This window comes from Triplophysa rosa, linkage group LG13 (assembly GCF_024868665.1).
Source record: "Triplophysa rosa linkage group LG13, Trosa_1v2, whole genome shotgun sequence".
NCBI lineage: Eukaryota > Metazoa > Chordata > Actinopteri > Cypriniformes > Nemacheilidae > Triplophysa > Triplophysa rosa.
The window spans coordinates 12,325,405-12,389,569 of NC_079902.1; the positions used below are offsets into that span (position 1 = coordinate 12,325,405).

At 38.7% G+C, this 64,165-nt stretch overlaps 1 protein-coding gene and 2 long non-coding RNA genes across 3 annotated transcripts; all 3 read right to left on the minus strand.

The window, feature by feature from the left end:
- Window positions 1-5,730: 5,730 nt before the first annotated feature.
- LOC130563415 (uncharacterized) lies at window positions 5,731-11,068 on the minus strand. The gene is made up of 3 exons (XR_008964122.1): window positions 10,931-11,068; window positions 6,856-6,913; window positions 5,731-6,180 (listed from the first exon to the last, which is right to left on the minus strand). It is a non-coding gene; the product is annotated as an uncharacterized LOC130563415 (long non-coding RNA).
- A 3,497-nt stretch (window positions 11,069-14,565) lies between these two features.
- On the minus strand, window positions 14,566-58,626 carry LOC130563413 (uncharacterized). Its single transcript, XR_008964120.1, has 12 exons — window positions 58,466-58,626; window positions 55,654-55,784; window positions 53,865-53,978; window positions 52,196-52,270; window positions 33,289-33,411; window positions 25,578-25,640; window positions 24,364-24,901; window positions 21,671-21,715; window positions 21,426-21,517; window positions 21,218-21,332; window positions 16,551-16,675; window positions 14,566-16,286 (listed from the first exon to the last, which is right to left on the minus strand). It is a non-coding gene; the product is annotated as an uncharacterized LOC130563413 (long non-coding RNA).
- Window positions 48,184-50,001, minus strand: sox3 (SRY-box transcription factor 3). Its single transcript, XM_057348887.1, has one exon. The coding sequence runs from the start codon at window positions 49,779-49,781 to the stop codon at window positions 48,882-48,884; it is 900 nt and encodes a 299-aa protein (XP_057204870.1). The 5' UTR covers window positions 49,782-50,001; the 3' UTR covers window positions 48,184-48,881.
- Window positions 58,627-64,165: the final 5,539 nt, after the last annotated feature.

Below are 64,165 nucleotides of genomic sequence, written 5' to 3' on the forward strand. Positions count from 1 at the left end.
TCTCTCCAGCCAGGTTAATTCTGACACCTAAATCCCATGTGAACAAGCCCAGCGTTGGTTTTTGGGAGCCGGGCTGCTCTCACACCTGCACGCTGTCACCTGGCTTGCGTTCAGCCGAGTAGAGGAATTCCAGGGGCTTGGCCTCTTGTCATTACATGCAGCTTAAGGATGCTGTTTTGCAGAAGCAAGATTAAGGGTTAGGGTTTCTCTTAATGAACCCAAGGTATTAGATTGTCAAAGGAATGATATCGCATTTCTTTAAAGGATGTATAATTTCTGTGTTTGGGAAATGCTGAATTACAATGGATTCAAAGGATTTGTTTAAACACGCAATTTGCTGTCTCGAAAAGCCAAGCGTATATATCCTGACAAACTGTGTCCCGAGAGATTCTCATCATCAGCGGTTTCAGACGGATTCAGAGCCAATGCACAAAATCAGCTGATCGTTGTCGGCTATTTGAAAAATCATAACAGGCATATTGACTGATTTATCCGCTTGATGGCCAGTCAGAGAGGGTGACAAAGAGGAATGTTGTCTGCAGGCAGAGTTCCGCTAAGTTTGAGGGGTGCTGAAGAGAGATGGTTGTGATGGAATGGGCAGGGACGGGTTGTGACTCCTCCATTGAGTGTGTAGGGCCACGCTGAATTGGGCTGATTTGCCTGTGAATGGAGCCTTTCCATTATTCTTGTTAGGGAGCTGTCACATCCAATAGAGAAAGTGAAAACCTCCTTTTATCAACCTTTTCCAAGTGAAACAGAACAGGCAATCAATAACTGAATTCAAAATGGGGGAAAGTCAAGCAGAACGATATGGTGATGTTAAAAAAGGGGGGCATTAGTCAAATTGGTAATGAAAAAGAAAACTAATAAGTGATGACATTTGGGCTGAATTCTGATGATTGGAATAGCAGGAACTGTATTATTATAGAATAAAACTTTAGCACATGAAATACTAGAATTATGCTGTTTTTTTACACATTTTAGTCCAGTATTTTTATTTTGTAGGCATGCACCAAAAATCTAAAATTCTGCTGCGGCTAAATAACAATAATGTAACAATTCTGTAAAGTGAGCAACATGCACAAACATCTCTAGTTGATATAGGAATAATAATATAATCATGTAGTCTTAATTAAATACTTTAAAAAATTAAACACAATTAAGCACAAAATATCTTTTTAAAAGTCACATACTAGGACATAAATATTTTATGAAAATAATTAAACCGAAACATTTAAAATGTGTTTAAAATAATTAGAAACATGTTACTCATTCATCAGTTTTCCCTGAAAACAGCATAAAGGTTGTATTATTTTTAAAGATTCAGTTAAAAAGGGAAATAAAATCATTACATTACCTTTCAAATCTAGAGGGACTGACTATATCTGAAACATTCATCAACTAATTTTCACATGCTGCGGCTTCCAGTGTTTTTCCGCTGGATGGATCAAATGAATCGCATCATTAAACTCCATCAATCAGTCTGGTAATTGATGTCTTAATTGATGGCGGGTTATACAGTTAATTGAGCACCTTCATTGTGGACTGTCATTGTTCACTCTGCTCTGTACAATACCCAGCAAATGGGCAGCGGGTTAGAGCACAGACACTAAACCAATACATGTTCCTTATTTATTCCAGAGGACAAGAATACAAGATCTGATTTTGGAATCCAGCAAAAAGTACATTCATTTCATTATTACATGAAGGAAATCATTTTCCTCTCCTTTTTTAGTAATATTATTTATTCATCTCACAAAGTTTAAGTAAATATTATATAAAATGTTTTATTTTTTATTTACTTCATATAAGATTTTTGCAACGCATTGTTAGACTGAAATCCATCTAAATGCAGTTTGAATAAAGTTAACATCATTTTACAAAATAAAATTAGGAACTCATTTAATTATGAAAATTACAAATTGCACACAACACATGCACAAAGCTTATTCAAGGAAAATGCGTCTTTTATTAGCTTTTTATTATAAAAAGCAAACAAACAGGAAAGGATCTCTAAAAATAATTTAGTTTTTTGCACATTTCATACAGCCTATATTTTGATGGTTTAATTGAACCTAAGGGGTCATTAAAAGCAAACGTCGCTTTTGGCCACTTTGATATGATATACAAACAATATGATGCTTAAAGCTATTTCTTATGTTAAATTCATTTTTTGTTGGATAATACTTTTAGTTTATCAAAACACATCTGAAACTCCCTAACTTTAAATAAGGAAATGGGACTCTTAATGTAAATGTTCATTATTGTTCATTATGTTCATTAGAACTGGTTAAAAAATTACCAGTTCTCTTCATTGGTTTGTGATATACATAATCTACTTCCATTCAAGGATATCTGAAAAAAATTCTTCAGGATTTCCACTCTTAGCATTCTCGGTTTTACTTCTTGTTTCCGCGGTGACTGAGCTCTGAATGGCTGTGACTGATGGAACTGTCACCCATCCGTCTTCTCTGTCCTGGCTGCAGATTAAAGCAGAAGGATGTATAAATCACAGCGTTAATGAATAGCTCTACTCAGTGGAGGAGAGAGGCTTACCTATTTCTCTCTGCCCAATAGGTAGCTCTCACTAATCTCCTCCAGCCATGTTTTCTCCTGAAACTCTCTCCCTGAAGGCTGTCAAACACTGTCTTTACTTGACACGTTAGTTGTTAAACATCCTCCTAACTAAACTAGTCTTTAAACACTGTGAGCGGCAGCAGGTATCATCAGTGGGAGGAAAGGCTGGGTCGACCGCTCCGAGTATGTAATCCCGGACTGAGATGATGGCGCTGGGGGCAGTTTGCTTAATTGGGTTACAGAATACTTTAATTATTTCACTTTCCCACATTCTTGCTCAGCGCACAGAGACAATGACAGCCCGGGACCCTGGAGTGCAGCTGCGGGGTAATTATCATTACGAGCTTCATGCATCTGTATACAAACAAGCCCACAGATGCTAACACTCCAAGACTGACGATACAGATAAGAGACAGCACAGACAACACATGTATTCATCTGTATGTGGATAATTGACATGCTTTGCTGTGATATGCTATATGTTAATCTAAAACGTATTTAAACAACTTATTATGCATTCAGCTTTTATTAAAGGGATAGTTTACCCAAAATTGAAAATTCTGTCATAATTTACTGATCCTCATTTTATTTCAAACCTGTATTACTTTCTTTTTCAGAACACACAAAAGAAGATATTTTAAAGAATGTTGGTAACTGAACAACGGCGGTACCCTGGTTTGCATTGGTTTGTGTCCATACAATAGAAGTAAATGGGTATCGCTGTTGTTTGGTTACAAACATTCTTCAAAATATGTTCTTTTGTGTTTTGCAGACGAAGGAAAGACACAAGTTTGAAATGATAAATGATGACAACATTTTTGTTCACTTTAAATATGAAACTACACAGAGAATCAAGTTAATTACAACTGCACTAATTTGCTGTTAGTGGACAAATTTTTGTGATTCTATTTAAATTTTACATAAATGTCATAACACTATCTTTTTTGTTTGTTTGTAATTTTAAAACTTTCAAGATATGCATTTTTTTACCTTATTCACCTCATTTACTCCATTCATTTGAATGTAAAATAAACATTTTTTATGTTTTTTGCATTGTATTTTTTTCACATAAAAACATGATTTTCATAAAAAACATAATTTCTCTTATTAAAACACAGTGAAAACCCTCAAAATTCCCCTCACTTTTGTTTTTTAGTGATCTGATGGAATCAAAACAGTAATTTCAATGGCTGCACTGCATATGCTGAAACTATAAACTAATGTTGTAACAAACTTAACATCTTAAGTTCAATTTTTTTTGCTCTAGATTCTAGAGTTCTTCATTTGTGTTGGATTTGTTGTGTTTGGACAAATAAAACAATTTGCTGAGAAATTTTGTAATTTCCCATTCATTTCCTATGGGTGCCCACCAAGTTTTGTACCAATCAGATTAAGAGAAAAAAGTTATAAGAAAAAACAAAATCATTTTGCCCACATTTGTCCCCAACATTACTTTAGGGTTAAATTAAACTAGTGAAAGTTAAAAGTGACAAAGTTAGCCAGAAAACTAAGGGTGTGTTCACATACAGTAATGTTTGGTTCGATTAAAACGAACTCTGGTGCGATTGCTCTGTTAGTCCGGTTTATTTATGTAAATGCGAACGCTGCCACCCTAACCCTGGTGCGCACCAAACAAGTGGACAGAGACCGCTGAAAAGGTCTCGGTCCATTTCAAACGAACTCTGGCGCGGTTCAATTGAAATATGAATGCAACACGGACCAAAGGCATTGAACTGAACCAGAAACAGGAAGTGATAACAATATACGACCCGAAAATCAAGTGATTTGGTAATATAAAAGGAGTGTTTATTAGATCTGTGCTTGCTTATGTAACGGAGGAATTCCTGGTGCCATTTGACTGCTTTAAACACTTCATGAGGTCTTTGCTAGTCACCGCCTTGCTAAAAATATCCTCATATGTGCAGGCATACACTGAGCATGTATAACCCAGCACACAGCATTTTGGATGTCCGTAAGTTCTGTTTTAAAATATGAATCATAAAAGCTATCCAATAACGTTGCGACTTTACACGTAAGCTGTTAGGTTCATTATCTTTAGGTATGCTGTTGCCAGTCTGAACACTAAGCGAACAAGGACTAAATTATTTTTTTTATATTTTGAAGAGCATTGGTAACCAAACAACATTGACATCATTGACTTGGACACAAAACCACTAAGACATTCCACAAAATATGCTCTGTTGTGTTGCACAAATAAGAAGAGGGTGAATGAATGATGCCAGAATTTTTTTTTTGGATGAACTGTCCCTATAAGTCAATACACTTTCCCTGACATTTCACAACTAAATTGAAATCTTGTCGTGTTGTTCCGTTAACTGTATATGCAGGGTCTCCTTTGCATTACAGATTCACACGTAATTCTGACAAGACATTATCTGTTTAGTATCACTCATTGGTTACTGTGACAATTTGTTGACCAATACACTTACGATACGATCCGTTTTATAACCCAAGTCGCTTCTGTGAGCAAATATAGATAAGATTTGCGCAATGAAATACATTAAATTAGTGATCCCTAGACGGCACTATAGTGTGACCCTAAGGACACGTACTATAACAACCCAAAGGTAATTGGCTCATCTGAACTGTAAAAGGAGCATTTTCAGACCAAAATTCCCTCTTTACCCAAATTTAGACCATAAAAGGTGGTGTGGGAAAGGGCAATATGGCAGAGTAAAAGAGTGTGTGTGACGAGAAAACAGGAGGTGTGAAAAATAGTGTGTGATCAGTAATGTGTGTGAGAGAGGATGTAGTGTGGGAGAGGGGGCTGCCCTGGCTGTCACAACTCGGGACCACAGTGGCCCAGCGGGAGCCCTGGCTCTGCTCCCATGATGCTCTGTTGCCGTGGTTGAGCCTTGGAATGTGCCGGCACACAATGGAAGAGCAGGCCTGAGAAGGCCCTCCATCCTGATAACCACATTAAAGGCCCACCAACATCTGTTGAGGCACAGGAGAATGGCCCTATCTCTGGGCTTTAACCCCCGACGGCACTAATCATTAACCCCCGGCCCTGAGAAGAAGCCCAATAACAGCACCTTATTTGTCAGGCGCCCTGCCGAGGGACTAACATTGTACAGCAAACAGCGTGAGAAGTGGAGAAACTGGATGATTATTCTTAGAGGTCTAAAGTGACAATACTTTATGCTCATCCATTAATGGCTGCATCTGGTTTCTGATGTATTCAGAGCATCGGCAAGGCACTGATTCGGGGCGGGAGGATTTCCAGTGGTAATGATCCAATCAAAAAACATACTTTGTGATACTTTTTAAATTTTAAATAAAAGGGTGAAATCATAGTCACATATACATGACTATAGTTCACGCCATATGTTAGTCACCAAAGGAATCAGCTGTGTGATGTTTAAACTGGACGATCGTGCTTTAAATTTAATGAGCACGTAATTGTCAATGTGCAGGTGCTCAGCATCCTCACCCACAGAAAGACAAGATATCAGCCAGAAAACAGGTGTCCCGTCACAAGAAAACTTCTCACACTCCAGGATCCTCATCTGCCTTCAAGGCCCTTTACGGTCGCTTCGCTTCCACAGGTTTCAAAGCCCTGCCAATTTCACCAGCATGAACCTGCAAACAAAGCAGAGGAGCGAGAGGTGGGGGCGACGCAAACAAGAGTGATGCAGAGGAGAGGTGAGTGTCTTTCTCTCCGCCGTTTCATACGCGGTTCTCTCTGAGATTGCGAGCGGCGGGGGGTACCCCTAATGCACGGACTCCTCAAGTGCCACCGCACAAGTAAACCCATTCACCAGTAGCTCATTACACGGGCAATTAAGTGTTGTGGGGGAGGGGCGCGTAGGCCCGAAACGGGGGCCGCCAGCCGCCGTGAGGAGCGCCTCTCCACCCCTTTTCCCCCGGCCCACTCTACCCAGCGTCTTCACCTGGGCAGGCCAGGGGACACCTGCCTCTCCTAATGAAGATCCATGGCCTCATTTCCATTTCTGGAGTCGTATCAGAGTCGGCGGCACACAAAACCGCGCCTGTGTGCTCAGGTCCGGAGAGGCAGATAGAATGACATGGCTAAGTGCACTTGCAGAGCAGGGGCAGCTGTGGGGCCTGAAAATGGGTTTTCGGAGGTTTGAAGTGGGGTGCTGCGTTGCCTACGACACTGCTCTCTTGCTTATTGGAGGGTGCTTCAGGTTCCGACGGGCCACAATGGCTGCCGTGCGCTACCTTTGCTCTTTGGTTATAATGAGCGTCTGCAGAAGAGTCTGAGAAGGGAAAGTGCTCACAAACAATTCTCACCTCTGTCCAATTCAGGTCTTCTTATTCAAAATCTTGAAATCGTGTCCTGCAGCATCATCTGTAAATACATGAGAAACGTTCACAAGTTCATAGGGAGGCCAGAGATAGTTGTCAGACTTTGTAAACCATTTAAGATTTCCAAGAATAGATTTATTTTTGCAAGTTATTTTTGCGAGTCTTGGATACCAAAAACATTGAACAATTCCACAGGTATTGCCCTGGAAAAAACATACAGTTCATTGAACACATTAATATAGAACAGCACAATGACATCACACATTTATTATTTTATGGGGGGGGATTTGGCTTAAACACATAACAAACTCCTCTTCTAAATCTCCAAGATAGTCTTTCTCTTTACTGAACATAACTGGACATAAAATAATCCTTTAAATAAATTGCTTTTCAAAAGACGCAAAGCATGCGGGGAACTGGAAATCCTCTGTTCAGTTTCAGCAATTCTATTTTAACACAAATCAATGTGTTAAACTGTTTAAATAAAGTAAATTACACAAGGAGTAAAATTCCTTTTTTTCAGTGTAAAAGGTTTGTTTTGACACACTGCACTGTCAAACAATTACTGAAACTGATAAGTTTATACAAATAAAAAATATTGCATAAATGTAATTAATAATAATAATAATATATAATAGATTTGCAGTTTTTAACTTGATGTTTGAAACCACATACAAAAATACTTTTAATTTAGACTTTCTGAGACTTTGATATATCGATATAATGCATATTACATTACAAAAAAGATCTATATATTTTGTGATGTCTGTTTAAACCTGTTGATTTAAAAGGCTAAAATACACTACAAGAATTTTGCTCAGATTTTACCCAGATTTTCAGTCTGGATAAATCTGGATAAAGTCTGTGCCAGATTTGATCACTTAGTGTGTTCTAGTTTAAAGAAAATCTGTTCAGATTTTAAAAGTATTGTAGTGTATTCCAGCCATAGCTGCTTGCATCAGTATATATATTTTTATGTCCTGTTTGTATTTAATTTTGTCCTTTAACTGCTTGAAGAAGCTCTCTCTTATGGTTTAGTTTCTTTAATTCTCTTCTTAGTTTTAATTTTGTACCCAAAATCCAGTTTTATGTTTCACTGAAAGACCTTTTCAATTTCTATTTCTAATATACAGACAGATGTTTAAATTAACCTTGAATGTTGTCAATGTTTTACCAAAATAAAAAATGTAGTTATTGAATTCACTTTTTACACGTTCAAAACATCGTAATACAATTGTAATTGTGAACCATTGTATATCGTATAGAAAGGTGAGCTGAGTTACAGACCCTACAGCCGTGGAAAAAATAAAAAATATATTTTCAGCCTTTCTGAATTTATTATATATAGATATATGTGTGCAGGTAAAATGATCATTTTTGTTTCATTTGTATCTAAATAAAAATAGTTTCTATTTGCATTTATTTGCAGAAAATGGAGAAACAGGTCAAAATAACAGAAAAGATACTCTGTATTTTTTCAGACATCAAATACATCTAGAAATGCTGATTAAATGAAAATTTGGAATTTTTTCCACGAGCGTTTATGTAAAATGCCCACATATTTTTTTAGATCAGTCATTTAGTAATCTCAAATTACATCAGTAAAATGGAACATATCCAGACGTTGATGTACAACAAACACATTCAACAATGGCTAATCACTATTTGCTTATTTATGTCACCCTTTATTTTCGGGGCAGTAAAAGGTTTAGCTTGCAGTTTGTCGCACACTCCTCGATGATAGCTCCATTCAGCAGTACAGCGTGTCTATCAATTAAACTGTGGGATCCTCCCTTGTTAACATGTTCAGGCCCACTGCCTTCTCTCAGCACCTGAGGGCAAGCGGAGCAGCCAGAGCTCGCAGGTAATGGAAGAAGAGGAAGGGCAGTCGAGTGAAAATAAACAAGCTCGCTCTCTATCCAACTGTTGTTCCTCACCTGCCCTACTCTGTTTCAGACTCTTGACATCGGCCACATGGGAGGTCAGTGGGTGTGGTTCCCTCGGCTGTCTAGTTACAGCAATGCTGTCTGAGGAGATAGCGTCATATTGATGATAATACTAGTTGGCTTGCATTCTTGTGGGGGTTTTGACACATGTACGTTGTAAAACCCTGTATTGTACATGAAATATTTATATTGCACAACAGAAATTCCAGCCCTCAAAACACTGTTTTTAAAATACATGACGCGTTACATATATATGATGCATGGGATCAGTCACATAGTTTGTAAGTATATGCGTATATAGGTGTGCTTTGTGCCCAAGGCTTGATTACACAATGAGTTTGTGTGTGTGTGTGTGTGTGTGTGTGTGTGTGTGTGTGTGTGTGTGTGTGTGTGTGTGTGTGTGTGTGCGTGTGCGTGTGTGTGTGTGTGTGTGTGTGCGTGTGCGTGTGCGTGTGTGCGTGTGTGTGTTTCCAGGCAGCAGATCTGACTTCCCCAGCTCTCTTTCTCCACTCACCTGTGACCGAGCACTTCCCCTGCTCGGCTCTTATCAGCCCATAGAGGAAATACCTGCCACAGGTAAACAGGACCTTGTGACCCCCCAGACTTTACACTCATACTCAAGCAGACAAGATGTTGTTCTTTCTGCCCTGCCATGAGGCCCCCAGCCTGCCCAAACCATCCCCCTTTAAAATTTAATCTTATCTAAATATCAACAGGTGTAAGGCAAGAGACCGCTTATCATGATAGATGCAGTATGCACAAAGTTGATCAACAGTGCCTCAACACTAATGCATTTCTAACTGGTTGCAGTGGTTCTGGTAACACTCTGAAATGACACGTTGTTGTTTTTGCTTGCATCTCAAACTCATTATTTGTATTTTGTCAAATGTTTAAGAACTTATGTAATTTTTATGTGTATTATAAATAGGACACAGTCAGCACTAATGTTTAGAGGAGTAGTTGACCAAGATGTGTTTTTCACTTCACAAGTCATTAATATTAGAATAATCCTGAATGCGAGAAATACACCCAGAAATATGTCTGTACATCCAGACAGCTCCATCCAGACTCAGACACTATGAGCATCTTGTGATGGTAGTGAGAACAACATTCAACTGAATGAGCCAAAGATGTGAAGTCTTAAAGGGACAGTTTACAAAAAAATGAAAATTCTGTCATCATTCCTATATAGTAGGAGAAATTACTTTGTAAAGTTCTTTGTTCTGTTGTACACAAAAGAAGATTTTTTGAAGAATGGAAAGCAAACAGTTCTGAAGCACTTTAGACTACGATTGTAATATTTCCTAGTAGTCAATGGTGACCAAGAACTGTTTGGTTACAAACATTCTTCCAAATATCTCTCTCTGTTTTCATCTGAACAAAAAAATCTACAGATTTGGGGGATGAGTAAATGGTGACAGAATTTTCATTTTTGGGTGAACTGTTTCTGAAAGAATAACAATTAAACAACAGTTTCGAAGACTGTGTGTGGGTGATGTTTCCAGAAGGGAAAGTGCCCCTCTGGGACCAGTGACCCGGTGGCGGGAGCACATTCTCATAGGTTCAGACCTCATTCAAAATCCACCACACACACATACTCGTGCACACTCACACGTTGGGTTTTCATTTACATTTATTCATTTGGCAGACGCTTTTATCCAAAGCGACTTACAAGTAGGAGAGCATATAAACATTTTGTCAGCACGCTAAACAGTACCGTTAGTTTACAAGGCCATGCTTTCTTTTTTGACACAAGACAGACAGTTATTGGTTAGTCAAATACTGTAAATGCGGAACAGGTATGTTTCGAGCTGCTTTTTGAAAGTTGTGAAGGATGCTGCAGTTCAGGTGGAGGCTGGCAGTTCATTCCACCACAGGGGAACCGAATAGTCATGTTTTATGAAACTGTCCAGATGTAATGATTTTTATACTCTACAGACATCCTCTAACACTCACCCTACCCTCAAACCAAACCATCAAAGAAAACTTTCAGCATTTTTACATTTTAAACTTCATTTAGTTTGGTTTATAAGCTGTTTTCCTCAAGGGACCAAAAATGTGCCCAAAAGAACACTAAAGACACATCAGGGTCGCTGTTACTCTCTCTCTCTTACCTCCTGGCCGGTATTGCTCTGTCCTGCAGATGCAACCATGTTACCTGAGCCACATGGACAAATACTTCCTTTATTGATGGATGCGGTTTCCCACACAGACACTGATAGGCAATGAGTGTCTCCTCTCCCACTTCCTGTTAAAACACAGTGATTGATAAAGGAAACAATCAGATCTCACGATACTGACATGTTTAAATAATCTCACATTTCAAACGTCTTGAATCAGAACATTGGACACGTAAGTAACAAATCTTAAAATTGTATAAATGTGCTTGTTTCATTTTTTTGCTAAAATTTTTTGTCTTTTATCAAATCAATAACCATAAAGTAGAGGCGAAAACTATTTAATGCATTTATGGTTTTCTAACGTTAGTGTAATATGCTCACAGGTAATGTGATGAATTACACCTGTGTGGTCTGGAGGGGAAGTGGCGATATCAGTTGGTTCAAAGTGACGGCAAAAAAAATATTATATGTAGCTATACCTTTTAAGTGTCACCAATAAGTGTTACCAATTATACAAGTACTTTTTGGCGCCATAGAAAATAGGTTAACATTGATTTGCTATAAGCAATGTTTCATGTCCTTTGTCAGTCTGCTCTGTTCAAACAGCAGATTAAATTTCCACGGCTTAAACAAGAAGTAAATTAGTTAAAAAACATCATCCCCCTTCGTATCCTACAACAGTTTGACAGACTTACAACTCAACCCAATCCAACCCGCTGTAGGATAATTGAGCATCAACACCGATATGTTGATCTACTAATTAGAGCCAATACTTCCCTGCAGTTTCTGAATGAGACAGGAGCACTTGTCTTTGTATTAACGCTGGTCATCCGTCCCCCAGCCCGCTCCTCAATAGCCCCTGGCCCTGCAGATAGGCCAGGATAGAGATAAGCAGAACAATGGGTCAGGCAGCAGACCAGGTCCATTGCAGTCTTGTATCTCTGTCCACATCTCACCGCCTGCCCGGGTGTCTGTGCAAAGGATGTTGTTAAAGCGAGAGCAAACACTCAAACATCCTGTGCCAGCTCTATCACTTCCCTCTAATCGCTCTCTGTGTGTGTATGTGCGTGTGTGTGCGTGCGTGTGTGTGTGTGTGCTTTTTACTGTCCTTCACACTTTGTGGATAAGATGCTTGTGGATTCTTTACTGATATTTTCACCATGATGGCCTTAAAGTGATAGTTGACCCAAAAATGAAAATTCTGTCATCATTTACTCACGCTCTTGTTATCTCAAACCTGTATGACTTTCTTTTGCAAAACACAACAGATATTTTGAAGAATGTTGTTAACCCACAATGACGGCACCCATTGACTTGCATCGGTTTTGTGTCCATACAACAGAAGTGAATGGGTGCTGCTGCTGTTCGGTGACCAACTTTCTTCAAAATATCTTCTTTTGTGTTCTGCGGAAGAAAGAAAGTCATACAGGTTTGAAATAACAAGAGCGTGAGTATGTTTTGTTTTGGCGAACTATCACTTTAATAAGAGTTTCTATTTGTTGTCAATTAAATCCTACATGTCCCCACAATGATGGTAAAAGTCTTAAGCAGCTATATAGATTATTAAACTAAGCTTGAAAATGAAAATGTCAAAAGGTTTTGTGAGTGTTAGGGAATACAACATACACCATAAAAATCGTTACATCTTTGAAAAGTCCCCATAAAATATGGAAACCCAACATGAGTGTGTTTGTGTGAGGGGATACAATATACAGTTTGTACAGTGAAGTGAAGTAATGCCATGAAAGTCATTATGTCCTCACAATGTATAAAAACACACGTGTGTGTGCAGGAAGAGAGAGAGAGAGAGAGAGAGAGAGAGAGAGAGAGAGAGAGGAGTCACAGCAAGTTTTTCTGACCAAAGGGGGGTGGGATTCATATATCAAATCAACCAATCAGATTTCACAAAACAAAATTGTTGTAAAATAATTAAAACAAGATTTGAGTTTCTGTGATGCAGTGCTCATGGATGACTAATGACACATATTTAGTCATAATTCACTTGTGAGTCACTTTTCTTTGGCAACTGTTTATATGTGGTAGATACATTGTATTACAGTACATTAAAGCACACAACATTAACATAAACAGTGGTCCATCGGAGCTTAGAATTACATCTTAGGACCCCCCAAAAATCAACGGTGATCTCCAACAATATTTTAACAACCCCAGCATTGTTATCCAAAGGTGAAGCAAACGTGAATTAACAAGTGTTCTACAATCCCTACAGGCCAGAAAAAGGTTACGGTGATGAGTGGAGAGAGAGATATTGGCCACGTCCCACTGTTTTTTCTCTGTTCCCTCCGGACAATGGACAATACGCACATGCACTGTTTCAGGCCTGGAGAACTCTGGCAGAGGCAGTTTCATATCTGGAGCACTTGACAACAATGGCATGTTATAAAAAGGTGCAGCTGTAATAAGTTCTTTGTTGGGACCTTCCATTTCCATCACGTCATATCATTACTCATCCTGCTAACTAATTTACTGGTTGGCATAGCAACCGCAGCGGGCCAAAGCCAAGAGGCAGGACTGGAATCTCAATGGCTGTCGAGGAATAAAAAGTAAAGGAGAGAGAGAGGTTTACAAATGCCCAGCACAACTTTTAAGATTATATAAATGTTAGGTTATATCTAAATGCAATGTTTGTCATGACATATGACTGGTTAAAAACATACTCCTGTTACCTATTGAAACAAATAATAAATGAAGCAATAGTAATACACATTCAGGTACTCCAAATATATTTTGGATTGTTCAGTTTTAAAGTTAATACCACCTTAAATCCCCACCTAAGAGGTATAACGCTGATTCTACTATAATTTGCTTCGAGCAGTAACACGTGGCCACGCCAGGCATGCTGGGATACACAAAACCACGCTGCGCCTGTGGAGGTATGCAGGCACTGGCCGGTGGGCGTGTGGTGAAATCCAGCGCATCGGGTTCGCCTAAGCGCACAGGTCAGCGCTGGCCGGTCAGCAGCTGCTGCCTGGCCGCGGTCCCACGCTTTCCAGGCTGGGGGGAGGATTGACGGGTCAGTAATAAAATCAGGCGCCCTGGCTGAGCTCAGAGCTGCCCATTGTTTGAAGGCTAGGCCCACTGCTGCTGTTTACTCTCTCCCATATGCATTATTCAACGGCCCAGGGGCTCCCAGAGAAAGGGGCCCCATTCAGGGAGCCTCTTGCCCGTGTTTTGTTTTGCTAATTTTCAATTAAAATAAACCATGGCACTAAGGGGGAGTCAGAGGACGAAAGAGAGAGATGGTCCCGGTACTATTTACCCTGTGACGTCTAAAGGGATTAGGCTGATCACATAAAAGAAAATAAAACACTGCTTATTGAGTATTAAGTTAGTGACATATCTGTTTTTTACATAAGGGCCTAGACCGGGACAATTTAATTTCTACAGCTATTTTGCCAATGTGCAAACATTTAAGCACATACTATGTGGAATGCTTCCCAAACCAAAAGGAGAATGTGGCAAGGAACACAGTGTCAGTTGATGCTACTAGTACATTATACAGTAAGTACATTATATCAAATTGAAACAATATTGATACAATACAATGAAGGATATCAATTACAAATTGAAATATAATCACATTCCCCATTGAGCAAGCTAAAGGCAAATATGGCAAGGGACCAAAACTCCAAAAGGTGTAATAGTGGTGGAAAAATAATATTGAAATAAATCAAGCTCAACCTGGTCGAGGCTCTTCTGCCGAGATCACCTGCAATATGATATATTCATAGTGTTTCTTTGTTATGTCATTTTTAATTTTACACTAAATAATATTGACAATAATGTAATGGCATATTCAATTATTTTACTTCATTTTTTTATCATGAAGTTTTATTGTCATAAAAAATAAAGTATACAGCACCAGTCAAAAGTTTGAAAACATTTAAGCTTTCTTTTTTTTAGAATTATTTATTTAGTATTTGCAAAATCGTTCTTAGCATTTTATAGCTTCACGAGGTCTCACTATAAGAAGATTTTTTAAAAAAGAGTTTCCAACCTATTCAGAGATCTTATTGACTGCTTTTTCTTCATTATTCGGACATCTATTTAAAAAAACATATATAAATATAAATATATACAAATTAACATGTATAATCTTTTGACAACCCTAAATTAAATTTAAATTCAATACATTTGAGTTACAAGACTGAATAATAGATTTCAATGGGTTGATACGGTGAACACGTTGAATTCTGACTGAACCAGCAGTGACCGAGGCGTAATGACCTGCTGATCATTAAATATCGGCATCCCTGACACGTCGAGCCTAATCAATAAGTGCACTGATAGGTTTTTATTGTTGAACTCTTTCACACAGGTGGGGGCAACACTAACTCAGTGGGGCTGTGGACAGATGCAGTGACAGTGGGGAGTGTGGATGGTTAAAGATTCACCACACATCTGTTACTCAGCCACAGAGCGGACTCTCAGGCTCCTGCCCCCGCTGTCTGTTGGCTTGCCCGCCTGCCTGGGTATGTCTGTCTGTTGGTCTGTCTGTCTTCCTGCCTGCTCCCCTTAATATCTGTCTGCCTGCTGCCCACCTGTCTTTCTGAGTTTGATTGACATGCTGTTAACCTGCATGTGTTTTCTCTGCATGCTAACCGCACTGTCAGTCAGACTGACCAACTGCTTCCTGTTGTGACATGTGACCGCTTTCCCTTTTTAATCTGCTCCCGAGTGTACCCGCAAAAATCTGTCACAAAAGAAGATATTTTGAAGAATGTTGTTAAACAAATTTGACGCATTGGTTTCGTGCCCATACAATAGAAGTGAATGAGTGAACTTTCTTCAGAATATGTTCTTTTGTGTTCTGCAGAAGAAAGGACGTACTTCAGGGTTGAAATGAAAAAAGGGTAAGTAAATAATGACAAAATTTTCTTTTTTGGGTGAACGATCACTTTAGTTATAGCACACACAAAAAAACTCTGGTCTAGTCATTTAATCTAGTTGAAAGAAGAATTCTGTATAATTTATTGACAATCAAAGTAATTCTACGCACAGTTATAATCTTCTAAAAATGCCTTGTGCACCAGCAGTTTTCCCTTCCTGTCTTTATAGATAAGTTGCACATGGCAGAACAACTCTGGATTTCAGGAAGAGGAACAGACTAGTCCAGCAGACACGAGTAGATTGAGGAGAGAGGAGAAGGGAGTGTGCTGAATGAGGCCCGGCCCCCGCTGGGTGCAGGTGAGTACTTGAGGCAGCCTCGCACCTGCCCTCTTTGTTCGTAACTGATGGGTTTACAGAGAGAGGGATCAGTCTGCCTCATAAAGCCAGCGGACCGCGGGTGCAGTAAAGTCTAACTGCTGTCAGAGCTTTGTGTGAGGCCCTGAAAGACAGGACGGATCATCAGAGAGACAGGCCGACAAAAAACAATTACTGTGCTGTAGAGAATTTCCAGAGTAATTACAGGCAAATAAATAAAGTCAAGCGATGAGAAGAGACATTTTAGTAAAAGTACATGTTTGGAAAAATAGAATGATCTAAGGGCTTAATGATGAGTTTAAAGTGAGCTTTGTAGAGTACAGTACGGGTGTCTAACACTAAAGGAATAGTTCACCCCAAAATAAACAAAATGTCATCATTTACTCACCCTTTTGTCATTCCCTTCTATTGTATGGACACCAAACCAATGCAAGTCAATTTGTGGAAGTCTGTTGTACAGTGTACCACTGTTGTTTGGTTACCAACGTTCTTCAAAATGTGTTCTTTTGTGCTCTGCAGAAGAAAGAAAGCCATACAGGTTTGTCATGGCAAGAGGGTGAGTAAATGATGACAGGATTGTAATTTCTGGGTGAACTGTACATTTAAGGCTCTTAAAATACTTAAAGGGATGGTTCACCCAAAAATGAAAAGTCACAGATCACTAACTCACCATCAAGTTGTTCCCCGGTCAGAATTTTCACTTATGGGTGAACGATCCCTATCACAAAAAACCTTTACTTGAGGGATAGTTCACCCAAAAATGAAAATTCTGTCATCATTTACTCAAGTCAAGTGGTTCCAAACCTGTATACATTACTTTGTTCTGTTGAACACAAAGAAAGATATTTCGAAAAATGTTAGCAACTGAGATATCTGGGACACCATTGACTACCATAGTAGAAAAAATGTAAATGGCAGTCAAAGGAGCCCTCGAACTGTTCGTTTTCCTAAATTCTTCAAAATATAAAATTTTGTGTTCAACGGAACAAAAAAAATGATACTATGGAAGTCAATAGTGCCATAGAAATCTCAGTTGCCAACATTCTTCCAAGTATCTTTCTTTGTGTTCAACTGAACAAAGAAATGTATACAGGTTTGTTACCCAAATTGAGATTAAGTACATGATGACAGAATTTTCTTTTTTGGGTGAACTATCCCTTTAAGTTTTCTATAAGACTAGATTTCATAATCTTAGAGATCTAACAATGTTTTCTATTTTAATGCATTTGCAGATGTTTTATTTAACAATATTTTGAAAATCTGCCAATGCAGACGAAATACAATTCTACAAGTCCAGATACTGTATGTAATGTGATGTTGCTTCTCAAGTGTAACTTGTTTTCGGGATTTTTAGATGAAAGAAATGTCAACAGTTTGCAAACCTGTAAAAGGATGGGCAACCCTATAGTTTTTCAACTACACCTTGGGTTATCTTATAACTTACTATTATTCAAAAATGTTCAAAGTAGCGTTAATAAAACCAACCAGGTGTTTCCAATTGTTTGAATGGTAGTGTACACCACAGATTTACTGATCGACATCCAGTACTGTGTTGAGTACACAGAGAACTGTGTTAAGCTCTCCTCCTGCTACTGTCAGTGTCTGATTTCACACCACTAATGACTGCGCACTGTTTACAGTCCTGCCTTTATTCTTCCCAGGGTCATTTTACTGCAGCCTCAGACAAGACACACACACATGAATCTGTTCTCTTTCTAATACGACATGCCATCACTACAAAGATCTCACGTCTAAGTCACTGACAGTGTCTTAAAATTAGAGGACATGAACATTCTAATGCTCAGCTCAGCGGTTTCTAACTTGAAGGCCCCTGACAGACATCAGACACATGTGCACTCTTGTGGACACGAAAAATGATGGCAGAAAAATAAGCACCAGTGCTAATGTTTAATTTATACGATTCTCTCAGGATATCATATCTCACTGATAAGAACCAAATTACGTGACTGAAAGGAAACCTAAGAGAAGCTGCGTGATTCAAATCCAGAGCTTTTTTGACAAGGGCATCTTAGAAACCAATTACCACACAAGAAATAGATCATTATTTCTTCTAAGCATAGAGGCTTGGGGGGTGGGGGGCAAAGGTGGTAGCTAAAAGGATGGGTAGGGGTTTTTTAGATTGAGAGCAGCACAATAAAGACATAATCATCTCCCCCTCAACTTTTCCTATCCAACTTTCAGATTTTAATTTGCCGTCTGTGAAGTGGTACCTAATTTACTTTCGCCTCGTCTCTTCAATGCGCCATTGTTATGGTGGCGGAGACTCAGAGTTTCCTCTCTTAGCTCACCTCGGCGTGAAATTGGTTTAATGAAGCTGAAAGGTATGAAGCTCTCACAACACTGCGGATTCCAGCAACAGCGCTCCATCACCCCATCCACACCCCTGAACTCACATTACGCCCACAAGTTATGAAGCAGCGCATAAAGGATCACTATCTCTCACATTACATCAGTGGATATTGCTGTCCCTTTCAGAGTGCCAACACTCGGAGCCCAGGCTAGAAAGAGAAAAGCCCAGGCCGTTGGTCTCGGGACATGACCAAGGTGCAATATGAAGGTTTGATATGAGTGTACGGTTTGGTGGAGAACACGTTTATCGATACGTTCCCCACCTGGATGTTTCTTGAGAGGTTCGCATCATTGCCACACAGTGACCCTGTGAAGTGGCTTCTCATGTTTCAGTTCATACTGGGTGTGACTCTTGTGGGAACACAACGGATGTCCTAGGTGATCATTGTGAGTGTGTGTTTGTTTGTGTGCATGTGTGTGTGCATGTGTGTGTGTGTGTGTGTGTGTACGCTATATTAATATGATCCCCTCATGCAGTATCGTTTACGGCTCCTTGCCCCCCTTTTGGACAATTGGGTGAAAATGCATCCGTAACTAAATATTCAGGTCTGCGCTGGTCGCTGCTGGTTTCAGTCCTGTTTCAGGACCTGCAGGGAATTGGACAAAAAAGTTAACAAATGCCACAGGACGGATGCATTGATGTGAGTGGGTGGGAATGTTTAGAAAACTGTTCTCAAAAGAATTGCAAAACCAGATTATAAGAAAAAAGTATTTATAGTACATACAGTAATCAATTTCGCAGTAAATCTTGTTTTAATTAGCATCTAAAATTGGTTAATAGATGACAGTTCCATAAAATGTGCCACTGTCTGAAATGTCCTCTAGTTAAGAAGAAATGAGCAACATTTTAGAATTTTGTCTCCTAAATTAGATGAACGTGTTTAATCGCACAAGGCCACTAAAACATAATTTCTCAACAACAACAAAAACAAATAAATCTATAAATCTGGGCTGGTGGCACAGCTAGCCCTAGGACTATTTGGGAATGCATAAAACACAAAACAAAGCACAAAATAGCATAAGGACATAGAACAAACATAAAAGAGTTATTTATACAAAAATAATAATAACATAGTTTGCACAAAAGTAAGACTTTAAATAAGGCTTATTTTGTTTATATATTTTCTTTTGTCTTTCCCCATTTGCTGCCTTTCAGTTCGTTTCATATGTTTGCTGTAAAGATGTTGTACAAATAATGCATAGAAAGCGCTACAGAAATAAACGTGACTTTTTAGAAAAAACTAAAGACATAAAACTGTTGAAATGAACGTCCACAGCTGTATAAGGCAGAGGTGGCTGTGGAAAAAAAAACTTTATTATCTTCTGTGAAGGCTGAGTGTATCGTATACTATCAGATTTTTGGGCCTTTATAGTCATTATATTGATAGGACAGTGGAAAGAGAAACATGAAATTACGGGATGAGAGAGAGGGGAACAGGAGCCGGTACCCGAACAATAAATGTCAATGAAAAGCTCCCAAAAAGATAGGTCTATATAAAATGTTACGTGACATGTTAAAGCTGGTGCTTAAGAGTGTCTTTCCTTACTTTCCCAAAAAGCTCCAGGAAAGCTGGCAAGGGAGAAAAAAGACATAAATATGTTCCTGTGTGTGTACTAGAATGATGTCCACCATTGTCAATTACAAGTCACAGTATATCACCTCTCGTCTTTAAAATCTGTGTAGCTCTCTATGCTGTTCCATTCCCCGCACAAACTGCTTTTCATATTCAGCACCACTATTAGAAGAGCTTACACTACCATGGACTTCACAACCACTTTCATGACATTCCCAGCCCCTGCCAGAGAAAAGCTTTAAAAAAAGGATTCCCCAAATTGGCACCATCATCATCTTATCATCCGTGAGCCATTGAGATAAACAGCCTTTAAGAAAAAGAAATTGTCCAAAACACTGTTCCCTGTGTCTTCATTCATTTGACGCATACATAAATGAGAGCGATCACTATAGTGCACAGGACACACATCATTCACACACACAAACACACACTAAATTGTTCTGCTAAACTGAGCGTTTAGCCTCTAACTGAGCTAAACTTGTTCAGAGAAGGCCAGTCTGTAAGATTAGCTGTGTTTCCTGGCAGGAGTGCTATCTTATACAGGTAATTACTCAATTATCAGCAAACACACGGGTCTGACAATAAAGAGAAGAAAGAGAGGGAGAATACAACAGGAAAGATAATTAAAATAAGGAAAAAGCAACATATTTAGTATCAGTGTTTTGTGCGTATAGTGCTTGACTTGTGTCCACTACAGGAAGAATCTGTCTTCTGTTATTGTAAATGCACTTCTCTCAAATTAAAAGAGACCATCTTCATATTTAACTGCTTGAGTTTAAAAAGTTTCTTGTGAATACAAAAACTTAGTTAAATATAGTATAATATAATATATAATATAATATAATATAGTAAACAACTTTGTAAGAGGAAAGTATCAATGTATATTTTAGATCCAGCAAATACATTTGTCTCTACTCCCAATGAACTGAGAGCTCAACTTGAATAATGCGTTTCCACTTGTGTCCACTGATTGGCGCTGATGAGCAGAACTCATGGACACTATCAACATGTTTCAAACTCTTGTCATTTTTAAACAAAAAACAAGACATTTTTAATGTTAACCTCCTCTGCATATTAGTAATTAATTTCATGTTTAAAGATACCAAAGTACCTGCTAAAACAGGACAGATTCACAATCACAAATCTATGAATTGACTTCAGTGGGCAGGACACAGCTTGTCCAGCAGGCAGACAGACGATCCCAGTAAGAAGGGGGCTCAGTGTCTCTGACAAAAGCAAACAGGAAAGGAAACCCTTTTTACACAAGACAAACAGAGTAATATCAAACGAACATTGAATATACGTACGGTTCCTCTCACCTCTTTTGTGGAGCTCACTGTATTCAAACAGGCATACAGTCAGAGCGTAAGAGATGAAACGGAGCACTTCTGCCATCATTATGATACAGCACCTGCTTAAACAAGACATTTAAAGATGTTGATGTGGTTTACTAAAAGACAGCTTTGTGAAAGATGTGAACAGACCAATGCTCATTACAACATACAGTATATAAAGTTACAAATATAGTAAAAAAGAGACATGATAATTATCATTATTTACTCACCCATGTGCTATTCAATCACGCTGTGGCTTTCTTTGATCTTCAAACCTAAAATGTAGATTTTTACTGAAATGGTGTTTTGAATTTAGAGGTGTTTGTACCATTTCTCTGCATGTGCATGATGCAAAGAACATAGCAGTACCCAATACATCTCAGGATGCTCTGGGTAAAGTCTGTTTGTTGCTATAACAACCAGTATGCTTGAGCAAGATACACTCCAAAAAATGCTGGGTTATGAGTCAAAAAGGGACTAACCCAGCTGATGGGTTAAATTAACCCAGAAAATGGTTGATATTTGACCCAACAATGGGTGAAAATATCCCAGCATTTTGTTTTGAAACAACTCAGCACAAGTTCATTACAACCCAGCAGTTAGGTTTGTCTCTTTTAGACTCAACGCTGAGTTAAAAATAATCCATCCCGTTTTTAAAAAATTATCCATTTTTATAAAAAATCTATTAGGAATTTAGGAACTAGATTTTTCACAAGTGTGAAAATAGATGAAAAATGTGGAATACATTTTATCACTTAGCTCCTTAACTGAAGACCATTATTCGATAACTAAAGACTATGTTGTTGTTGATGAATGGATCAAATTAATTGAAATTAACAAATAATGTGTCTGATGAGTTTACACAAATTCAATCATGAAGTGAATTTTTCTTTTTTTAGAAAAAGTCATACTTACCCATGATCTTAAATAGGCCATGATGCATTGACTAGCAATTCTTAAGCAGAGCAGAACATCTCAGACTGTGATCTGCTTAATGCAACCGCGGTGTTGACCCACCCAAAAAGCTCGTTTAAACATTTCCTCCCCCTCACACAAACACCTGCCAGTGAACACACACCTGGCTCACAGCAGTCTCCCACAGAGAAGCCCTGTGGTGCTCCACGTTCAGACGGCATGGGTTCGAACTAACTCACTCGAACACACTCACATACCCACAGGCAGTGCAAATCCCCCTGAGACAGCCTGCCGTGAGCTAATGAGGAATTAGAGAGGACTAGGACAGCTTTAGTGGGGTTTACCTCATGCGAATGACTCACAGGAAGACCCAGAGGCCACAAAATGCATACACACGCACACACCTCATGCAGAAAAACACAAACACACACATGCATGCTCACACGCACATGTGCAAGCTCAGGCAAAACACAAATACAAACATGCATGCTCACACGCACAAATGCATGCTCAGGCAAAAACACGCCATCTTACCCACCCACGAAATCAAATCTTATAGCTTATAGACATAACTTTGTTAATACCGCGGTTACACACACCAAAGCCAACACTGAAAACAGTGTGCAGGTGCACATTGCTTTGATTATATCCACTTTTTTCTAAAAATAAGTGAATGAGTTGAGGAAGCACACCTACATAGGATTATCTTTAGAAGTTTAGTGGACTCCACTCAGTGCGATAATTCAAGTATACTGGAACCAAAGCAATAGTTGCTGTGTGAAAATTGCTTTTAATTTTAACTACACAAAGTTGGTGCAAAGAACACATCCATGTCCAATACTTATGCATCAACCTGTCAACAGAGATGGCTTCATATGGCAGATAATTGGAGATGCCGTCTCCTATAGTGCACTAAATTGTGTGTCGCCACATTTTGAAGTAGTGTTCGAAAATGTCTATTCTACCCGTCCTAAATTGTATTCAAAATTAAAGTTAGTCTGTCTCAAATCATCATGCTGAAATGAGTATTCTCGAAGTGCAAATCTATGAACACTCAAACAGTTCATTTTACCCACAACTCACTGCGAGGGGGCGGAGTTTAGTGACGCCTCACTGCATTATTAAAATGAAATAAGTCGCGCTTCATTTAATTAATTGAATGTAAGTATACAGTAAACAATACATATGAAATATTGAATGAATAAATACATAAATGAAAAGAGCATTATTTTAATGTTTGTAACTGTTAAGTCGTCTACGGCCACTTCAGTTTCACGTCAGTATGTCCCAATGTGTGCACACAAGCTTGATTGGAATCAGATGGAGGACACTGGTGGTAAATGAAACTAATCTATGTAAAATACAATAAATAAACATAATAGAAAACAGACATAACTAGCAGTTGTTTGTTCTTTTTTTAATCAACTAACACATTAAACAAGACAAATGCGAGAAAAATAGAAAAAACGAATTTTGACAATACAGTAGCCATATTATAAAGTCAGACAGGTGTAACATAAGCTAAGCGTTATGTTAAAGACGAATGTTCGTGACAGTACTGTTGGACACAGGTTATATACATCTGTGTCGCTCAATTATTTTTGTTCACTGCTTCCTGATATAGTGGGCTCAAATGTCATTCCCTATATAAAAAATTGTCAAGGAATGAAAGAGTGAGCGAACGGTTTCAGACACAGCAACAGATATCCCAGAAATCCTGTGTAATGGTAATACAACGAATTCCCATGAGATTGTGTGGAGAAAAACTCAATCCATTGACCCAGCATAGTTTTTTTCCCATCTAAAGCTCTTGAATTTTGTTTTAACTCGATAGACTCGACATTACATTGTCTTAGATGTTTTCTCATGAAGTACTGTACTTTCATACACAAAATGCCACATGTGAAGCCACCATCTCTATCCCTTCATGTGAGAACACCCAGAACAGGTATGTGACACACACTTACCACACCAGCTCTCCTCACGCACTGCTCATTACGTTACGTACCGAGGGCGGAGGGCAAAACGTGTTGATAGAGTGATTCCACAAATCTGAGAAGGATTGACATGTGAACCCTGTCAATCCTATTCCACAAACAACCGGGGTGTAGGCGGAACCTCTGAAAAAACAGGATGGGAAAATAGGCTTAGTAAGGCGTTTCAAATGCATAGAAATGGGTGTGCGTGCGTGTGTACACAAAAAACAAGAGTTTAAAAATAGTTCAAGTGACAGACGTTGCTTGTCCGATGTAGCTGAAATCTTAAACATGTGTAAAACAGACAGCCTGGGAATTGTGGGAGGTGTAGATGATGTATGGCCATGTGTGTAAACAGGTCCGCGTGCGATTGACAGCTCGATAATCAGGCTTGTTTTCAGTTGCATGTGTAGGTGGGTATTTTGAGTTGTTTTGAGCATGCGCTCTAAATAAATTTGCATGAGTGTATACAAATGTGCATGTGCATGTTAGTGTGCGTATTAAGCCATGTCTGCAGGCTGAGGTGGAGAACAACTGGCAGCAGGACTGGCACGTCTGGCAGGCCTCCGCCTGTTGAAAGATGAGGAAACGACCCACACCCAAACCGAGAGAGAGAGAGTGAGATTTTCACTGCACAAAGACAAAACTGGTATATTTCAAAGCAACCTTCCTTTCTGTATAACGAAGCACACCTCAATTGAACTCTAGAAAAATATGTAGTAACTATGCTGACTAACTAAGCATGACTTAACACTTCCCATATCTGTGTGTAGCCTACCACTATAATGAGTGACTCTGTTGATGCTATTTTTGGTTTACAGGAAGGAAAGAAAGAAAGAAGAGAGAGAGAGAGAGAGAGAGAGAGAGAGAGAGAGAGAGGGGGAAGAAAGAAAGAAAGAAAGAAAGAAAGAAAGAAAGAAAGAAAGAAAGAAAGAAAGAAAGAAAGAAAGAAAGAAAGAAAGAAAGAAAGAAAGAAAAGTAAAGGTAGAAAGAAAGGAAAAGTAAAGGTAGAAAGAAAGGAAAAGTAAAGGTAGAAAGAAAGGAAAAGTAAAGGTAGAAAGAAAGGTAATCCTCTCATGCATGGACGGCAATCTTAAACTTCCTAAACTTCCCAACTAAACAATCTCCTGAGAAAACATCAGGTCAAGCCGCATTGATGTGCTGGAAAATGCACAATACTTCAAAGCAGAGCTGATGTCAATAAATCTTTTCATTAATGATGGTTTTACACCAACTGTACACAGACCTTTCATGCGAAACAGATGCATGACTTCTCTGTTTGTAACGTCGGATCCCCGCTTCATGTATTCTAGGTGAAAACAAACAAAGAGAAAAAACCATCATAGTTTAGCCTCTATTATTTTCCAATCATTTGGTGCATTCCTCCTCCTACTCCTTCCTCAAACAGACAGCAGAGAGAAAGTGTGGATTAAAAAAGAAAACAGAAGACAGAGAGTGAATGACATGAGAAATGTTGTTGTGGTGGCCCAGGTTTGCTCAGCTGTGTGGCATTTAAACCCCACCCAAGAACCAAAGCCCAACAGGACCTCTGTTTCTCTCTCTCTCTAACACATCTACAGTTGATATTACCCATGAATGAGACTTGACAGTCAGGTTTGGCCAGTGTGAGGCGAATGCAACAGTTAATGACGGCAATACACAGAGGAACTATTACGAAACCGAGGGAACGGGAGAGAAATAGTGAGCGTGCAAGGTTTACCGACTGCGGTTAGGAAGAATATTGAGGGAAGTGAGCTGGACCGACACAGAAACAAGCGATGGAGAGTATACTGGGAAGCAAGAACAAGGGAAACAGTGAGAAAGAGCGCAGGGGGACAGAGAAGTGGCTGGGAAATGAAGGGGTGAGTGGAACAGGAGAATGGAGGGGTCAAATGAGAAATGGGAGAAAAGAAAAACAGGGGGAGAGAGGAAGCACAAGAGACTGGGTGTGGTCTGCAATGGCAAGAGGCTGCAGGTTGTGCTCTCAGGGCCAAAAGTTCATTTAGGAGGTAGAGCAGGTGAGCAGGTAAGCCAAGCCTGCATGTGCCCGAGTCTCACGTGGATCTCTTTTGTCTCCGCTGCTTCACAGTGGCCTCAGGTTTCTGTCCCCCCCTCAACACACATACACACACACCCTCACAGAGGCGGACTAATGCCCCCGGTCCCCACTCCAAATACACACGCAGACCTTTCCTCTCACTTTCATAGCGACGAATGTATAGCCTCCTGAGACAAATACTAATGTTGTAAACATTTTTACTTTCTCTTTGCAATTTCCAGTTAAAGGATAAGTCACTTTAAAATTTAAATTTCATGATAATTCACTCACCAACATGTCATACAAGCCGTCCGTGTTTATTTCGTGTGGAAAAAAAATTGAGGCTTCCGAGGACAGCTTTCCAGGGTTCTTATCCATATAATGGACTTAAACGGGGGACTGTTGGTTAAGGTCCAAATTTCAGTTTCATCTAGGGCTGCAGCTATCGATTATTTTAGTAATAGAGTATTATACAGATTAACCGGGTATTCAGATAATAAATAATTTTTCTTTATTAAAGAGCAATGCTAAATATACAAGAGAAAAAAAGACAGGTCTCTTAAAATGAACAACTAATTTGTTTCCTTTTTAGAAAAATAAAAATTGTATTGCTGAAATTGCATACATTAATATCTGTGAAAAGTTAACCCATTTAATACATTGCATTGCCATATTACATGCAATATAATACAAATGTATAAATAAGAAACATTATAAAAAATAGAAAGAATCATTTCAAAGGTAAACAACTATCTTCAGCTTATGCATGAAGCATTTAGTTTATATAAATTAGTTTTAGTTTCTTTTTTCTTTACTATTAAATAGTAATATATTTGTCCACATAAAATACCGAGTTAAACCGGACTTTTATTTTGGCAGGTCGTTGGAAGACGCTTATTTTTTAGTATGTCTGTTTCTTCACTCAAACAATAAAATGTTAGTGAAATAAACTCTCAGAGTAAATCTGGAGATGAAGTTCATGTCCTTATAAAGCGCAGACGCAGTCAAACGTGTAGCATGTTAAACTGTGCAGTTCATTCACTCAGACACGCAGATCAGACAGATGGCATGTGTAAATAACAGGATTCGGCATCCGGAAAACAAGTTTCACTCGCAAAATAGAATAAAACAGTAAAATAGCAGTTCACCATTTCAATAAGCTATCAGTTATTTATCAGCATGAGAAATACGTGTGAGCGTGTGAACAGACTAAAGTGCGTGTCTCACGGTGAACGCGTGAGACTGGAGAGCCCTGTAACATGAACAGAGTTTAGCGGGCTGTGCGTTAGTAATAACGGTCCGTGGGGAAACGCAGTGCTCCGTGTGTACTGTAGTTAAACGGATTATATGAAGCTTTTTGTATTCGAATAACTCGAGGAATCGTTTCAGCCCTCACTGCTTTAAAAGGCTCTACACGAAACTGAAATTTGGACCTTAACCAGCCCCCCGTTCAAGTCCATTATATGGAGAAGAACCCTGGAAAGCTTTCTTCATAAGCCTCAATTTGTTTTCGACAGAAGAAATAACCACACGGATGGCTTGTATGACATGTGGGTGAGTGAACTATCATGAAATTTTAATTTTAAAGTGAACTACTCCTTCAAATACACATTAAATAAACAGTCTTCAGAGAGGAAGTATTTTGTAAAAAAAGTGACTTAAATCAGCTAATCTCAGTGTGTCAAATGGGTCACGACACAAAGTTAGCTATATGGATAAAAAATGTATGATTTTTGATGCTATGCAATATAATATAAATGCAACACGCTGAAAAGCACAATGCAATCTGGATATTGTGAAATAAAAACTACATTGTTTCATTGAGCAAATGCATTTTACCAGCTGATTGTTATGTCACAGATCTTTCGCAGATAATAATATGATAAGTGACAGTAACTTTCTGTAGTATCACTCAAATGTTTGGATACACTTGACTGAAAGTATGTTTCTTGTCATCTAAAGACCTTTTGATGAAAGTCTTTAAAATGTGCTTGGGCTTCTCCTGTAAAACAAATGTCAAATTAATTTTATGTTAATACTACACAATACATTTTATTAAAGCAGATTGTAGTGTACCTTAGTCTTATACATAAACCCATTTTTTAAACATTCAATAAAATATGTAACGGGACTCAACAGGATATATAATCCTGAGATTTTCCACTGTTCACATACTAATAATTTGTCGACCCTCTTTCTCTCAACCTCTGCCACATTCTCAGCCACACCTTACCCTGTGGCATATATACTTACATGAAATATGCAGATAATCACATTTCAGCATAATTATAAGATTCGGTTTTAAAAAGTGTAGAATGAGATGTATTATTATGAAACACAGTTTGAGGAGGCTTTTTCCATACACATATATGTACCCATGTACATATAGGGGCTTCTTCCTTAGTGACTATACCTCAGTATTTTAGCATAGGCTCATTCATTTTTTGTAGGCACACATTGTAAATAAGCAACATTTCCACATTGGTTAATGAACTAGGAGGGTACATTATCACACTAAATGGGGTAAGTTGTCACAATGAAACCACCAAAAAAAATCATTTTGTAGGCTTATCAGCTGCACTTAAAGGTCCAGTGTATGAAATTTAGAGCATATAGCGGTGATGTTGTGAATTGCAACCAACGGCTCACTCCACCCCTCCCTTTCTAAGCACTACGGTGGCTGACACAAGAACTAATATGTCATCACGTTTTCACTTCTTTGCTGAAGGAGATAACAAAAAAACACGCTCTGTAGAGCAGTTTGTCCGTTCAGGGCTACTGTAGAAACAACATGATGAATTCCATGAAAGGGAACCCGCGGTGTATATAGATCTTCCAAAAAATGACACACTGGACCTTTAAACAGTGCAACAGTTACAAAACAAAAAACAATTAACTAAAGTACAGCAAAGATATACAAGGTAGACCAAAATATCAATTCAAGGTTTTGACCATGAAAATATTGTCAATATTAATTAGTTTTAACAAAGTGTACAATTCAAAAGACACTACAATTTGCAAAAAAAACAATGTGATAAATTCCTCCAACTTGTCATCTTTAAAATACTTTTATCAAGCTTTTTAGAACAGAGCAAATGTGTGATTAATACGGCTATCAGTCCATCTCGAATGAAATTCATTCTGTTATAGAAGACAAGCCCAACATAAATTATGCTTCAAAATTACATTTTACAACAAACTGTGATGAATGCAGTGTTTTACATAGCAATACAAATGGCCTTAATGACAACTACTGAAACACAATTTTATAAAAGCTCATTTAAAAGTCTTCTCTTCTAGTGTCTATGCCAGATACAGTAACCTCACTAACACAGTTCAAGCTATTACTTGATCATTTCATTCACGAGTTTCAGCGTTGATGAGTCCGGGCGCAACCTTGAGCAACTTGACTACAATTTCCAGTTCAAAAATCATAGTTTGCCATTTCAAGAGCTCATTCAAAATCATTAGAATGAAAGCTTGCCTGTGCTTTTCCTGTTACTCTTATCAAGCCTAGAGAGCAACCTCGGGGCCCATCCTCACATCCCGGCCTCACGCGCGCCGCCTCCGCCCTGCAAGCGAATGCTAACAACAGCTCAATCTATGTGCCATAAAGAAAACAATGCAGGGTAATCTCTCCACAGACAGGAGTCCAGTTAGACCAATCAGCAGGGGAATCATCTAGAGAGCAGGGGGCTTCAGACACACTGATTGCGAGGTGATTTACCTGGGGGGAATAATGACTCACGGGTCAGGCCTGCCAGGAGAGCGCCAGGCTTCCGAGAGCAACGATACTGAGGAGAACCGTTTAAGCTCACCTCTGGCCCGGCACACATGCACGTTCAGGAATGGTGGAGTATTTCTCCTCCTGGGCGACTGAACTGTAGCCCCGAGGGGCTTACGGTAGCATATTCAAACCTTCCCTTTCACTCCAAATCACAAAAGATGGGGAAAAACACCCAGAGAGCCACTTCCTACAGGACAAACAGAGGTCAAGGCAAGCAAGCTTTCTTTAGATAGCCAAACAGATGGGAAGAGTGATTCGTTTTTTAAATGTAAAGTGTATGCGTCGCCCGGTGTATGCGTGTACTAGGAGGCGGGCGCTGTGAGTGTATGTTGCGGGGGTAAGAGCATCAAGTAGGCTCTCTCTGTGGAACCTCTCTTTGATGTGTTGAGATTACCTCGCATCTGAGAGGGCAGAGGAAGGGCAGAACGAGGAAGAGGGTTCATCAAAGACCAGCCTTTGGCATTGTGAACTTGGAGCCCAGAGGGCAGTATCAGAGCTCTCGGTGACCACAGGCCATTCGGATGTTAACTTGAACATCATAAATTAAAAAAGCCACCAAAGGACAGTCTTGCTGGTATACTGGGACTCTGGTGGAGGGACAAAGTATAGTCAAGGGAATGTGCCATAATACAGCACAAAACAGCATAGATGACGTGAAGTACACACATAACAGTAACACTGAGATAATAAATACAAGGTATAATCAATTTAGTACATCTAAGAACTTCAGAATAGTGCTGACATGTTTATTATTTATTTGTTGGTAGGGGTTTTAATTTGTATAAATCAACAAGTAAAGACACAAGAATTTGACTCAAGATTTTATCACATACTTGTTAATGTCAAGAAGTTGTTTAAAACATTTTTTGGCATTGATTTCATTTTATATTAAAATAGGTAAAATATTTTTTCATTTAAAAAAAAAAATATATATATATTTGAAATATATTTGTATATATTTGAAAAAGAAAAAGACATTATAATTATGTCATTTTATTTTATTATTCATTTATTTTATTGTTTATTATTATTTTATTTTATAATAAACTTTGAATTCAGTGTGCAGTCAAATTTTGTCTAAACTAGTTTTTACTATCTTGCAACTCCAAAAAGGGTTTGTTCCAATATAAAAGTTTATTTTATTTATTTAAATGTATTAATTTAATTTTATTTCATTTAGTTAAATCAAAATGTAAAACATACTTTTAAATGCTTTATATTTTTATATATTTTAAAAATAAAAAAGACAATAAAATGATTTTATTTATTTATTTTACTATGTATCCCGTTTCATTTTATTCATAATAAACTTTGAAGTCAGTGTGCACTCAAATTTTGTCTTAACCAAGTTGTCTTCTAACTTCTAATGTGGTGTTTTTTCCAATAGCCTACTATTAAAGGAATTCTATTTTACCATTTAAAACTGCAAGGAAACAAAACTTAATAAAAGTACTAAAATACTAACATTCTAAAATGTGATTCTCCACGTTTACAGCTTTGCCTGCAGTAGTGAGCACCCATTTCACCGAGGGGTAGGATTGTTGGTCAGAGGTGTGGACAGGGGTTATGGATGGAGTTTTGGGGGGCTGAGTGGGTCTATTTAGCCCCCAGCGGCAGAACGCCCCCTGTCTCCCCCCACCATCCCTTCCCTCCCCCGGGCTTTGTGTGCACTGAGCCCACTCCTCCCTCTTTTGTCACCCGGCCATTCCGCTTTGCTTAACATACACAATGGGAGCTCAGTGTTCGGGCTCCTGACGCTGCATTCTGCCTGCGCACTGGGGAGTGAGCAGGACTGAGCTGGGGGAACCGGGGGGGGGGCTGGGGGCCAGAACACATCTGACCAAATGCCACTGTGCCACCCCCCTTCACCAGCCTCCTGAAACCTTAACACACACACACACTACACAGATAGAAACACACAAAGATGGAATACACAAAACAAGTGCCATCTGAACACACCATGGCATTTGGGAGGAAAACTACCCTAAATAAACACATGTTCCCACCGCGCTGTCTCTCTCGCTCTCTCTCCAGCTCAGTGCTGGGATGGCTCTACTGAAGCGTAACTGAGCTTGGCTAAATGTGTATTCTCTTTATCTCTCCAGTGGGTCGCTTGGCACTGGGCCCACATGGAATTTTAAGACATGGCCCTCGGAGACTTTAGTCAGAAAATTAATCAACAATGTGGGAGTGCGAGTGTTAATTTAAAACAATTAAAAGTATTTCATGCCCGCTTGACAGATCAATCTAAAGAGACATGTTTCTTTGGTGTTTAGAATTAACGTTGGGTTACAGATACCAAAAAAAGTTAAACAAGTTCGGCAGAACGAACTACATTTACTCATTCATTTACTACAAAATAAACTTTCCCTAGTTAACTTGGAAGAATAGACATTATATTCGATATTTAAAACATTGGGTCTATATGGTCTGTTTGTTTTTGTTTTTATTTTTATTCTGATTTTTTCCTTGGCACATGATGGACTGACTACAGGTGCAATCTCGCAGTCTATCCCGAACATCTGCGTCTGGTGTCTGGACACCACCAGACTTCTGAACACACATATACAAATGCTCATCACACACACACACATAGATCTGGTCACAGCACTAAGTTGGGATGGAGGGGTTTCGGTGTGTGAGTATGTGTATGATTGTGAAACAGAAGGTAAATGTGTGTGGGGGGGTGTAGAGAGTTGGAGGGTGGGTTCAGTTTGAGTATCAAAGCCCTGCTCGTTCGCCTATATTTCACACCACAGTGACATCTTAAAGACTAGACAGGCACAGTCGCTCTGCCCTCTTTTCCACATTCGGAGTGAAAAAGAAGCTGGGGAGACTCTGTGTGTGCGCTGGAGGGGGGGCGTTCAAAATATATGTAAATAGCCCCCAAAGGGGGTTCGAATTTTATGGGTTCCGAATTTAGTTCAAGCAACCTGAATAATCAAATGTGGGAACAACCCCCCCCACAACTTTCTACTTCTAACATCTCACCCCTCGATTCACACACAACCTCATATCTCTCTACATCCTGCCAGCTGAGAACCGACTCCCTTCTGGGTCTGCAAACCACACAAGTGAGGGAAGAGGAAGACGAGTAAAGGATTTTGAGGAAGGTGGATGCAGACTTCATACCTGATCAGGCAGCGCAGTCAGCTCCTGATTACAACACCATTTTCCCAGCAGGTCCTCTGCCTCATCCAGCACGGCTGAATATGGAGCGGACAGGCAGCCAATCACAGAACGGCTCTCTCTCACCTAATGACAGAATTAAGGCTTGTTTGGATCGATTTTCTCAGACTTTACAGGCTTTCTAGAGAAAGCCACACAACGAGAAAACTGTATTATTGCGTGGGAGGTCTAGCATGTAACAGAGCTAAAAAAGTTGACAGATCATAGGATTACACGGAGCTAGTGGTATGGGAACATTTTGAAGCGAAGTGTTTGTAGCTTGCCCTTAAACCATTTTTTTTACATTTTGCCAAGATTATGCAGTGCTATAAATATTCAAAACTATGACAAGATCATAATACTACATCACAAGCTGGAGTTACATCATGAGGGTAACATTTAGATACAGTAGTAGAGAAGCATGTATGATAATAGATTTCATTGAATCTTATTGGTTAAAGGAACAGTTCGCCCAAAAATGTAAATTCTGTCATCATTTACTCACCCTTCGAGTTGTTTCAAATCTGTATAAATTTCTTTGTTCTGAAGAACACAGAGAAAGATGTTTGGAAGAATCGTGTAAACCAAACAGTTCTTGGCCACCATTACCACCATAGTAGGAAAAATTACAATGGTAGTCAAAAGTGTCCCAGAACCATTTTCTTTCCTACATTCTTCAAAATATCTTCTTTTGTGTTCAAGAGAACAAAGAAATTTATAAAGTAATTTTTCCTATTATGGTAGTCAATGGTGGCCAACAACTGTTTGGTTACAAGCATTCTTCCAAATATCATTCTCTGTGTTCATCACAAGAGAAATTCATGAATTACTAATATAGAGATTTGGAACAACTCGAGGGTGAGTAAATGATAACAGAACTTTCATCTTTGGGTGAACTGTTCCTTTAACTGGATCTTACATGTGTCTTGCTTTCAGAAATATTCCCATTTTCAATAGTCTTTCAAATGGAAGATTAAGACAAATGTATTGGTGTTGTTTTCATCTTAAAGCTAGTAAAAATCAAGCTGTCATGTCCCGAGTGTTCAATTCTTCTTCAGCGTAAATGACATACTTTCCATTAGCAGGACTTGCACAAAGGCTTATGACACTCTGGAAACCTCTGAGGGTGTAAAGCACAAATCCCTTGATCTCTGTCAAACTGCATTCAATCCTTAATGTGCTGCTTGTAGCACATTAAAGGATGATTGAAAAGGTCTTTTCAGATAATCATAAGGAACAAATTTATACGAGTGCGTCGGGAACTAATACAGTATCACAGGACTGTAGGGTCACGGACAACAGGGACATCCAATGCACATGATAATGCAACTAAAAGTGTATAATGGCAAATACCAAGCATAGCAAAATAAATTGGCTTATTAAGGGTGGAGAAAACACTTTCCATATTTTAGCACATATTCGTCATTCTTTTGGAGAGAAGCCAGCCAAATTAGGCCGTTACCAACATGGACAGGTTGTGCCCTCATGCTAAAAACTATGACAAATACCATGGCAGTTGAAAGAAAATATGACATTAAAACAGATTACCAAATTTGGTATAGTGTTGGATATAGGGGTGTTACAATGTCACAATATACAGGTTTTGATAATACTGTTATATTAATATAAATACAACAATATTGTGTTCTTTCAAAACATAATAATATAAATAATTCAGCACATGTTTAAAGTTTTATCTTAACAGCCATAATGGTTACAACTCTCTCTCTCTCTCTCTCTCTCTGCCTTCCTCCACTTATATAAAAAAAGAGAAAACACAAAATGAACAAATTTTACGGTGAATTTGACTGATAACAATGTATTTCTTTAAAAAACTGTTTCAATAGATATTGTGGTAATATTGTTAACATGATTTCCTTTGATCACGACAATCGTGTAGTACAATTCTTATATTGTGACAGCCTTAGTTGGGTCACTACTTCATGTCCAATTTAAAATCGGTCAAGTCATTTTGTGATGATAAGATAACAGAAAGAAGAATTTTGGTTGCTATCTGGATCTGAGCTTAAAGGAGAACAGAACAAAAATGACAGAAAAAGCCCTAGGAATGACGTGCCTGTTTCCAATTCCTCCTTTTACATCAGAATGAGTTCTTAATAATCTAATCCTAACCAAATATTACATTTCACATGAAATATGAGCTTTAAACATTAAGGCCCGGTTTCATAGACAAGGCTTAGCCTAAACCAGGACTATGCCTTAGTTAATTTAGGCTATTTATGTCACTTTTATTAAAATGCCTTAGAAAAAAACATTACTGATGTGCATCTTGAGACAAAACACGGACATATTTCAAGATATGTCAGGGCAAGCTATTTACATTTTAGTCTGGGACTAGCCTTCAGTGGTGGACAGTAACGAAGTAAATTTGCCTGAGTACTGTACTTAAGTACACTTTTTGAGTATCTGTACTTTACTTGAGTATTATTTTTTCTGAGTACTTGTACTTTAACTTCACTACATTTGAAAGACAAATATCATACTTTTTACTCCACTACATTTATAAAAAGGTCCAAAAGTAGAAAATGGTTTCTATGCAGCGGGTTTTCCTGTGTGCGCAATTTATCTGGCTTGCGATCTTCCAGGACCTTTTACTGTTGCCAAGTATTTCAGTTTTTCTAAGCTCGCGGTTTTCCGGCAAGCTTTGAATGGCCATTGGCAGATTTTTTTAACAGCAAATCTGGCAACTCTGGGATCTTCCCCGCTAAACTAATGTAAACGTAGGCGCTGCTACACCATTGATAGCGCTCTAAAAAGGCAAATAGAACAATAAAAGAGAAAAAGGCACATGTTAAAGTGTGGTGTAATCACCTGTGAGTTACGATCAGTCAAAGATCGTAGAAACATTGTCATGAAAATGATCGGCATAACGGCTAAACGGTAAATAAGCATCACATACACCTTGAGCTACACGTGCGTGTTAACTTCTGATCTGCTGCTGTATCATTTAAAGCGATTTGGAAAATGAATGATGTTTTTACCGAAGTAACTATAGTTGAAGTATTCCTGTTGAAATAAAAACATTAGAACCCTGCCCAAAATACAACATAAAATGTAATGGATTTAATGGTTATAATGGGAATTGTAGCCTACTATGGATACTTGTTGTTTACTTGTATGTGATGGATTCTATTGGTGGGATGGTAAATCCTATTGGAATAAAACCCAAAACACACTACAAAGAGGAATTTAATTTAAAAATCTCATTCTAATTCAAAAATTCATTGTTTTTTTCAGCAGGGATGGTATTTGCAGTAAAACCACAGTATCCACAAATTTACCATTTTCGAATATAGGAACCATACTCCAATTAATAATCTTTAGTAAAACCACAGCAACTAAAAATACCATAGTTTCATTATACTAGCTATAGTTTATGTTTGTAGTTAAATTATGGTAATACAAATGGTAATAAATCCAACAAACACATGGGTTCTACACTTGACTATTTACAAGAACCTTACTACTTACTGGTAAATTGCTGGTAAAACTGGTAAAGGGAATATACAAAATAAAAGAACACTGTTCATAAATACATATAGGCCTAGGGGGCTAATGAGGATAATTAGGCTAAATGATCATACAGGATTATATCTAAACTAAACATATGTGTGCTAAACATATAAAGCTCTTAAAGGAGTTGCACACTGCAAAATTTGCCCCCATAGACTTTCCATAGTAGGAATAAAAACAACTATGGAAAGTCAATGGGGGCAAATGTTGAAGTGAACTACTCCTTTAATACAACTGATACTGAGCTACTCAATGTATTCAGTAGGTTGCTTCAGAGGCATAAGGTATACGACAATAAAACAATGCACAACTGACATAAAGGAAATTTACTTTTAATACTTGAGTACTTTTAAAAGCACGTACTACTGTACTTTTACTTAAGTAAGAATCTGTCTTTACAACTTTTACTTGTAGTGGAGTAATATTTGACCAGTAGTATCTGTACTTTCACTCAAGTAAGGAAGTTGTGTACTTCGTTCCACCTCTGCAGCCTTAAGCCTTGTCTGTGAAGCCGGGCCTATATTATATCAAGTACATCATAAGAAACTGCTTTTATATGGTTCCTTAACCTCTTTTAGGTTAAGCAAATTCTTGTATTATCAAATCCAGAGGGCAAATATTCCACCTTAATGCAAAACTCAATATCTGACACTAGTTGCTTCCACCAGAGAACGAGAGCGAGGCAGGAAGGTCTGCGGGAGTTCATTTGCTCCACCAGCAGGAGAACAACCCATCTAGGCAATGACACCGCTGTGCTCACTGAAGGCTGTACTAAACCTCTGAGAATCATACACACACTCTCAAATCTCCATCTCTCTCTTTAATTCCCTCCTCAGACATCATCACACATTGAAACTTCACTGCATCAATGTTAAAAAGAGCCCTGGCTGTTGGGCCCCACACAAATCCTCAAGCCACCTTAAATCCCCAACTTTGACCCACCTGTCAGTCACTGAGGTGGTTGCTACTGAACTTCAGCGGGCAGCACAGCTCTCACAAACACAGAGGCCTCTTTTACATCTCAACGGACTTGGACTAAATACTAACGACTCCCAAACAGGAGACGTCACCCATCACTGTCAGGTCTCTGCATATAGAGTGCATTTCAGATTGTCCAGACAAGATTATAGAAATGCAATTTGTGTCAACCTTTTTGTTGAACCTTTTAGGTGTATCGTACTCCACAAGGTGATGCTTTTTAAACAACTTTTAGGAATATCAAGAGTCCAGTAAATTTCAGAACTTCTCATTTTTTCAGGACTTTTAAAACTTTAAATCTAAACATCCAATTTTTAAATTTTTAATTATTTAAAGTGTTAAATATATATATATATATTATGTGACCCTGGACCACAAAAAATTGAAATTGAGATTTATACATAATCTGAAAGCTGAATAAATAAGCTTTTNATCACGACAATCGTGTAGTACAATTCTTATATTGTGACAGCCTTAGTTGGGTCACTACTTCATGTCCAATTTAAAATCGGTCAAGTCATTTTGTGATGATAAGATAACAGAAAGAAGAATTTTGGTTGCTATCTGGATCTGAGCTTAAAGGAGAACAGAACAAAAATGACAGAAAAAGCCCTAGGAATGACGTGCCTGTTTCCAATTCCTCCTTTTACATCAGAATGAGTTCTTAATAATCTAATCCTAACCAAATATTACATTTCACATGAAATATGAGCTTTAAACATTAAGGCCCGGTTTCATAGACAAGGCTTAGCCTAAACCAGGACTATTTATGTCACTTTTATTAAAATGCCTTAGAAAAAAACATTACTGATGTGCATCTTGAGACAAAACACGGACATATTTCAAGATATGTCAGGGCAAGCTATTTACATTTTAGTCTGGGACTAGCCTTAAGCCTTGTCTGTGAAGCCGGGCCTATATTATATCAAGTACATCATAAGAAACTGCTTTTATATGGTTCCTTAACCTCTTTTAGGTTAAGCAAATTCTTGTATTATCAAATCCAGAGGGCAAATATTCCACCTTAATGCAAAACTCAATATCTGACACTAGTTGCTTCCACCAGAGAACGAGAGCGAGGCAGGAAGGTCTGCGGGAGTTCATTTGCTCCACCAGCAGGAGAACAACCCATCTAGGCAATGACACCGCTGTGCTCACTGAAGGCTGTACTAAACCTCTGAGAATCATACACACACTCTCAAATCTCCATCTCTCTCTTTAATTCCCTCCTCAGACATCATCACACATTGAAACTTCACTGCATCAATGTTAAAAAGAGCCCTGGCTGTTGGGCCCCACACAAATCCTCAAGCCACCTTAAATCCCCAACTTTGACCCACCTGTCAGTCACTGAGGTGGTTGCTACTGAACTTCAGCGGGCAGCACAGCTCTCACAAACACAGAGGCCTCTTTTACATCTCAACGGACTTGGACTAAATACTAACGACTCCCAAACAGGAGACGTCACCCATCACTGTCAGGTCTCTGCATATAGAGTGCATTTCAGATTGTCCAGACAAGATTATAGAAATGCAATTTGTGTCAACCTTTTTGTTGAACCTTTTAGGTGTATCGTACTCCACAAGGTGATGCTTTTTAAACAACTTTTAGGAATATCAAGAGTCCAGTAAATTTCAGAACTTCTCATTTTTTCAGGACTTTTAAAACTTTAAATCTAAACATCCAATTTTTAAATTTTTAATTATTTAAAGTGTTAAATATATATATATATATTATGTGACCCTGGACCACAAAAAATTGAAATTGAGATTTATACATAATCTGAAAGCTGAATAAATAAGCTTTTTGATGTATGGTTGGTTAGGATAGGACAATATTTGGCGAGATACAACTATTTGAAAATATGGATTATGAGAGTGCAAAATAAACAAAAATGTTGAGGAAATCGCCTTTAAAGTTGTCCATCAGAGGCGCTGTAGCAGGCCGTTGCTAAGAAGAAACAGGTTTGTTTTTTACGCTCACCGCTGTAATGACGTTGTGGAGAGTAGATTAATCATTTTCTGCAAATAAATACCAAAAAAAACTATATTTATATTTAAAATTTAGGACAAATGTTGTTAGTAGTTCACAGAATGAAACAAAAATGATCATTTTACCCAAACACATACCTATAAATAACAAATAAATTTTCATTTCCACAGCTGTATATGTTCCAATTACCCTTTGTTTTTGCTGATATGTGTACATTTTACTCTGCAATGTGTCAACACAAAGAGAAAACTCTTGCATATTTAATAACTGGCAAATGAACCTCTAAAGTTCTAAAACAAACAGCTTAGTATGTTCTCAAGCTGTCACAATGCACGCCTGAGGTCAAACCAACACACAAGTCAGATGGGTAATAAACAACAAAACATCAACTTTATTCAGTGTTCACATGCAAAGACACAGTCTCCGGAATAATTAGTACATGACAGCCAGCCTACATGTACATACCAGCTCTATGTAATTTGCAAAGAACACACCTGTTTAGACACGAATAACAAGATGCTCAGGTGAGATTACCCCATAACAAACCACACCACAGAAGGATCGTAAACCTTTTTGATTTTAGCATTGTCACATGAAGTGTTCTTGGAAATCTCAATGAAAACTGAACAACAGGTGCTATGTCAGGCAAACGCATGAAAGTGATAGGGGGAAATGGAATTTAACTCAACTCAACTCAACTGTATTTATATAGCGCTTTTTACAATTTTCATTGTTACAAAGCAGCTGTACATGAGACATATTGACTATAAGCAAAACAATTAAAGTTGTACCTGTAAAAACAAGAAAAAGGTGAAAACACAGAAGACAGACATACCCACACACAAAACACTCCACACACACAATATGCACACGTACTAACACACACGGACGCGGAGACACACGGATGCGCACACACACACAAACACAGACAAGCACGCACGCACACGCACGCACACACACACACACACACACACACACACACACACAGACAAGCACGCACGCACACACACACACACAGACAAGCACTTTACGCATCGCACACACACAGATCATCTTCTATCTCTCATCCTACATCTCACACACACACACACACACACACAGACACGCACAGTGAAAGCACACATTTAAGATAAAGGAAAGAGAAACACAGGTCAAATATTAAACAGACCATAAATTCCTTTATGCAATATAAATTAAGTAAAACTTTAAAATTCTAATTAAAAAAAAAGTAAAAGCACCAAATGACGGAGACTTTTCCCATTTACAACTTTTCCCATTTACAACAAAATGCTTTTTTATGACTCGTTCAGTCACTAAATCGCTTTCCCCTTTTTTCTCCCATCGTCTTGGCTATTAAATCGCCATCTTAACCCGCTGACCCAGGGCCAGGGCTGTAAAAAAGCCCCCCGCAGGTCACAGGCCTGATTGGAGCATTTGAATATGAAATGGACTCGGCTGGGCATGGAAACAGCTCGGCACTGCGAGAGCCACGCTGACCCCCAGGAGAGGGGCCCACCGATCAACGCTTCTGAGGACACGGAGTTCTCACTCCCTGGTTCTCTTTTCCCTTCCCTCGCTCTCCCTCTTTTTCAAACTCTCCGAGTATGGATTTACATGGCCCGCTAGGAGGGAGAAAAGGAGAGAGGGATGAAGGGAGGGAGTTTGGAGAAAGAGAAGGAGAGCATTTGAATAAGAGAAGAAGCAATTCCTGTTAGCATGACAAAAGAGACTGCCATCATTCCTGATTGGTGTCACGGAGAGGCTCTATAGCCAGCCGGGCCCCCTGCGTAGGTTGATGTGTGGAGCTCAGGCATGTTTATGCATCCGAGGTGTGATATTTGCTGGGGGTTCGGAGAGAGGGATGCGAATGAAGTTTTTAGGACAAAGTGCGCATTTCACAAGAAAATAAAGGTTTACGTCTCATTTGACCCACACGGAGCATTTTCAAGGCACTGCTTAAAAGAATATTTCCTTAACCTTCATTTAAAAGCCAAGACTGGTTTCCCAAGAAACAGGGCGTTTTAATGAGCTTTAAAACCACAGCAAAACTATTTTGACATGCGAGGCCTATAGGCGCAGTCAACATGAGCATATGCAGTGCTCAATGAGATGAAAGTCATCATGGTTTTTCTCCTGACATCTCCAGCTACTGTTAAATAGTAGCTGATGTTCCTCTTCTTCACCAATGCGAGTAACCAGTAGCAGCCTGTCGCAGATCTTTCCTCAAGCTTTCTACAAGCCCAATCACATGTTAATAGCCCATGGAGAGCTGCTATGAGTGACAGGCTGAAGTGGACTAAATAATAAGGTTGTTGATATATGCAAGCGTCTTTAAAGCATTTCAAAATATATCATATTATGCAATTGTGGGTTAAACACTAAAGACTAAACATAGGGGAGAACAGCAAGATACTTCAAAAGAAGGACACAAAACAAATAGAATTGTTCTAGTATCAACTGGTAGCGCATGGTGCAAGCGATGCAGGGTCATGGGTTTGTTCCCCAGAGAATGCTTGGACTGTTAAAATGTATACCCCAAATGCATCGTAAATCTCTTTGGATAAAGTCACATGCCAAAATGCATTAACAGCAAACTTGTTGCTTTTAAACTTATTGACTCTCTTCCTGTATTATGATGTTAACTGAGAAGTCTTTTTGTCATTGAGCTTCTAATCTACACCGAGTACCTTTTGGCTCTTGTTTTTTGCTCATTATGAAACCATTTAGATACAACTAATAAAATATTTTATAATTTCTAACAATATTGTTGTCACAATATTTTGGCATTGACCATAACCGTGATATTAATAATCATGATTATTGATATTGCGTTAATACTACACGTGACAATATCGTAAAAAATTCCACGTCAGTTTGTTTAACACTATAACTAGGTGGCAGTTTTACATGCGTTTAACATTTTGCCAAAAGAGCCACAATGGTTACAAACTCGTTCTCTGCCTCACTACAATCATATTTCATTAGTACATCATTGGGCAAAATGGAAAAAAATGACAAATAAAAAATGACATTTTGAGAGATTATTTGATTACTATTTTTGTATTATTTGATTTGATTTCAATAGATCACGATAATATCCCATATAGCATTGATTTGATGTTCAATCAATGCTAAATTAGTTATTTTCAACATTGATTCAACATTAAATCAATTACCTTCGCTATCAGGGGCTGTTATTAAGAATTCTATAGGTCATCATAATCAAATAGTGATAATCTGATATTTTAAAACATTAAGACCCTGTATCATATTTTATTGACTGAACATGCCACGCATCTCAGAACACATTTACATGGGGAGCCACAGGAAGTGGAGTTGGACGCAGTCACTAAAAAAGGAGCATGAAAGCGAGAACGCATTACATTTGTACACCCTCCGGACAATGAAGACATGCCCTAATGTGAGCTTTTGGCACACAAATGCACATCTCCCAGAGAACTGGCTGACTGACAATGGCAACTAATCAATAAACAAGTGAGGCACCTCTGCATGAGGTCTTATTCCCATGGGCAGTGAAACAAGCATGGAGAACTTCCACAAGATCTTCACCTGAGTGAGGACATTCACTAATAATACAAAAGATAAACCTTGGCCTTTAAACGTCTGGTGAATCAAACGAATCTTTCGAAGCACCCTCAAAACACCTGACACTACACATATGACAAGGAGCCATCGAGCAGACGGAAGTACCCAGAACACCATTGTTCATCTGTCAATCTCTGTTTCTTCTCGATGACCCAACCTACACTAATCAATATTTGTGGCCTAGATGAGAGACACATTCGCTCCTGTTTCACACCCCTCCCCTGACCCCCAAACCCCTGTAACGCATGTATTGTCTCTATCTTCCCAACTATTTCTACTGTCCTTGTCCATGTCCAGCTTCCGGTGGTCTATTCACGCAATATATGGACTCGGTTTGAATGCTATAAAGTTTAATTTGTAACTCTAGCCTAGTGTTGGTCACACTCCACCCAGTTCCATTTTGGCGAGGCTGGGCAAGAGACAGGCACCCTAAAACCTGTTTCCATCCTGCGTCAGAGAAACCTATCGCACCTGCTCCACCCAAAAGCAGACGTTAAGGGCAGGGTAGTTCCATGTTTAGGGAATTTCGGCAAACTTGAAAAAAAAATGGACTTAAGGCTTCAAAGAGGTGCAAGGGGTTTTCTTTTTATTATAATGACTAACCCCCCCAGGCCACCATTTTTCTATTCATTCTCAGGTACGACTGAAAAGGGAGAATCCAGAAACACATTCAATAAACTATGGACATCTTCCAAATAGGGTTGTCATGGTACCATAAACATATCTTACGAAACTATACCAGCCTAAGTGTCACGGTACCAAGTAGTATCACGGTGCTGTGTCATGTTCATCATTGAAATCTACAAAATAAATAACATTTCCTAAATATAGAGATTTAAATGAAACATTTTGTATTTACAATAGTGAACTGTTTTATGCTGTACACTACAATGTTTTGTATTACTAACTATAGAAATGGAATAAGTAGTAGTGAATTTTGAAGTATACTTTACTATGGTAATATTTACTATGGTAAAGTTCACTAGAACATTTTTTAATGCAAATGTAAGAGAAATGAAATGTATACAGCAATGTTTATAAAGGGAAATGTTAGGATTGCTTTAAATGTGAAACTAAAATGATCCAGTATGTGACTGCCATTTTTTACTCAGTCGCGGCTGATTTATTCAAGAACGAAGCAAGTGACTTCATGAATGACTCACTGAATCATTATCTCGCCCGAGTCGTTCAAAACACGGATTCATTTAGGAGAGAAACACATCAAAAAGGGAGATGTAAGTGTTCATATGAACATAAATGCGCATGTAACATTCCTTACGGCACTACGATGCTACCGTTTGAAAACCAGAGCGGTATCGCAGGTATTTTGAAGCTTTAGCATCGCGATGCTACAGTAGCACCGGTACACCGTGCAACATGATCTTGATTGGTTGCACCGAAGAAAGATTGTGTGATGTTTTATCTTCCAAGAAGATATTCTGGATACATAGAAGACACACATTCATAAGACTTTCGTGCCCTATACCTCCACAAATGTATATGAAAACATTAGTAGGCAGGCATTCGAAAGACTGACTTAATGATAGGCCTACAATAAAATCACTTCAGTATACAATATCAAACACCAAAAGGATTTTAGTCCATACTGCTCAGAACTTTGTCCCTCTGTGTGCCTCTCATTATCTACGGTCTTTTAATAAAACCTGAGTGTGTCCTTGTGTTACGGTTCTCTTAATTTGAATGATTTTCTCTACACTGACATCAATGCGCGTCATTTGCACCTGGACTGCAGGGCCAAGCCTGATCTGCAGCGGCAGCCGCCCTTTAAACCTCCCACTCTACATTCTTTGTGGTTGTGTAATGCCATGGAGATCCAACCATGGCTATAATTACCAACAAACATCAGAATGATTGGAGAAGAGCTGACGAATCCACCTACACTAAATTTGTGATGACCTTTGTCAAGCCACGTTTGTTTGTTTTTGATAAAACGACAAACATAAGATTGATAACATGACAAGTTAGAGACATATGAACATAAAATATTACATGAACATAAAATACAGAGAGGAACAAAAAATTGTGGCACGCACTGCAAGAAGAGGAAGAGGTTAAGCTCTAGGCGAACAGTAAACACATAACAGATAGCAGAAATGGCCGTAGGCAAGAGAGGTGAGCGTGTCTCTCAGATAAAGTGCCGGAGAATGGACGGCTCTCTGAGGTGGGATGAGACCGTGAGGGTCAGCTCAAAGTCTTGACCCTGTAAGGATTGGATGCCATTTTCCCACGGCGGGAGCGGATCTAATAGGGGCTCATCAACGACATCTGCCCCAGTTCAGGGAGATTAACTCACCCCCACACCTCAGCTCCACTCCGTCCCCTCAGCCCACATAAGTCTCAGTCCAGTGGACAGACCCAACAGCACTGCCTTGAGCTAGCTGATCAATACTCTGAACTTCTGTTTGCGGTACACAACATCACAACGGGTCCAGTCCGGCACCATCAAAATACCACAAAGCCTGTTTACTTTCCAAACACACCCATTTTCTCAACTGACGTCCTGTAATCTGTGTTTGTTTGCAAAGTGCACTATAAAAACACCTACAGATTTGGAATGAGGAGTTTCCAATACGAGTTGCTCAGCAGGTTAAGTGAATTAAATTGATAAGGGCCTGCCGCCATTTTTTTTTGTTCTTTGTATGGCAGAAATATTAAAATATGACCAAAACAATCAGAAAAACAGGAAGGTGAGTGGCACGGATGAGAGATAAGAATATGCCGAGAATTACTCGTAAGCATGAAAGACAGCGGGGAAAGCTTTCACTTTCTGACACTAATACTATATGAAGCACTCTGTATTCAGCCCGGTTGCAGCAGGGTGTAATTATATTGGTTTGGAAAAAGGGTTAAACAAACAGTTCCAGTGAGGTCATAAGCAGATGGAAGTGGGGATATGCCTGCACTTGCTGAGTGGGCACATGACTGAGCGAGTGAGAGAGAAAATATAGAAAAATGAGAGATAGAGGGTGGCCCACTCTGTGCTGGCAGGGACCTAATGCATTCTGCCATCAGTAAAACTTCACTGACATAAGCGGTGTTTATTTAAAATATAACTTCCGTTGAAGTTTTATCAAACCATTATAAATTAAATCAAATACAATACAATTAAGTCATAGGCACAACCCACTACTGTGACCCTTACGATAAATTCAGGGAGGGCCATTTTATCTGCTGACATCTAGAAAGTGCACAAGGTTAATCCAAGCACAGAAATGAAGCGTGGATCAAACCTGTAAACGTGGGAAGGACAGCAGCCAGTGTGCTCAATATCTCCGGGGAATCAATGCCCCAGGATGCCTTGCAACTCACCTCCTGCTTGAAATTTCTGATACTTGTAAAGCGTGACAACATCATTCACGTGTCAGTGCAAAAACAAAAAAAATTCCAAGTGTATTATAATCCTGATGAAATCGTTGAGAAAAATTCTGACAATGTCACTTCAGAGCAACTCTTACAAACATCTTAAGGATTTTATTGAAAAAAATAGATGGTTCCAAGAAATAATGATAACAAAGCAAAAAAATGTTTTTCTGCTGCTTTACTGTTCAATTTACAGTATATTAAAAACAAATATAAAGTTAATTCATATAGATAATTGATAAAAGTGTATGAACTAGTGAAACTGTGAAAACAAGTTAATTTCTGAAACCAATAAACTGTTTTCAGTTCTTGCATGTAAAACACATTTCTGAACATCCTTTACAACATAATAGGCCTACATAGCCTATACATTATGTAAATAATTGTTTAAATAATGCTAAACACATGCCTGTACTCTCTGCTTAAGAAGTTAATAAATTAAATTACAAGAGTCAGCCGGTAGCGGCCTTCAATATGGGTTCTTTCTCTTGGCGGAGACCAATAAAAAATACAGTAAAACACGAATGTCCAATTTCAAACAGACCAAAAGAAAACACGTTCTGATATTCAAAGTGCTTTATATAATGCAGCAAATATTTAACCTTCGTCTGACCTCATATTTGGCCACGAGACGTCATGAGATGAAACAAGAATAATCCTCGTATTAAACTCTTAATAGACCATAAAGACAATTATCACAATTTATCTATTTAATCCTTTGTCTGGTTTTGAGAAATTTTGTGATTTTTTTATATTAATACCTTACCATAATTATTCAAGTAATTTTACGGAACTGCGTGTACCCGGTAGTCGACTCAGCAAGTGAAAATGCTGGTGGAAATTACACTCTGAAAAATGTAAACATGCAAGCGAGGCAATTAATTATTTTCCTGTAATTATGTTTGTGTATTTTTCGACTTGTTTCTTTTATGTTGGCGTTTTCTCGCAAATATGCCTACCTACATATCTAAATCTTAATTCGAGATTCTGGTCATTTGTCATTTTTAGGACGTTAAAGCCAGTACTGAGGATATATTATACACGATTTGTACTTTTGAAATAATCATCCGGCAACAGTAGCCTACCACATTATTGCAGTTGCCTCACAGACTAAGTCTAACTCGCATACAAATATTTTTCCCAATATTTCATTTACAGTTTGATTTAGGCTACAAATCTCTCAGCAGCAACTTTAAGTGGCTCTACGTTTGCAATTTTAAATGTATCCATTTAAATCAAAATGTTGAGAATTAATGTAGGCAATACCAAATTTAAAAAAAATCAAAAATCAGATTTCCCGCTATACGCATAAACGATCCGAACGTCAAACAAGGCGTTTCTGAAAATAAACCATATCTAGTCATGAAACTTTTTGTAAAACAAATTTATTCGTTCAGGAATAGGATGGTCTGAAGTAGAAACGTAAGTTTAAAATAAAACTTTCCGTCCCCCATAATGTGTTAACCCGATACTGCAATAACATCACAGAAAGATTCACAAAACAAAAGTAGAACATTTCAACAAAACGTACAGTGGTTCACAAGCTTTAAAACAACTTACTATAAATAAAACAAACTTTGCGCTTGCGACCAGCACAGTCTTTCATTTGAATAAAACCTAGTTCATAAACGAAGAACAAAAAGACTACACAGATTTGGACACAGCCAACAAAACTGACATTCTAAAAATAAGTGTAAACATTTATGAGTGAACATACTCTCCCCTCCACTTTACTTTCATTTTTTGTTTTTGAAATACAGCCTCTTCACGAAGCCACGTGCCGTTTTTATAGAGACAAACTCTGACGGCAAATAAGTCCATATTCTTCTACGGAAGTAGATTGCGTTACAGATTATGATAAAAAAGCTCCTCTGCAATTAAATTCATTCAGTGGGCGCGACACTTAAAATGAAGTCCCCGACATGTCGTCATAAAATGCTTTAAACCGGACAGCTCGTTGAGATTAAAAATAGTTCTTTTTAAAAACAAAATTGAACTTCGACTCTTTTTTGCAAATCAAAATGTTCAAGTATCCGAAGTACTTCTATAGTCTTTTTTAAAGTCTTTCAAATGTGAGTTAGGGGTAGTGTTCCGTTCACGCCGGTCCCAGCGCTTTGATAGTGCGGATGAACGCTGTGTATCCGACTGGTCTGTAGGGAAGAGTGCTCGGCGCTTTCTCCTCCGGGAGGCAGGTACATGCTTATCATATCCCTCAGGTCTCCCAAACAAGCACGCTGAGAGTGAGAGGTTATGGCCGGAGGAGGAGAGCTGGGTTCCGTCTTGCACACCGAAGACATGGAGCCCAAGCCCATCGCGCTGGAGGTTTGCTGTGTGTATGCTTGTGACATGCTGTATGTAGAAGCTGCGTTCATGTAGGTCTGGGCTGAGGACATCATCGGGTACTGAAGTCCCGCCATGTCGTACCGGTGCATCTGCTGAATCTGGGGGCTGTTCATGCTGGGATGCTGAGGGTAGGCCAGCTGGTCCTGCATGAGGGAGTACGCGCTGTTTGTCCATCCGTTCATGTGCGTGTAGTCCATCCGTTGACCCACCGACACGGCGTTGTTCATAGCGTTGGCACCTGGCGCCAAGAGTCCACCGGACAAGGAATATTTGTCTTTCTTCAACAGGGTCTTGGTCTTCCTGCGGGGACGGTATTTGTAATCCGGGTGCTCCTTCATGTGCATGGCTCGTAACCGCTTGGCTTCGTCAATGAAGGGTCTCTTCTCGGCATCAGTCAAAAGTTTCCAGTCAGCACCGAGACGCTTGCTGATCTCAGAGTTGTGCATTTTAGGATTCTCCTGTGCCATCTTCCTCCGCTGACCGCGAGACCACACCATGAAAGCATTCATAGGCCTCTTCACCCGGTCCTGGTCGTTGGCACTGCTGTTTTTGCCGCCGGCCGCCGAGCCCGTGTTGGACTGCGGAAGGGGACTTTTAATCTCGGTTTCCATCATGTTATACATTCACGCGATTTAAAAGCGGTGACGAGCACCTGAAATAAAAAAGCTGAAGTGTCGGGAAACTTGAAAATAAAGTAGCCAGTTGTCAGTCAAAAAGTTCAGAGAGCTTAAAGTCTGGTAAAGTGAAAATCACTCAGAGTCTTTCAAACTTCTCCACAACAGTCCCGAGTGTATCGCTCTGCTCTGCTCTGCCACGGAACTCTGCAAAGTTGCGCGCTAAACTCAGCTGTTAATAGAGGCTCGGCCATGTGATTTGGATTGACAGCATAACAATGAGCTCAGCTTCGACCAATCAGAGAGCGCCTCACGCTCGACCATTCAAGAAGCGCGCTGCAAGTGCGTTTCGGGATGTAGTTTTAGTGGAATAAAATAGTCTACATCGCTTTGCACTTTGACAAAAGTAATCACTTTGCAAATATTGTTTTAACACCACGGTTATCTACTAGAAAATATCACTGTTACCTGACTTTAGTGAAAGTTTTGTCTGTTGTTCCAGTGAGTTACATAGGCCTACATATTTTGAAATACAATTTGCCCTGTAAAAGATTAATAAAAATGGCCCAAAGTAAACTCATAAACACAACATAAATCAAAGAGAAATAAATGCAATATAAATAAGAAATTGTAAAATGTTTACATTTATTTTTATACTACACTAAACATAAACGCCGTCTTTTCTGATTAAATGCTAGGCCTATAGGTAAAATAATTCTGCATGATATGGAAGGGAATTTTAAAATGACTACAACAGTTATATTTCATTAAATGTTGCGTTTAGTTTTTTACAGAGGTAGGACATAAACATGCTATGGTTGGTTCAGATCAAATGCTCACTTTTATGTTTGCTTTTCTATACATCGGTCTCTCTATTTAACACATGTAATTGTTTGAGTCGCTGATATAATGCATAAAACCTACTAAATGATCACTGGGGAAATTTAAGCGCTGAGATTGATAAAAGTATTTCTAAAAATGCACATTTTTAACTAAACAAAGCTAATTATTTAAGATAAGCGATTTAAATGATGTGTCTGGTTCTGCTAAATGATAACTAACTTTCACTTTATACTCTCTTGACTTTCATTTTAGTAGTGAAAGTGCATACTACAGGATTAACAGTTTATACCAACTTTATTGCAAATGATATTATGATAATGTTACAAAAGCAAAAGTATTACAAGTTCTTTTTGTGGTTTTAAAGAAGATCGTTTCATCGAGTGAAATACCCTACAACAACCCTACAATAAAAATAATAATACATCATCGCCCCCCTGTGGACCAAAGTTGTATTTGTCTAAAGAAGATGATGAGAATATAATTTACACACAGCTCTTCAAAAAACGCCTTTTCGTGTATGTTTACTGTTTGATTTTAACAATGTTATACGTCTGGTTTGGAGTATTAATTACCTAATTTTACATAAACAATTATGGTCATTACAAGACGTATTATTACGTCCTTTACAAATCACCCGAGTCGACTTAAATTATTGCAGCCTGGAACAGGTTTTCTGTCTCCTGGGGAGAACTTACACCTTCAAATGGTCATTATTAGCACATCGTCCATCGAAAACCATCATTTAACACATTCAACGCCACCGAGACTAAACGATTAACGTATTGAATATTCACGATGGGCTTTCACCGCACACTAACGACTCGGTCATTTAGAGAAGTTTTACCATGTGTGACCGATTTGTTGAACATGTACGCCGACACGTCTCTGTTATTTACTTTCCAAACGGCTCTTAACAAGCAGGGGGTGTCGATGTTACTCAGGCAGAGGTTTTACCATTGTACTGAGTAGGGCTATGGCATAAATTATTCATTATAAAAATTCATGGTTTCAAGCACAATTGGCCCTTTTGAGCTATGTTTGCAGCACACAAAATTTTTTTTAACATGCTAGTTTTAATATATTCGTTTAAAATATTTTTGTAAAAAATAGCATTCGCTTTTTACATTATTAGATTAGCAACAGAAATTACTCATTGCGGTGATTAATAATAGACAACACCGCCAAAAAAGACAGAAAAATTATGGCAATTCCAAATAAGTCGGTGGGTCTCCTTTTCTGTCGTTTTCAAGTATTGTAGAACTATCATTAGTCACTTTACATGAATATGAATAGCAGTGCACCATCCGTTATATGACAAAAGTTCTCATTAGAGACTTATTCCACGAAACCGGTGATTTATCCGAGTGGTTTCAGGAACATATCCTCTTGTAATCTGCTTAAGGAAACGTAAGAGACAGCGGGAAAAGGAAAACTCCCAGTTACCCGGAGCTCGGTAATGAGGGCTTCTGTTCTCCAAATTTCCCAATTAACGTAAGCTAAAGTCCGAGGACCACCAGGAAAGTCTGCCAGTGTTCAACATCATTGAGCCCTGAGCCCCAAGGCTTTCGAAAACCACTCACGTGTATGATGGCCGAGCAGTGGGTAAAAAGCAAAGGCTTTTCCGATGACCTGAATGGACTCAGACTGTCATTCTGCTGTAGATAAAACAATAAAAGGGCATTGTGTGTCGTTTAAAATAATACACGATGTAAATTATTATTAGAAATTACACGATATGCAAAACACTTTTGATTGAAAAGAAAATGATGAAAAACAGACGAATAGCATCTGTTAATTGTTGCTTATAGGTCTCATGTCAGGCTTGTAAAACTGGCTGTTTAATGTCATTATCATTTTTATTAGTTTTTTAACAACTTGTTCTTTCGAGGACCGCAATATCCAAACAAATCACCACGTGAGTTTCTATTTCTGATTCTATTAATCACGAAAAGGGCGTTTCCAGATAAAAAACAACAACAAATAAAATATTTCTTACATAAATTAAAACTACAGCAAAGCCCTATAATCTAGCAGCTATAGACGCACCAACATTTTATTTTATTTTATTTTAAGCTTTTACAATAAAAATACATTGCCAGGGAAATATAAAGGACTTTATATTTTATATTTAGTCATATGTAAATCTTCTGATTAGATGTGAATAATACATTACATTCTACAAGTTTAATTTGAGTAATTAATGCATATCAAGATATCTATAACATTTCACACGAAATATGCTGCCTGCCTCTTTGATTAGGCTAATAACCAAAAAATCCTAAAATGATAAGTCCTTATAATGATTTTTTTAGATGAAATACATGTGCCCGAGCCATTGCCTTAAAGTGTTTAACCTCGTAAGCGTAGATATCAATAACTTTTTTGTTTCAACTCACTGGCTGCGGATAAGGGCAGAGTTAACCGACTGATTTTTCAATTGCAGGCACAATGGAGATCGTCTCATTGGGATTTTTAACCTAATATGCAAATGAAGATGCAATTTTAGCACGGTCTGTTATTCCTATTGTGTTGAACTGAATGGTTGCGTACCCTCTGGTTCTGACACTGGTAAAATAATATTCGCTGGTCAATTAAAGAAAAGACGAGACTGGAGCCTGACCTTCTTCTACATATCACATTATACTTAAAGCGTAAGATTCAATTCTACCTTTTGTGATGAGCACTAAAAACTAGTCAAATAAAATCAACACTATATTTCCAAACAACATAAATTATATAGATTTTATCGGAAATAAATTTGATCAATGCATGTGGTTTATTGCGTTTATCCATCAATTTGAAAGTTGATAAACTTGATATTTTAACAAATACATATTAAAATAAATATTGCATGTTAAAATGTTGACAGATTGTAATGTGGATTTGTTTACTGACATATTAACCGAAAACAAACATCGAAAGCGCGCTTAGAAACGGCTGCTTTGTCAGTTGAAGGACAATTACCGAGTATCAGATGAACAACAATAATAGTAGGCTATCGCAGTTAAAAGCCACTGACTCATGATGGAAAGCTTTGGGATTACAAGTGAACACTTAGGGTCTATCTGCCTAAATCATTCAAAATTGCATGTTTGTCAAAAGAAAATATCCCTGCATGACAGAACAGAGTCGTGTATATTTAACCTCTGCATTCAGAGACAGATTTTGACAGTTTTGCTCAAATTGAGTATTAAAATTGTCTATCTGTGTTATTTTAGTGTCTGTACCATAAACATTTGATCCAGTTACCTTGAGGAAAGATGTATTCTTCTATTGAAAGTTAAAGCACGTGTCCTCCATTGTTATCCACAGTTTGTTGTTTAATTGATTTTTCATGGTAGTCAGATAAAATATCTCTGTTACCTGCAAAGAAATCATACAGCTAAATTACAACGAATGACATGCAAAACATACCCAGATCTGCATAAAACAACATATGTAAACACTAAAGATTCATCACAGAATATAGAAAGCTCATGCTTTGAATCATAGGCAACACATTATCAAACTTTTTTGCATTTTAAAATGTTTTTTTATTAATGTCTGTATAATCTCTGCATCCCACTTGTATCAAAAGAAAGCAAAGCCTTTTTTAAATATATTTTTATATGTTGAAAACTAGAGTAAAAAGAAGAGATGTGTGTTGCAGTGGAAGGATAAAGGAATGTTTTAGGAGCCCTTTACCCCAGTCTGTGATGAATAGGACTTCTGATCTAATGCAGCATTAGGCTAATGTGCACACATCATTTGCAGGGACATTAAGACATGCAGCACATGGTTTGAATACACAACCCCTATTTGCTCCTCAATGACAGCATTTTTCTACAATATCTTTAACTTTCAGGAGGAAATTTTTAGAGAAGCATTAATAAAACCACATTTGGTATATGATCCGTTAAATGAAAACAGTTTTAACTACATTTATTCTTACCCAATGAAAGCTAATTTTAATTAAACTGCTAATTTAATTTAGCAGAAAATTATTAAATATAGTTTTGATTAAATCCTTGAGCAAATTCTAACAGCACGAGCAATTGTCTTTGAATTTAAGAGGTGTTATTAGCTCAAGCTAAATGTCTCTGTTAAGGAATATGATTATGGTTTATCTTTATGGTAAAAGCCTTTACGCAAATGACTAGGGGGTTATGGGATTTATGCTTATAGAATTATTTAAATATTATTATATTGTGGATTGTTATTAGAATTATTTCAAAACAATTGTTAATCTCCTGCTATATTACATTATTTAAGAACACTTTAAATTCTGTGCAAAACACAAAAAATTGCTTAAAATTGTTAATTAATGCTATCTTATAAACTTGCAGAAACAGGTCAAAATTGTCATGACTAAAATGGCTGAAAGGCTAATTACAGACCCCATTATTCCCCATGTATCTTTAGAATCATTTCCATGTACTACAGTTTCCCCAAAACAATGGAAACTTTCTCTTTTTTGTTTAGCACAGAATGCTGAGTTGTCTGATTTTGCTTTTCACCAAATGTGGCAAGCAGATGGCTTTTGTTTTAAAGATAATTAAGATCCCACTAATCTGGTGCCTTTTAAAATGAAACAGTCGCTTCATCAGTCCTTCATTAGTTAAGATAATATTGTGGAAATGCACAATTAATTTGCATGGTATATCTTTAATTCATTAAATACCCCCAATTTTGTAATAATATGATTAATGCCATGAAGTTGTTATCTATAAATTATTCTTAAATTAATACGTCATGATAAAACTTTATGCATTAGCAAGAGCTGAGGTTTTGGCTATGCCAAAAGCCCAGAGAACTAATTACAGAGGGTAATTTATTAAATCTTGGCGAAAGAAACAAACAAGTATAAATTGATATATTAATCATGTGCTTCATTACGTTAATCTGGGAGCGATTTGGGGTGAAAATGACAAATCTCTGTTGAGCGGCAGGAACTTGATAATGGAGATACTGCTCATAAATTTAGTCCGAATAAAGGTCTCATTAAAAGAAGCATAATTTAATTAAGAGTTAGCCATCGCCCTCCAAATGCATTAATTACCTTGGGTAGGATGAGATGAGTTTTGGGACTACTGATGATTTCATCATGGCCAGTGTTGCTGCTAACTGTGGCAGAGACCTGCTGTTGTTGACAGGATAATGGATTGGGTGTCTGGGGATGAAGCTGTTCACCTTGCCAGAGAGAACAGAGAGGAGACACAGAGGACTATACTGGACCCCAAGAGCTGGACATCCCCACGACACAACTTCTTTGTTCATGATTCAAAAATTTCTTCTACATGATCAATGTTTAAATTTGTTCCGTGAAAAAATAATTAGGGGAGAATGTTTTGTTTTAAAACTCTCAAATTTGTTTACTTGGAAAAAAAGTTATGCCCTTACACTAGGGATGCACCGAATCTAACATTCTTGGCCGAAGCCGAAGCCGAACATGATGTGAAACACTTGGCCGAAGGCCGAATAATACCGAACACCGAATATGGTTTTTGCATTTCTTCTATTTATTAAGCTATTTTTTCACTATTGCACAAACTGAATAGTCAAAATTTGCTTTTAAAAATTTGTCTTGCTTTTCAATAAAATACAATACAACTTAATATAAAATTGAGCAAAACAAAATACATTAAAACAAAACATTTAATAGCCTATATTAATTAGGCCTATAACTGACTGGTAAAAGAATGTAATGTAAGTTACTCTGTACCCCTACAACAAAACAGTTCATTAAAAAGTGTCATTCCACATTAGGCCTATAAACTAAAAATACGAATAAACTAAAACTGTTGGATTATTATAGGCTACTTTGCAAAGTGATTTTAAGAAAAAAAAAACATCGAACGCAAGCAATTCTGACTGATGCTGACTGACAACCATTTCAGTTCACGTCTCTCCTCCAAACTCCGCCCACAGAAGCTGACTGTTCTCTGGTGCACTCGTGGCCGGGATGCACAGAACATACTTTGACAAGTTGTTTAGTACAGGGAACTGTGTGCGCGCGACCACTGTATGATGTCAAAGGATGTCGCGAGCGGCGGGGCTACTGTCAGACAGCCCGCTTCCGTCTGAAGTACACAAGTTACCGACCGGTAAAGACGCTTTCATTCGGAAATTTACTTCCGTGCGGCAAGTCCCGTGCTGTGTCTTTCTCTGACACCTTAAAATGCTCCACACACACACTGCCAAAATGTTTGCGGCATTAATAAAGCGCACGTCTCTCTCTCTCTCTCTGCGCTGGTTGCTAGTTGATCGTTTCTCGAGTCATGTTCGGTAAAATTTATTCGGCCATTTCACATATTCGGCCGAATACCGAACATGCGTTTTTTGCTATTTTCGGCCGAATATATTCGGTGGCCGAACATTCGGTGCATCCCTACCTTACACCACCCCAATCCTGAATGATTTAAAACATTATTTCAAAATAGTTACAGGGATACATTCAACCAACAACTCTTTAAGGCCCAGTTTCACAGACTAGGTTTAAAGCTAGTCCCAGACTAAAAAGAATGTGTGACCTGTCTTAACTGAATATAACTTGCCCAGTAATATCTTAAAATATATCAGTCCCATTGTTTTGTCTCAAGATGCACACCAGTAATGTATTCTTCTAAGGCATTTTTTTATAAAAGTGACATAAATAACTTAATTCAACTAAGGCATAGTCCTGGCTTAAGCTAAACCGTGTCTAAACCGGGCCTAGAAGTATAACAGACAATATGCAAATGAAGGCCTATTAACTCCATTTAGCTTTTATCCCATTTCAGTACAGTAATGTAGAAAGTAGCATTTGCAACCCTCCCTGAACAATGGGTTTTTCCTCTTACGTGCAGCTAGCTTTTGTGGACCTTATAGATAAAATAAACAACATATCAAATTTTACCCTTGGACTATTTTTGTTCCCTAAAGACTTCATATTTTTACACTTAAAATACTCCCCCAATAATATGTTGATACCCCTTACTGATCTGACTGATTACTCCAATCGTTCTATGGGTTAGACTGATCTTATTTTGGTCAAGTACATCTGAAGTACATGCAATGTCTAACATACAGTAACAGTCATGTCAACAGTGCTCCTGCATCACTGCCATTTTCCTCTGTCTTTATCATGTATGCTCATTTACAACTCATATGGCAGTTTGCCATACAGCACACAAACATTCCCTTCTCACACTTTCTCTCTTTCCGCTGGGGTGAGAAGGGCGCAGTAGGGATGACAGCTCAAAGCCGTGGAAACTGACATGTCAATGGCACATACAAGCTGTTGCGAGCTGCACTGGAGGGGATGCGCTGCATACACTACAACTGCTTCCTCTCTGTGACAGCCTGACAAAGACATTCGACTACCTTTCACTGCTACACACATCACGTGTGGACCACATGTGGCAAAGACAGACAACTGCTCTGCCTCTTCAGCAGCTCGTGGCATCATTTATTCAATATTTTTAAAAAATGCTTTGGCAATGACTTAAAAGATAATAATTAGTTTGGGCGAAAATAGATCTTTTCCACAGTAAAACATAAATCGTTTCTTTGTTAGTTTCAAAGGTATGAAATCGGTTTCTGTAGTTTTTTTTATACGAACACTCAGTTATTAATTCATGAACCAGAAAGCCACGAAGATTCAACAATGACATAACAGCAAGAAAGCACAAAATCTCCAACCTTTCCACATTTGTTTCTTCTTAAATACAGAAACATCATGTGTTAAAAATTAAAATCCTCTAAACAATCTGTGCAGCCTCTACACCGAAGTGCAAAGCTAACACAGCCCCCTCCACCTCCCACCCCTCTTCAGCCCCCCCTCACAAATGATACTCCAGCCCACAGCTGCAGTTTTCCAGAAAGACACTCACCATCGCACAGTCGCTCTTCTAAAACCTTCCCTGTATGTTTAAAGGGGGACGTGCAGATTATGTAGCAGGAAAAGCCGTGTAAAACTCTCCAGCCGTGTCACTCTGAGCCCGGAGACAAGGGCAGACGAGCGGCAGTCTTCCGTTCCACAGCTGCACCGAGCCGAGCCCTCCCAGCACTGGGAGCCATCGCATTCAGCCAAGATTGCTTCATACAAAAGTTGACAATGCCCCAGTGAAAGCCATTGTTGATATTCAACATTTTTTAAATAGCTGAGCGGAATGGACAACATGGCAGACTGCAAAACTTGGTAGGGAAAACTGACCTGGATCTGCCGAAAAGCTTCATATAAATAAGAAAAGCCTGAGACAAAAAAAACTAAATTATTTTTCTTTTGTTAGGAGAATGTTATTGGGGTTACAGTAGGTCTAAGGATCATCTCACACCTCAAAACAGAACCGAACAGAAATGTAAATGAACTTGCAATGCATAAGCACATAACATTTTGCAAAGGTCTAGAACGCGGTGGCATACTGCCAAGTCACAGCAGTGAAAACATGATTTCTAAATGGCCATATTAATGATGACCTTGCCGACTCATCCATTTCAGACCTTAATTGTTGTTCTGATTGCCTTGATGGCTCCTGACAGTAAGTGGTGTTTGATTTCCATCTTTGTCAAAGTGACAACCACAGATTAATAAAGACATTTAACTCAGCTCTCACCGCCCATCTGTCAATACGCAACCTGGGGCAAATGAAAGGGGATTAAATAAACATGGAGGATCTTATGAATTTGATTATGTAATTTAATTTGTGTGAATTGAATAGACAGGTAGGTGAAATGCCACAAAAGTGGTCCTGCATACCTGTGGTCTCACCCCGGTGGACAGGTTTTTATGGACAGGTGGCATGGCCAGGCGCCAACATTTCAATAAATAAACACTACAATAAATGGCACTACAAATGTGAAAATTCATGCATATTTTTTTAACTGTGTATTATCTCAAAACAAGTATCCGACCCCTTTATTTTCCTGTACAAATCCAAACCGCGCAAACGTATCTGGGCTGCGCAGGAAATTACAGTTGAAACATGTTTTTGTGAATTATATCGTAAGCTCACGAAATAAACATTTACATGCGTAAGGGATATTCATATATGGGTCTTGTGCGCCCATACGTAAACTACGTGAATGTGTGCGTGCATTTCCTGCAAAAAAATCTAACCTTACATACATACCGAGTAAAAAAAATTAGTCGTGACCTGCATATCACACCTTTCAGCTGTCTTTCCACACGAATAATGCGAAGGTACTCACATCTCCGGAAGAACCATCACCACATTTCCACTGTGATTATTTGTTTGTTTGGCTCGTGCAAGGTTCCAGTTCGCGTGCGCACCTGAAAAGTGTCCCGTGTGGTGCAGATGCAACTGTAAAAATGAGTTCTGCCCCAGAAAAAAATATTTAATTAACAACAGTAAATAGGGTAAAACCCCAACGAAACTATGGCATTGTGTATTTTTCCATTGTTTCTTCTACAAAAAAACCTCCACTTTTTAAAGGAAATTCACAACTGTGAGGTGTGCTTTACATCTGGTCTCCGTGACATCCAAAGGGCTTTTAGGTTTAATGTCAGTATGGGATTACTCACCCAGAAAACGGGCACCCGGCTGGCCATCTGAGCGGGAGGAGGCAACTCGAATTGTATAATTATATTGATCAGGGACAAATTACAGCCTTGACAGCAGAGGCCGGCCCAGTCTGATCTTACAGGTCTGTTGGGGAAAGGAGCAAAGCTACGGAGAGAGTGCAAAAGAGAGATCTTCTTGGAAATCTACGTCTTTGGCACTCATCTCAAACCATTACCTGCCATCAAAGTGCTAATTTTACTGTGCACATTACGCCCAATCCTACTCGTCCAACCCCCTCCATGCTGGGCTGGATGGAGAAGCCTGGTGGGAAAACGACATTCAATCTGCCGGCCGACCCATTCAGGCCAAATTGTCAAATGATGGCTTTCCACCTCTAAAGTTTCAGGAAGTAAAGGTGGCACCAGCCGGCTCTCACTAAATCCTTGGTGTTTCTAGTCAGATCCGTGGGCGTGGCTTGTTGGTTTTGACTAAATCCTTGGTGTTTCAAGTCTTACGAAACCTTTACCCTAACCCACACCCTAACCTTACTCTAACCATCTAAACTACCTATTGTTAAAATAGCCAAAAAACACGGTTGCGTGATGATGTCAGACTCGAAACACCAAGGATTTAGTGAGAGCCGGCACCAGCCCTTGGCTGAAATGAAGACACGGACGCAGTTGAAAAAGGAATATGGAAAAAGGATAAATTCCCACAACTCATTCTGATTTTCTCTTCTCCTTAAAACATTAAAAAAGTTTGTTTTCATTAATAACGGTAGAAAATGCTAGAATAAACTACATAGTTGTTTATAGCCTATGTATATTTACTTTACTACATGAATGCTGTGGTAGAAAAAAACTGTCCCATAACTTCATAGTTTTGTGGTGCATTTTTAATAGACAATAAGACAAAAAGTAATCAAAAGAAATCGGCAGACCTCATGCACCAGTATCAAACAACTTAAACACAGTATTGAAAATCAGCCTCAGTACAGGTGAACATACAGCCAAACACATGAGCACCCGTGCACGAAGCTAAGACAAACGTTAAGTCAAAACAAAGCTTAACCCTCATGGCCAAGGCACACAAGATTTCTGTAATATTGTACGCAATACCCCCCAATCCCCACCCACACCCGGAAAGAGGGCTGCTCTCTTTGCTAATTAAGTGCTAATGGTTGTAGCCCTGCAGAGAATACTAATTAGGATTTCTATTCTCCTTTTGGACGAGCATGTACTTCAACACGGCCTAATGAGGGGAGGCAGGTATGTGTGTGCTGTGTGCCGGGTTAATAGGGGGTCCACTCTCAGGCCTCAGGGCTCGGGGTTGAAGTGGGGGGCGTTTCCTGTGTCTTGGCTTCTCTTAAGGCTCTCACATACAGTAGAACCACACACACACACACACACAATGAGTAAAATCTCTTGAAAGTAAAAACTCAAGCAAGATTCCTAATGTATGTACACTATAAACTATCCTAAAACTCACCCTATCTCTTTGACACAAACATATTGTTTCCTCTATCCATTCACCTTGCCACTAGTTCACTGTCTTAAAGATCCAATGTGTTATTTTTTGGGAGGATCTATTGACAAAAATGTTATTGACAAACATATTATGTAAGTCTTCCGAGGTGTATAAAACCCTTACATAATGAAGCATTATGTTTTCATTTTATTATGCATGGAATTCGCCATGTTGTTTCTACAGTAGCCCTGAACGGACAAACTAGTATACAGAGCGTTTCGCAAATACATTGTCTCCTTTGGTAAAGAAGTGGAAACGTGACGACATCTTAGTCCTGTGTCAGCCACCGTTGTGCTTCGAAAGAGAGGGTTGGAGTTAGTTGTTGGTTGCAGTTCGCAACCTCACTACTAGATGTCGCTAAATTTCATACACTGGACCTTTAAAGTGATAAAGATCAGAACACAAAAGAAGATATTTTGAAGAATTTTGATTACTGAAAAACGGCGGAACCTAGACACATAACCAATGCAAGAGAGTGGGTTCCACTGTTGTTCAGTTACCAACATTCTTCAAAATACCTTCTTTTGTGTTCTGCAGAAGAAAGTAAGTCTTTGAGTCAGGTTTGAATTGACAAGATGACAGAATTAAAATCGTTGACCCTTTAAGGCCTGTTATAGTTCATTAAAGTTTACCTGAGTATTCAATATTGAATCATTCAATCAAGTTCAATCAAATGTAAACAAAGTATTGGCATATTTTGCAGCAACCTCTAAGAATGGTACTGTTATGCGTTCAGTCCATTCAATTGCAAAACTGACAAAGCTTGTTTTTTTATTTCATAATCTTAATATGTCTTTACACTCTATTTAAGTTCCACGCTCTGCATACAGTATTAGGCAATTCAAGAACAACTCAACTTACTTGCACTGAGAGTAAATAAAACAAGTTCTCAGAGAGCAGTCACTTCAAAACTGCTTGCCACTGAGAAAACCATTCCAGTCAGCCAAAACTTCCTGTCGCTTTTTTCTTTTTTGGGGCAATGACTAGATAAAAAATAAATATACACACATTGTGCAAAGCGGAGAGACAGCGGAGAATCTGATTGCAGTGTAATGTAAGTGGGAATACGAGGGGAAGTGCATGTGCGTAAACACGTAGTTTGGGGGTGGTATTGGAATTACCTGCGAGAGATAATGGCAATGCATTAGATTAACTCTCCTTCCTTAAATGCGACACATTTAAGTAATCTTGTCCCCCAAAAACATGTCAATGGCTGAAAGGCTGCCTCAGCGCTATCAGGACCCTCTGGTCCCCCACACTGATGCAGCTGGCAAAACGCTACCGTGGACTGTCAAAACGCACAGAGAGATCTAGTTATAATATAATTGAATTTTCATATCAGAGGAGACCAGAGTTCTAGCAGACAATAGGAGTGCTGAGTCCTCTCTGATATTGGCACAGACCCTTTGCCACGCGCATGAAATCAGTATGTTAATGTTCCCGGGTTTCCTTTTTTTAAGGGCACTTGTGCCTTCGCAATGTAATACCGATGGGGTTTCAAAAAATTGCAACTATTGATAAGTAGGCAGCTAGAAACCCGTAGACCACCCCCTCCCGTTGCCTTTCCAGTCCGACCTAACAAGCTACCAGACTCTGCTGCACCCCCATCCCACAGCCCTTTATTAAAATTGTAATTTATTTTTCTAAATCAGAACGACAGCTTGCTTTCTTTTCTCTGCAGCAGGCACTGAATCAAGCCACTTTAATTACTTTCGTAACTTCGCTGACCCTGGGACTGCGCCTTGTGCCGAGAAAATGGGCCGCCGACAAAGCTCTCCGCATGCCATGGCCGCCTTCGTTGATTTAAAATGCAGGAATTTATCAAGCGCCGGTTTCTATATGATTTTGTTAACATTTCACCTCTTTTCCAGGCTTTTATTTGACCCTCTCAGACCTCGCTAGACCACCTCCGCTCACAGCAAACACTCTGTAAATACAGAAGTTCAAGCGGGAAACACACTTGTATGTAGTTGTGCATGTGTGTCAAGAAAGCGACAGATTTAACACTGTCCTCTGCCTGGGCTGCTTTGCAAATATCAGCAGGAATCAACAATGCACTTGATATCTCAGCAGCTTGTGACCTACAGGGTCAGGGTCAACCTGCAGATAATACACAATCAATGTGAGAAACCCCACAGGTTACATTAAACTCTGAAGGTTTATTCATAAAAAATATCTCTCTGAAGAATGCGATGTGTTAAGGTTATAGGCCACATGCTCAAAACCGAAGGTTTCTCCTTTCTTAAGTCAAATGCCCAAAGCCACGTATCTGCTCTACCAAAAGCTTCTCCCAACATTTAACCCTCCTGAGCTGTTTGTCTTAGTAAAGGTTTTAATATGCTGTAATCCATGCTATCATCCTCACCTTCTGACTGGCTTCTCTCTGTTCCAGCCTGCCCGCTGACTAAAACACCAGGCTAACCCGGTGGGCACGGCCGTGGGCTGACGGTCTGATAATTGAATGAGTGATTATCTGTCTCATTATTAGACAATGATACAGAGTGCACGGCCATATATCTGGAATATTAATGAGAAGCTGCA

Excerpts from the sequence above, each read along its gene's own strand:
- sox3 (XM_057348887.1), bottom strand. The coding sequence starts at position 49,781 with ATGTATAACATGATGGAAACCGAGATTAAAAGTCCCCTTCCGCAGTCC.